Raw genomic sequence first — 53278 nt, forward strand, 5'->3', positions numbered from 1 at the left:
CTAAATATAAATGACAATAAATAAAATGAGTTTTCCTAAATCTAGTGGCAGATCTCGACAAAAAAATATTGGAGAAGTCAAAATAATATAATTTTGAGATCATTAGATTCAATCATTAGTATAATGCTTTAAGAGATGACTTCTTTAACTAAATTGATAATTAGTATAATGCTTCAAAATATGTGAAGAAGTAAAGTCTATCTTCTTTTCATCAATAATTTCTTTTTTATCACTTTTAAAAAATGAATTTATTCTTTTATTCTTTATCAATATTTTTTTTTGTAAATAACATTAAAAAATAATTTATCATAGTATTTTTTTTTTATAATTGAGACACATAATGATTAAAAGAAAAATATATTATAGTCAAGTCACAATTAAAATCGATTATGAAAAAACACATAATAAATTATTTATGTTTCTTCTATATTCATACAAAAAATGAATATAGAAAAAACTCATGAGATAAAAAAATAATGTTTTCATTATTGAGGCAAGAGACAAGAAAGGGATAGGATAAATGATAAATGAGAGCAAAAATAATGAGTTTGTTTCTATTTTTTTTTTCTTTAGAAATATAAAGAAAACATATGAGAGTGAGAAATGATTACAATGAGAGTGATAAATGATTACAATTTGTGAAGAACTAAAAAGATGATGAGAAGGAAAATAAAAATTATCTTAATAAATATTTGGTTTAATTACTCTTTTTTACTTATGTTTTGGTTTAAAAATGTTAAATTGGTCCTCCAGTTTTGTTTTTAGTTTCAATTTGATCCCAATTATTGAAAATTTGATACAATTTGATCTTTTACGATAAATTTCGTTAAATTTATTAAAACATATCAATGACTTTTTTATTAAAATTAAAACTCTTAATATGGATGGTTTGCTTTGTTGGTGTATTTTATGATCAATTTTTAGTCAAAAACAAAGACAAAAAAAATTAAACCTAAATATTTTTATTATATTTAATTTTATGTTTTATAATCTATTAATACTAAATGTTGTATTTTATAAAAAAATAAAAAAATACACAATTTATTTTTTATTGATTCCTAAAATATATTACCTAAAATTTAATAAATTTTAAATATATATATATATATATATATATATATATATATTATAAATTAAAAAAATTCAAAATTTTGGAGGCCATACCCCTTCCTATTCCCATTAAAATCCGCCCCTGCCTAAATCTAAATAACAATAAATAAAATTAATGTATATAAAGTACATAAACCCGGAAGAAATTGAAAGTTACGTAAATGATGAAGAAAGACATAAGAAACATATAATTAATATCGAAATGCTATTATTTAATTATAATCTTTTTCAAAAGTTATTTCCACAACATCTATTTCACTACTTCGACAATTGTCTCTTTACTGAGCAAGGAAAAATGTGTATAATTTTATAGTTTTTTCAAAGCAACTTATATATTGATTTATCTTCTGAAAACTTTTCTTCGATTTACCTTCTTAGAAAGAGACTTTTCCTTTTCTCATTTTAAATTCGTCCTTTTTCAAAAAAGAAAAAAATAATTAACTTGCCTTTTCTTGATTGATTATCTCTTGTTAACTCCATACTTATTTATTAACTCCCAATATTATTTTAAAATAAATAATTATTTTTAAGGATGATAAAGCAGGGACATGACTCATTTATATTTTTATTTAAATGCTACAATAAAAAATATTGTAAGAAATTATTATACAATAATATTATAATTTATTTTTTAAATAATTAAATTTTAATTATTAATTATACTAGAATAATTTTACACATAAATATAATAATTCTCTTAATTTATCAAATTAAATATGTTAATTAATTAAAAATTTGGAAAATATTTATATTTCACGGTTTAACCACACATTTATTGTCCATCCAAGTCATGAAATCTTGTTCAAAGAGATTAAATTTCCTAGTTTGTTAATTTATTAATATAACTGTTATTATTAAGGTTAAGAAACTAAATTGACAAATGGCAACACACTCGTATTTTGCTATTTTAACTGTCAAAAGCCGATATTAGGCCATATTCAATCCCAATCAAACCAAACAGGCCTAAACCCAATAACAAAAAAAGTAATATAATAATTATAATAATATAATATAAATAATATAATAAAAAACAAAAAGAAAGAAAAGAACAGCATCAAAACTTCAGTGCCGACGCCAAGGAGTGTGTTGTTGTTGGATGTTCATATTCCAACATGATACCGCGTTCGCTCACTCTCAACTTCAATTGATCAATCACCAAAATCAAATTCCCACACTTTCTCTCTCCTTTGCAAAATCTGAATCAACACACACAGCAAACATCTCACTCAACCACACCAACAACACTTCAGATCTAAGTTTCCAATCCCACAACGCAAAAACAAACAAAAACCGATTTCTCAGAGCGCCCTCAAAATGGCGCCCACACCCTTCACTTCATTACCCTTCGTCTTCGTTACCCTTCTGTCAATTCTCCACCTTTCGCACTGCAAGACCCTAAAGCGTGACGGTAACGTTAGCTACTTAACTCAGCCCCTTCACCCATGTCGTTTTCTCTCAACTTTTCTCCAATTCGGTTAATTGGGTTGTTGAGTTTTGCTTTTTCCTGTAATGGGTCGGAGTTGTTTATGTTTTCCTCGATATATTTTCTCTTTTGCAGTTAAGGCTTTGAACGAGATCAAGGCTTCTCTTGGGTGGAGAGTGGTGTATGCGTGGGTCGGTGATGACCCTTGTGGTGATGGGGATCTTCCTCCTTGGTCTGGTGTCACGTGTTCCACTGTCGGTGATTATCGTGTCGTTACCGAGCTGTGAGCATCATTTCTCAATTTTCACTTGATTTAGAAAGATGCAAAAAATGTCCTTTTTTTTTTGGAATTGATAAGATAAAGGTTTTTGATTTTTAAGTTCAGTTGTTGCTGACGAGATTTGAGTTTGTAAATTTGGGGTAACTGGGATTTGGTGTTTTTCAGTGAGGTATATGCGGTGTCGATTGTGGGACCTTTTCCTACTGCTGTTACCAGCTTGCTGGATCTTACACGACTGTAAGTTTTTTTTTTTTTTTTCCATTAATATATGTTTCCTTTAATTGTGATCCTTGTAACGGGTTGAGAAACATGTGGTGTTGATTAATGCCTATGGTTGTGTTGGAATTGGATCTTTGAAAGCCTGATATTGTGTTCTGTTTGTATGTTTTTCATATTTGTTTGCAGGATAGGGAGGAGTTTATTTGCTTGGTGTTTTTTGATTTGTTCCAAAATATTAAAGAAATTAATTATAAATGGTTGATTTAGATATACTGGTTGAGATAATGCATTGTTTGGCTGCAGTTCATCTGCGTTTTGTTTTGTTGCTTTTAATTACAATTACTATATGTGTATCATTGAAATGCTTCCATTTTGGTTCTCCCTTTGAAGTTCTTATGAGTTGATTCACTGTGTACTTATGGCAGTGATCTTCATAATAACAAGTTGACAGGGCCTATTCCTCCTCAAATTGGACGGTTGAAGCGTCTTAAAATACTGTATGAATTTCCTGATCCCTGTTCACTTTTGCTTTCTCTCTGCATTTTTTGTTCTGATACTTATGCTTGACGCAGTACAATGATTTATACTACATTTTTCTGTTAACAACTGTTGTTTATTTAGGAAGATTTTGCTTTTTACTGGGTTTTTAGTTAAACAGTGGTTGATCATCTAATAATCATTATTCTAAGGTGTAATATTGGTTCATTATTGACCTTTCTTTACTTCCAGAAATTTGAGATGGAACAAACTACAGGATGCAATTCCTCCAGAAATTGGTCAGCTAAAAAGTTTAACACATCTGTGAGTAACTCTTACCTTGCTATGTCTTTGGGCTTGCTTGTCCTTTTTTTACCATTTAATATATTTAGAATTGTAAGTGTAATGTCATATCATTTTGCAGGTACCTAAGCTTCAACAGTTTCAAGGGAGAAATTCCCAAGGAGCTAGCAAATCTGCCAGACCTTCGCTATCTTCATCTCCATGAAAACCGTTTAACTGGAAGAATACCACCAGAATTGGGCACTCTACAAAACCTTCGGCACTTGTAATAATCAAAGCATTTTAGTTTAATAATCTTATAGTGCAGAGTACACTATCATCGTACTTAACGTTTCCTAATACTGTTATACTTTATAGGGATGCTGGTAACAATCATTTGGTGGGTACCTTAAGGGAACTCATTCGTATTGAAGGTTGCTTTCCATCACTACGCAATCTGTAAGTTAATGCTGCTGAATTATTTTCCTCAATATGTTACCATTTGGTTTTAAATAATGTTGTCTAAATTTTAATGTTTTTTTTTCTTTTGTGGAACCAGATATCTAAACAATAATTATTTTACTGGAGGAGTACCTGCACAACTTGCTAACTTAACCAGTCTTGAAATATTGTGAGTGCTGTTTTTCATTTTATCCTTTTGTACCACTTTTCATTCGTCCTCCCTCCTTTGAGCTTGTGTGCGTGTGTGTGTGTGTGTGTGTGAGAGAGAGAGAGAGACAGGGAGGAAGAGAATAGTACTGCTTTACAATAATTTTACTCTTTTCAAGATCTATCTCTTATTCTTGGAATTTCCATAACATTTATTGTATGTTGGAGGCAGGTACCTGTCCTACAACAAAATGGCAGGAGTTATACCATCTAGCATTGCTCATATTCCTAAATTGACATACTTGTAAGTTTGTCTATCTTGTGTTGATTGGAATCTTCATTAGAAGTGTTGTACAATGAGTAAGGACTAAATTGTTTTTAATTTTTCGTGAAACTCTTGATTTCGCATTTTGTTTCTACTTATATATCTTTTATTTTATTTTATAATATACTTATTCTTTGAATGAGGAAGGGTCCTCACCTTTTTCAGACAAATGTTAATGGAGAAGCTAGTCTTGTGTTGGAGGACCTTATTAGATTTAGTAGTTGAAATATTGTTATTTTGATTGGTGACTTTTTGGAGGTAGTGGATGATATGATTCAGAGAAAGATTAACATTATGCGTCTTCAAGAAACTAAAGGTGTTGGAGAAAAAGGTACAGAGCCAGATACTGCACGAGTTAACCTTTGGTGTACTCTAAGAAATTTGGAGGTAATGACAAAATTGGTATTAATGGGGGAAAGTGGTGGAAGTAAGAATTTGGGACTAAATTTTACCGTAAAAATTACATTGGAGACTAATAATATTATTAATTAGTGCTTATGCACCACAAGTAGGATCATAAGCACTTTTGAAAGAGAAATTTTGAAAATATTTTGGATCAAAGTTTTCCTCGAGAGGAAAAGATACTCATAGGCAGGGATTTAAATAGATATGTTGCTATTGGGGCAAGATACTTAACAAGAAGAGTTCATGGTGGTTTTGGTTTTGGAGATCTGATGAGGAGAGACAGTTTATTTTTTATCTCAGTGATGTGATTTCAAGATTAGGCAGGCTTCTTTTAGGAAATGAGAGAAACATGTAATCACTTATAGAAGTAATGGATCAAGTGATAAATCAAATGGATGAATTAAAAAGTTTTGGACCAAGTGATAAGAAATCTTGGTGGTGGAATGTAAGTGTTCGAGGAAAGAAATAAAAGAGTGTTTTAATGATTTACACGAGTCCAATAATACTAAAAATTGGGCAAGATATTGGGAACATAGAAATGAGGTAGTGAAAGTTGTGAATGAGACATTATTCAAAGCGGTTGCAGAGTTTTAGCTAATGAAGAGCACATATATAATAAGCTTGCCAGAAGTAGGGAAAAGAAATCAAGAATTTTGGACCAAGATGTATTAAAGATTAAAAGAATTTCCAAGTTACTGTTACAGATGAAGATATCAAAGAAAGATGGGATAGCTATGTTCAAAGAAAAATGGGATAGATAAGTATTTATATGTAGCATGGAAGAATTAGAAAATTAAGTGGTCGAACAAATTTGGCTTATTGTGTAGAATGAGTTTTGAGGTAAAAGAAGCCTGTAAGATGGATAATGGTAAAGTTTATTAGTTTATACAATTTGGTTGTTCACTGAGTTCAACAGCATTATCTGATCTACATAGTTAACCTCACCTACTGGGATAAAGTTATTGTTGCTGTTCTATTTGTTTACCGACAAAAGAAAAAGATTTTTGTATTGTAACCGGATACATCACAGAAAATCCAATGGTGTGGGCTATATTGAAACATCAGATCAGAGTATATAAGTCATATAGAAATTGATGTGAGCGTCTACCCTTTTTTATTTTGAGACTTATAAACCCTGTCTTTTAGGCAGAGTTCTCTAATGCAATTTAAGAACTAGAAACACATGCTTTACTTGCTTTCATTTATTAATTCTCGCTGGAAAACTATGGTCTTTAATATGCTGCTGTGAGCTTCAATACTATACACACTTGGCTCAGAATTCTAATCTTCTGTAAAAAATGAAAAATTTGAACTTTCCTTTCCTTTCCATTTTACTAGTAAGATTGATAAATATGTTTTCAAATACTTCGATGAAACTCGGTTGTCATTTTTGTGAAGTTTTTAACAATTTCAAGATGTTTTTTGCTCTCTTTTTCAGGTATTTGGATCACAATCAGTTTTCAGGGAGAATTCCCGATCCCTTTTACAAGCATCTATTTTTGAAAGAAATGTGAGTTTCCCACAAAGTTGTGCAGATCACCAATTATCTTGTTCTAAGAACTGAGAATTTTTCTATGCTCATGGCAGGTATCTGGAAGGAAATGCATTCCGGCCTGGTGTCAACCCCATTGGTTTTCATAAAGTGCTTGAAGTTTCTGATTCAGACTTCCTTGCTTAATAAAAGCTCTAAATATTTATAATTTTTCAGGAACTGTACTTGTATAATTATTGAAAAAAACTTGTTCCTCTAATTACCTCAATGAAATACCCACATAGGTAATTCAATTTTGTCTAATCTGTCTTGTGGTAATAAACAGTCGTTTTTAGTTTACTATTTAAGAGCTTTCCACGTTTCCAACAAGTTGTAATATATAGTCATGAACTCTTGTTATCAGCTTCAAAATTGAAGAATGATATTACATATTTTTCAGTAAAAGAGTGTTACTATGCACGAAATGAAAATGAATCCCTGTTGGACTCTAATGAGAGCATTTGCTTCATTTTGGCATATACTCAGAAAAGGAAAGTATAGTCTGGATTAAGCTGCCTAAGCTTACAAGTATCATTATGTATTAACCTAATTGTACTGTATTTTTCTGATTGCATCATTTTAGTAAGTTATCCAAACATATTCAAAACCTTGTATTTTTTTTTAAAGAAAAACTAACCTGAAACAAACATTAAAAGAACATTTTAAAGTTTGTTTTGACAAATTTCTTATGTGAACTGTTTTTAGTAGAAATTAAAACTAAAGTCATAAGTCTAAAAATGGTTATTATATTGAATTTCAACTACTGAAGTGTAATGGATCTATAAATTTCACAAATGAATTTAGTTCTTTTTCTTTAGTCTGATGAACATTTCAGTTTCAGAATTCAACTCCAACATCCATTTTCCCTGAGTTAAACGACAAGGCCTAGAAGTTGTTGATGGAACACTAGATTTGATGTTCCATATAAGTCATACAGCTAAAGGAAATGGTCGAAATAACTTACTTTATAATCTAATGATTCTAATCTAGCTGCAGATGCATTTTCTCCAAAACTGAGTGTATTTCTTTCATCATTGGATGCGTTTCTTCGCCAGCAATGAACTCACTCACTACTCCACCAATCTCCACAGAGCTACTACCTGGTACCTTGTCCACCCCCTTGTTTCTCATCATATCCCTCACCCTTCTCGCGTCACTGTGCTTCCCAGATGCTGAATATATATTAGAAAGTAAAACATAGACCCCACTATGATTCTGCAACCGTAAGAGTCTTTCAGCTGCTCGTTCGGCTAGTTGGGCTTGTCCATGGTTGCAGCATGCACTCAGAAAGGCTCTCCAAGCCAATGTCTCTTCTGAGGCATTCCCTGAGTTGCTTATTCTTCTCATCATAACCATAGCTTCTTCAAAACGCCCGGCTCTGCTTAACAAGTCAACTAGACAACTATAATGTTCACTCTTGGGCTCCATTTTGTGCACACTACACATCTTATATAGCAACTGCAAACCTTCATGTGACATTCCTGAATAACTGCAAGCAGTGAAAACAGCAATGAATGTTATGTCATCCGGCTTCATCCCAGCCTTTTCCATATCCGAAAATAGCTTGAGTGCATTTGCACCATCTCCATGCAGAGCCATGGCAGAAATCATGGCATTCCAACACACAATGTCTCTCTCCGGCATTAAATCGAACAATCTTTTAGCCAAGTCTAAATTCCCACATTTGGCATACATGTCTAACAAACTAGTACTTAAACGAATGCTCAATGGCACCGCTGCTCGATTTAAGTATCTATGAATCCAAATGCCAATATCCAAAGCCCCCAAATGAGCACAAGCAGAAAGAATGCTCACACATATAGATTCATCAGGCACCACTTCAGTCAACTGCAACAAACGAAATAAATAAAGTCCTTCCTTGAAGCAACTATTTTGCACATACCCAGAAATCATGGCACCCCAAATTCCCCTATCCTTCTCAGGTGCTTCATCAAAGAACAACCTAGCTGAATCCACATCACCCACCTTTGCATACCCCGATATCATCACACTCCAAGACACTGCACTCAGCCTAGGAATTTCATCAAACACGTACCGTGCAGCTACAACATCCCCACACACAGAATACATTGCCATCAAACTGTTACCCACAAAGATATCAAACAAAAGACCCGATTTTGAACTGTACCCATGAACCATTTGCCCCAAAGAACAACTATGAAGAGCAGCACAGGCCTTCAATACATAAGGGATGGTGTAGTTGTCTGGGTAAAGACCACTTTGCAGCATCTTGGTGAAGACATGAAGGGTGTCATAGAACTTGGCTTTGAGGAGAAAAGCTTTGATGAGAGTGTTACATATGCAAAGAGTGGGGTGGTGAATGTGTTGAAAGAGTCTGCATGCATAGATGAGGCTTCCATGATGAGGATGGGAGCAGAAAGCCAAAAGCCTGCTTAGGGCAAAGGTGTTGGTGTGAAGACCAGTGATGAATACCTGTGCATGAGCCTGCTTGAGATGCTTCATGTTCTTGCATTTCTCCAATAGTACTAAGCATCTCTTGCTGCAACTTGACATGAGATGGTGCAATTACTTCATTCACTGCATCCCAATTTCAGGGAAAACAAAAATTGGATAAAGCAATGGAACCAGAAGGATCAGGTTCCATTCTTATTTTGCAAATCATACAATGGATCAATTTCCTCTAGCCTTTATCTCTTTTCACTCTATTATCTACCATCAATCTACATATAATGATAAATGATAGTTTGTTAATCTATTTGAAAACAATATACTACTATTTAAGCAATAGTTGTTGTAAGAGAGGACATGTTCAAGAGAAATATGTTAACTTTTAGAGAGAAATTCTATTTTTAGCACATTTCACAACTAATTAAATGATACTCATGTACTTTTTTTTTTAAATTTTAATATAAAATTTACAGTTTTATATTTTAACCAAATAACACTTAAATTTTTATTTTAGTCAAAAGTAATATGTGAACTATATCTTACATTAAATAAATAATGAAAACTAAGTTAAAATTTTAAAGCATCAATTTAAAGGATATTTTATGAATATAAAATTGAAAGAGTTAATTATTAACAATGTGAATAAAAAAACATTATTATTTAGTTTTAAATTTCCTCACAAAGATATAAAACATCAAACATGGGTATTCTCTTTTCTTGCATTAGACATTTGACCTTCAATTTATCTTCTTTCTTTACAACAAATGTGTCATATCTTGAAGTCTCAATGAAGGTGTCAACATGTCCGAAATATGAGAGATCACGCTTTGTTGACTTTTATGTGAACCTTTCATTTTAATTTTTACTCGCTGGCAGTAACTACGATGTCATCAAAGGGCAAACTATGTCAAGTAATTTCTGTTTGATGGTCACTTTTCCTGCAATGTCAACGTCTTTGAAATGATTGAGCACCATATCAAGTTTCCTTTGAATAGATAATTGTCCTTGCGATTGTGAAGAGGAAACATTTGAGAAGGTCAACCTAGTCCACATTATATGAATTTCTTGCAGAGGAATCATCCCAGGGTCATATTGTGCTAATTCACAAGCACATGGAAGACCATATGTTTGTCTTAGAACACAACCACAACGACTAGTATCAAATCCCATTTTCTTAACTCTTTCTAACTTCGGAGCAAGGAGTCCTAAGGCATATCTAGATACATATCCCACCAATCTTTTATAACTCAATACCTTGTAAGAATCACTAGTCAAATTAAGACTTCTTTCGAAAGACGTCTTTATTTCGTTTTGTTGCAGGATAATGACGTTGTGAATTCCATCCCAACACGAGCATATGTCTCCCATACTACTTCGAAGAACTTTCTTTAGGCTTTAGTGAGCAGACTCAACCCTGATACAAATTTTACAATACATCACATAAACCATATATGAATAAAAACTATTGAATATGAGATACAAACATACCTGTTTGATGTTGTATTTTCTAAATGCAAAATTCTGTTTGTCTAGGCCTTCACAAAATATTTCTTACAAGAAATGATCCACGAGTCATTAAGATATTCAAAAAATAGAGGCCATGATTGACAAACAAGTTGAAGGCAATTAACACAATCGGTAAACTTACACTCATCTTCACAGTCCATTACAATTTCCCATGCTTGCAGCACAACATCTCATGCGTCAATAAAATTCACTAACATTTTGCATTTTGCCTGAACATTTTTTGAATATGGAAACGACAAAGAAAATGATAACATTTAGGGAAGACAATGTCAATAACATTCATTAAAGTCGGATCCTTGTCAATAACAATAACCTGGCGACCATCCTTAGATGTCATAAAGAGACATCTTAGCCTTTCAAGAGCCCAAGTGAAATTATTTTGTCTTTCACTTGATAAAAATGCAAATGTGGCTGAGAAAGTTAATCCTGTTGACATTACACCAACAATCTCAAGCAAAGGCAATTAATATTTTTTGGTTTTGTAAGTACAATCCATTAAGAACACAATATTAAATGCATTTAAAAACTTCACCACATCAGGATGTGTCCAGAAAAGGTTGTTAACCACCTCAGATTCATCGACACATCTACTAAAATGGATATACTTATCACGTTCTAACATCACCATCAACTATTGTAACTCGGTCCTCGAACCTCTCAATGATCGTTTATACATGTATCTTGCACTGTATACTTGCTTCATAGTGGTCACATTACACTCATTTTTTTCTTTGAGAGTGAGAAATATATTTGCAGGTTTGACTTGACTTTTAGTCATATCAACAAACAACGAATGTTCACTTGACTTCAACCTACCTACAAATGGGTGACCAACTAGAGTATGTGACAAATCATGATTATGGTAACCATGTATTAACTTGAACACCCACCCCTCCCTTTTAGAGATGTGTTTGCCTCTCAATTTAAATGGACACTCATATTTTTTTGTGCCAGATAAACTGGGTTCCGTATCAGATTTGTATTTTCTATATTTTCCACCCCTTTAACAGCCTAATAATACATAGGTCTTCTTCAGGATTGTCCATTATATTTATCGGATCTTAGAATAATAACAACGAAACCAAGATCAAAAGTCACCCCCTAACCCACTTAATTAAATCTTCATGTGTGGGAAAAATCTAATAGGTTGTAAAGTTAGAGGTATAATCTTCCTCGCATATATCATGAACGAAATAAGAAAAGTCTGACACCAAACTAAAATTTACTTAAGAATCCATAAAACTCAAATAACTCAATTGATAATTTTCCATAATTATAATCACCTACAATTTATTAACAAAAAGTCGAAAGGAAAATATTAAATATAATAAACAAAATAAAAAATTAGTTCAAATGATAAATTAAAAAAAGATTAATGACTTGCGGATGTAGACATCCGGCTTACAAATATGAGATTTGTTTCCAACCTATACTGGATGTCAACATCCAATGTTTTCTTAATGAAAAATTTAATTACAATAACGTCAAAATATAAATTATTTACATATAGTTACATATGTATACAAAATAAACAAATAAATTCCTAAATAAACATTTATGTATATAAAATAATATAGACTGATAAACAGGATCAAAGGCCAACAATTTATTTAAAATGAAAAATTAGAAAAAAAATATTATGGTTTGCGGATGTGAACATCTGACTTACAAATTGAGATATGTTTTCATATTACACTAGATGTCCACATCCGGTGTTTTCTTATTATCAATTTTAAATGTAAAAAAAATTATTTACTTATAATTACATATGTATAGAAAATAAACAACTAACTTTCTAAATAAATATTTATATATCTAAAATAATATATATCAAAGGCCAAAAATTATTTAAATTTTTTTTAAAAAAATGTCATGGCTGGATGTGGACATTCAGCTTTCAAATTGATATTCGTTTCCAACACTACACCGGATGTCCACATCCGATGTTTTCTTATTATTAATAATGTAAAAAATAAAATGATTTACTTATAATTACATATGTATAGAAAATAAACAACTAAACCTATTAAATAAATATTTATATATCTAAAATGAGATCCCTTTCCAACACTACACCAAATGTCCACATTCGATTAGTATTTAAATACTTTTCTTAATTTTTTTTAAAAACATAATAATTAATTAAATTTAAAAATATAATAATTATTAAAATTTTATCTTAAGTAAAAAAAATTACCATTCTTGGTTTATCAAATCATTGTATCACAAAATAAAATAAAAACAAATTGATGTTTAAAAATTAATTGTACTACGGATGTCCACATCCGTTTTTGGTTCACACCGGATGTCCACATTCAGTTCAAGCAAAACACAGATGTCGACATCCAGTTGGTTTTTAAAATTTGTTTTTTTATTTTTTTAACACATTTATTAAATAATTAAAATAAATTAAGATAATAATTATTAAATCGTTTTCTTAAAAACATACAAAAAATAGAAAAAACATAAATCAAACACTAGTTTGTAGAATGCACAAGATGTCCACATGCGGATTCAGTAGATACTAGATGTCCACCTCCGATTCACAACAACTAATCTTTTTATAAAATACATATCGGATGTCTACAACTGGTACGTAAAACTAACGAATGTCAACATCTGATTTATACTAAACTATGATATTTTTAACGGAAGTCGACATCCAGTTATATAATATAAATATTAGATGTCTGACAACCGGTACTTTGATGATTATTTTAGAAACAAATAAACAGTCAACCAACAACAATGACATTTATCGGTCATTCAAAATAAGGTACAATGAAATGTAAATAATGAAATGCAAATGCAACACTAATTTGTTGGAGTTAAACAAAAAGATAGTAGAAAACCACGATATTTAAAGAGGGAACAAATCCTGAGATGTTGGAGGAGGGACCAGAAAATAAGAGGTTGGAAGAGGGACCTCAGGATACCAGGACCACGTCCAATCGCAAAATGTGTTAGAGAATAAGCGTCGTTGTGGAGAGCACAGACCACAATGGAACGAAAAAAAAAAATTGGAGATGCAGGGTATATCAACTATTCAGAACAGAAAAAAGAAGTTTGGAGGTGCATTGTTTTCGTTAAAAACACATGTCACCATAACTTTTATTAATTAATTAGCACAACAACCTTAGATGAAGTTATAATAATAGTAAAGTATGACACTTGGAGGTACATGAGAAACCTAACCTTTGGAGGTGCAGGAGAAGTCGCTTGAAACATTACCCCGAAATCAAGTAAACTTTAGTTTGATCATCATCAATAGTACTAGGGTGCTAATTGGATTAATTGTTACAATAATTGTTATACTTATCCATTTTTATTAATAAAAAATAGAAAAGCATTTGTACTTTAGGCATATATACATTCAAATTTTAAAAGATGCATTTGCCTAAAATAGTTCTTTATTAAAATTTATTGAAACCAACTTATTATATTTAGTATTATTAATGAATCATATAATTATTGTATTATCAATCAACCAATTGTAATATTAATTAATTTAGAATATTTTAAATCACGAATGACAACAATAACTAAATAATAATAATATCGAGTACAACAATTATTTGTTTGTTTAAACTAAGATTCTTTTCTAAGAAAATGAGATAATCTTGTCACATGATGATAAAAACCTCCCTTCTCTACTAATATATTGTGTAATAGAGCTTTACATATAATGTTATTAACCAAATTATAAAAATATTAATATATAAAACCGCATAATAATTAGATGTCGAACTAAGTAACTACGTGATCAACACAAATGATATATGATATGTTCATTTAATTAATTTTCTCTTCACATTATTTCCTTTCTTCCATTTTCTCTAGTGCAATGGAAACGAAAGAAACATAAAGAAATGGATTCTAAAACTAGGAAAGAGAAACCCTAATAGACAATGAAATTTAAAGGGACTAAGGTCATAGGAAAAACCTAAAGAAATTGACATGATTTTGGATTCTAAAACTATGAACAAGTATGTGCATGCTACTTAATTAACTACATGCTGGTGCACGGAAACTCTTGCTATGCACAAACACAATAGAATTAGGCTTCACTTTAACAGTGGAAGATGGATCAACCAGCATTGGATTCATCTCTGGGATGTCTAGAGACTGTGTGAGCTTTAATGGAGTTCCATTCAACAACACCACTTCACTCTGAATGTTGCCATCTTTTGGAGTCAAATGGTACTCTTCTCTCATTGTGTCTGTCTCAGATGATCCTCTTTCTTTATCTGGGTGCATCTCATTCACCAGAGATACTCTGAAAGTTGTGGAATTGGACATGTTTATGAGCAGCACAGTGATGCCATGCTGAAAAGAATCAACCACAAGAACCAAGGTCAACCAACAACAAAATGCCATTAGTTACAGAACATAGAAACTTCTTTTTCTTTCAATTTGTTACTGTTTTCTGTCAATGATTACCCCTTTCTTTGAACAATGAGCATATGCACGCAACAATGAAGATCCTTCATGAGAAACAGAAAGCACATTTCTTCCCATAAGCCGATGCCACAAAAGTGCTCTGAACAAAACAAAGGCATGCCAGTTAGAAAGATAATATAATACACAGATACGGTGTATCTGATACGTCACATAATACACAGACATGATATGATATATGTAAATCATGTAAACCTAAACTTTGTCATTATATTATTGTGCATGATTAATATAAAATCTTGATGATTATGTACACACTATATATGATGAATTACCCATAATAATCTGGGTTAGGAATGAAGGTTGTGGTGTTTAGCATAGCGTAGTTTCCTCCAGCTAGTGCTTGTCTGCAATAAACCTTGTGGTCGAAGGTTGTTGTCATGCCAAGCTGGTCCAAGTACCTAGGTATACTCATCCAAAACACATTCATATCATCATGTCAATGAAAAAAACAAAGAATAAAAGAAGAAAAGAACTGAATTGGTTGAAATTAGACAGACCAAAAGCCATTAACGAAAGTATTTGACACATTTTTGCCACCACTGTTAAATGCTCCACCAGATTCCCCAACCCATGCTCCTGCCCGTGGAGTGAACACCTTCACCGATTCTGAAACATCTTTGAATGTTTGAGCAATTTTGCTTAAATAAAATGGGTCTTGAACCTTGTTAATAAGATCCTTATCATTACCTTCATTAGATTAATGGCTAGTTAGAAAACAATGAGAAAGACATGCATGTATATAGGAGAATGTATATATATAAATACCAGGACCAAGGTTGTAAATGTGGTGGGTGACTCCATCAACCACACCATGTCCAACATTATCTAAGAAGCTATCAAACCATTCTTTATCATAGAAACCTGCAGGGCCTAGCACCTTTGGCTTTGTATTGGCATTTCGGTAAAGCAAATTAACTAAACTTCTGAGTTGAGTTATGTCTTTAGCATATTGAACACTGTTTATTTTGGCAGCTACCCCACCAGAGCATAACTCATTTCCTGAATAATAAGCACCATGATATAATGAATGAATCAAAGAAAACATTAAAAGCTTCCATTGCAAAGGGTTTTATTTTAGCTACCTAATTCATATGAATCAATTTTGTATCCTTTTGAAATTGAGTACTCCATGAGACTTAAGGCATTTGTTGGGTCCCAGTCTCCTACCCAGTTTTCCTTGTCCTCTATAGAATTTTCCTTTCCATTTAGGGCATTCAACCCAAAAGTGAATTTCACTCTGCAAAACAGAAAAACAACATGTGAGATGATTACTTATAGAAACATGCATAATGACATTGAGCAAAAGGGTGTTAAATTAATACCCAGTTTTGTTAAGAAAATCATTAACTTCATCCCATCTCTTTCTGGTAAGGCATCCTTTGCTGAATCCAAAGAGACCATCACTTTGCTTTTCCATAAGGGAGCATTCCTGTTGTTCTCCAAATTGGTAAATAATCTGATCTTCAAGTGAACCTCCTAATCTGATCCGTAGTGGGTTAAAAGCTGCCAAAGTTTACAAAGAATTACAAACTACTAAGCCCGGATATGGACACGACACAGAGATACTGCTAAGTTAAAAGAAATACATGGAGATACGACTAAATTTGAAAAAGATATAAAAAAATATAAGACGCAGGACACGGTATATATATATATATATATATATATATATATATATATATATATATACACGATTAGACGTTTTCGAGCTTCATAGATGATAAGTAATATTTGAGTTAAGAAAAAGGAACATACGTACCCTTAACGGCATTAATCAGAATGTTGTTAAACAAGTCCTGCAGAAGTTGAAAAACACAAAACATAGATTCAATGCTAAGATGATGAAAACATGCATGAATGATTCTTGATGGTAAATACTAAATATGAAAGGAAATGAATAAACACCAGATTCATAATTCCTGCTTCTCCCCAGGGACATTGATCGTAATCACACTTGTTTGATGGCCACCAATCTAAAGTTGCACAGATAAAATTTTCGTCTGTGGTAGCAATGTGTGTCGCCCCTTTCACTCTAAGATTCACATCTTCAGCTGAAGACACCGAAAATAACAAGAGCAGAACACAAAATATGCTTGTTTTCATTTTCATTGTCGACTTAGAATTGAGTTATGGAACAGAGGCACTTATTATTGAGTATGAAAGTGAAATGTTACAGAAATTTATACTGTTTGTAAGAACGTACTCTATAACTTTTTCTGTTAAGAATTTTAGATTTTTCTGTTAAGATTTATACGGTTGGTTCTGTTTCTTACTGTTTGATTGTTCGTTCTGAACAGCTTTTAAGATAAACTCAATGTCACTATTCTACTTTGATTTTCATTGCAGATTAAATCCTTCTATTTTTAAATCAAACAATAATTGTTGTTTTTTTTATGCATCAAGAATGATTCAAATTTTAGTAGTAAAAATTTAATGAAAGATGGATCAAATTTAATGGATGTAACAGAGAATGAGACTTAAGTTTAATCAAGAAAAAGAAAATAACAATAACAGAACACAACGTTCATTTTCATTGTGAACGAAGAATTGAGTTATGGAACAGAGGCACTTCCAGTGAAATGTGAGTTAGGAACAAAGTACTTAGTGTGTGATGTATAGTCAATGTACTGGTCACAATTTTACTCTGATTTTTAACATAGGTGTTGGTTCGTTATTTATTTATTTATTTTATTCGGAACAACTTTTAAAATAAAGTCAATGTACTCGTCACAATTTTACTCTGATTTTTATTACTCTTGCTATTTTCAAATTAAATCCTTCCATTTATTAAATTAAATAAATATAATCATTTCATTGTTTCTTTTCACCTAAAACCCTTGTAGAAAATAATTAAGAGATAATGAATCTGAAATAATATTACATAATTTTAAAGTTTTGTAAAAATTTAATGAAAGATGATCAAATTTAAAGAATGTAAGTGAATGAGACTTAAGTTTAATCAAGAAATATATTAGAGTTTTCTTTATTTTGATAAAATTTGATATTTTAATTTTCATCACCTTCATCATCTTCATATAAATTAAAACTACTAATAGATAACACTACAAAAAAAAATCAAATAATGATTAACTTTTGTTGAAAAATGGGGTTTAAGCCTAACTCAACCTTACAAAATCAGCTTGTAAGATGAGGTTTGCACCCCACTTATATAGTATGAAATTGTCAAATTTATAGTCGATGTGGGATTTCCAATAATTTTAATGATAAAAAATAATTAGTTAGTATAATAACCAATTTAGATATCAATTTATAAACTAAAAATTATTGGTAAATAAAATAATTTCTATTTCGAATAATTGGTCTTTAAATTGGTAACTAAAATTATTTCTATTATGCATTTGTCAATAACATTAGCTACCAAAGTTTTTGCTAAACAAAAGAATTGGTTTCCAAATGGCTAATTAGAGACCAATTTTTAGACACCAATTTCTTTGGTAGCTAAAATCGTAGTAGTAAATGTTAGTGACCAATTTAGAAATCAATTCATAATAGAAACTATTTTAGTTACTAATTTATAAATCAATTATAATTTTTTAAAACTATTTTAATTAACGATAATTTAGTTTATAAATCGACATACGCATTGGTCATTATAATGAGTACTTATTTTTGTCACTAAAATAATTATTTAAGGATTTCTCTCTCATATTCTTATTATGGGTTCACAAATTTTTTTATGGATTAAATATATCTTTGGTCCTTCAACTTTTTGTGAAAATTAGAATTAGTGTCTCTTAGAAACATTGAATCAATATAGTCCCTCATCTTTAGAAATGTTTAGATTTAGTTCTTTAAACTAAATTTTTTTTAAGTTTATTTGACATTTCAACCGATTTTTTCATCTAACATTAAAGCGAAAATATGTCAAACGGTGTAAACAAACTAAAATAGTATAATGAAATAATGAAATGTGTTTGAAACATCAAATAAACTTAATAGAATTTGGTTAAAAGAATTAAATTCACGCATTTACAAAGTTGAGAGACTAAATTGGTTAAAGATTTTCATGAGAAACTAATTCATATTTTCGATAGTTGAGGACAAAAAATATTTAATTTTTTTTATTAATCAGGTTGTTTAATCATTGCAAATATGTGCTTTTAGCTTTTGTATGCTTTAAATATTGCAAATATATAAATGTTAACCTGGATATGATTCATCGTATGATATTAAAAAAAAATTCATTAATTAAAATAATTCATTAATGTGATATTAACTTATATAAGATGCATAAGAATTTATGAAAAAGGGTAATTTTCTCTTTTATCCTACCAATATATTTAGGTTTTTTAAATATTTTAAAAAATCAATATTTAATTATTTTGTTACCTCTTCTACTTTGAAATTTTAATTCACCCTTAAATAAAATCAAGAAATTTTAACTTAATAATTTTTAAATTCTAAATACATGTGGTTAGTAACTCTTTTCTATCACATGTGCATAATAATAGAATAATCTCATTTAGTGTACATAAATTATTATATTTTATTTTACCTTTAATAATATTTTAAATTAATAATACTTAATTTACCATGAATGACAAAATAAAAAACTAAAAACTTGTAGGTGCAAGGCCTATTATTTTCTGCCCTCATATTTTAGGGTTGCCCCCAAAGTCTAATGGGCCTAAGGGTTGGTTCATAGGGTGTTCAAGATCCCTAAAGCAGCCAAACCTCTCTCACTTTTGTCTTTCTTGCAAAAGCAGTGCCTCACTTCTCTCTTTTATTCCCTCACAGAACCTCTACTAGGGTTTGTCCCTTCGTCTCGTTCAAGTTAGTCCAACTCCGTTCTCCCTTCACGTAAGTTAGTTCTTGAACCATAACCTCTTTCTAAGTTATTTTCGTGGTTTATGTTGGGGCTCACTATAGTAAATCCAATCTTCCTTCTGTGCCACTGTTTCCAACTCTTAAATATGCTCTTGGAGCTGCTGTGGTTGCGAGCTTAGGTGTCGAAGTAGCTTGCTAGCTTTTTCCAGGTAAGGGAAGTTAGAGTTCGCTTATTTACTTCGATTTTTGACTTACCTTGCCTTTGTTTCATGATTTATGGCTTGTGTGCTGTTATTGAACTGTGAAATGCCTTGTATTGTTGTTGGGATATGAAAATGTGGTTGTTGTAGGGAGAACAGTGGAGAGATATGATACTCTCCCCTAAGCGAGCCTGTCTCGCTTAGGCGAGACTTGCAGAAACAGGCTAGGTTCGTACTCGAGCTCTCGCTCAGGCGGAGAGCTCTCGTTTGAGCGAGGTGACATCTCGCTCAAGCGAGAGAGGCTCGCCTAAGTGAGAACGTGTAGGAGCCTTAGCATGTCACTGCACTTTTGGCCCAGGCGAGGGGTGGTCTCGCCTAAGTGAGCATTTGAATAACCTCCCAGGCCCTCTGTCGCGGTCTCACCTGAGCGAGAGTCTGCAACTTGAGTGAGGGTACTCCTCTCGCCTGAGCGAGGACTCCTGGCTTGAGCGAGATCCGCTGCAAGCCACACTGTTTTCCTCTTATGGTTGTTTTGATGTTTTGATTGGTTGGTTTGCTTTATTTAAAGTATGAGGCATGTGATTATGTATGAAATCTTTGAGGTTATGAGTTTGATGGATGTGTTGGCATGATCATGGCATGTAATGAGCATGAAATGGTTGGTTATAAAAGTGACATGGAATTGGTATGAGCATTAATGTGATACTAATTTATGGATTAAGTTATTGATATGGTTAGGACGTAATTCCACAACGGTGTCGTGGTGGTGCCTCATTGGTTAGGGCGTAAATCCATGAGCCTCTAGGTGAGACCTCATGGTGGTGCCTTAGTTGGTCGGGACGTAATTCCATGACCCATGTTAGTGGGAGTTCATGGTGGTGCCCCATCTATATAATTTAGTAAGGATTCAAGGTAAGGTTGCATCCTAACACTCTAAGGAGTCAATTAGTCTCACATAGAGCAAACTGACTTTTGTGGTAAGAGTAGCAGGAGGCCTAAAACCCATTAAGAGCTAACCTTGTGTGTGCGGGTTGAGACATTGTAACACTTAGCTCGGGAGAGCAGCTCGGTAAAGCAGGAGAGTCCACCACAAGTGCAAGCATCCGTTGAATCTGACTAATTATATATATCCGGATGAGTCGTGTCTCGAGTCTTAGTGTATTGTTTGGAAGGTCATAACATGATTGGATGATATATGCATATTTGACTGTGAAAGTGTATATGATAGTATGATAAATCTTTTTTCACTCTAGCTTACCCTTTTGTTTGGTGTATGTTCTGTGGTGTGATTTTTCTCCCTTTGCGTCAATTTATTGATGTGAGCAGATGCGAGAAATACTCATGGTCAACAGGGAGGTGGTGGTTCCGCGGCATAGCTTGTCTGGGTTGGATTATGCTGTTTTGGGCTTTCTTATAGGGTTATGGCCCATGTATCGTCTTATCTTGGGATTCATTTGATTTAGTGTCAATCTTTTACTTTATTTTGTATCTGATATCGTGGTGTGCCTTAAATCTTTTTTCCTGATTTTCCTTGGATATTAGTAAGGAGTAACGTTAGACTTCATGACTTTGTTTCTCATTCTATTTGTGTGACATTTCATTTAAATTAAAGTTATTATTTAAATGAGGTGTTACAATAGAAATAGAAATAAAAAGAGAAAGAGAAAAGTATTTAACAGATTATTAGAAAATTCGTAGATTAAAAAGACAATAATTTCTTACCTTATATTTATAATATGTTTGATTCTACACAATCAAATTTGTTTATTGCAGAATATCTTCAATACAATATGCAATAAATAATACATTTCATCATCTTATTTTTATATAATAGTCAAATTATATAAGATAATATATATAATGAAAAATATGCAAACATATATCTTTCCACTAATTTACATGCAATAAATCTACTTACTTATTCAACAATATTATTCCATAGTAAGTCATTTAATTTATTTTTTTTCACCCACTTATATACCGTAATTGTTCTTATCACTAGTTGGAGTGATGAATGACATTTGACATGCTTAAGAAGTACTGTGGATTGATGTGTATGAATTAGTAATGAAAAGATGGTCTAAAAAGGAGTTGCTTTATCTTCACATAGAGTGAAGTCAAAAAGTGATTGAATATTGATGCATCGATACCTATGCTTCTTTCAGGATTGGTAAAATGATGTTATCATATGAATATACATGTTAGTTACTAGATTCATTTACTCCTTTTTGTTGGAAATATATCATCTCCTTGATTAATCATTTCTTTGTGTTTTTCAAGTTAGGGACATTTTAACTTGTGTGATGAATTTGTTTGTTATTATAAATTTATAATAATGAATAAACTATGACTTTTGTTTTTCTTTTTTATTACTGTCTTCTGTCATTGAATCCCTCGGCCAGGCTGTTTTGAGGAGGGTTGATAATATTTAAATTGCATGGGTTAAAACACCAATACAAATACTTTTTATTCTTACAAATGTTTGTAATTTATTGTTTTCGCTATATACCCACATAATTTACAAAATGAGTAGGATTGTAATTATTATTTTTAATTATATTAATATTTCCAATAATTTCCACATAATTAAAAAAATAAATAAAATTTTGTACAATATATTACTTTTAAAAAAGATATTATTGTTCAACATAAGCAACCTTCCAATTTTAAGTAATGCATATAAATTCCATCCGAAAAAATGTGGATACTTATGAGTTATATGTTAGTATTTATTTTATATTTTAATAAATGGTGCAGGTTACCGCTTTATGTATGTATTGTTTTATGAGTGTTAAGACTTACCTATGCCTCATTATAGTGATTTCATTATCATACTCACAGGATAAACTCATCAAAAGGTGATTTGTGACCAGCATTCCTAAAATAATTGTCTTTGAATATATTAAGCCCAATAATTCAATTTTATTATTGTTGCAAGTTACGTACACATCACCATAAAAATGAACATAACATATTAAAATTAGTATATTTACTTTAATCAATAACAACTTTATTATTATCCATTCAACTCCATTACATGCCATCATCATCCAAGACGAATTCGAGTAATATATATATATATATATATATATATATATATATATATATATATATATATATATATATATATATATATATATATATATATATTTTATTATTATGACTCATTAATACTTTAGTATGATAATCTTTTCACCTCATAAAGTCAAAGAAATAATATATTTTTTCATTAAACATTATTATGTACACATTAATTATGACAATGCATTGAATAAAACGTATAGGCTTATTTAACCAAGGTAAATCATGTATAATTTTTTTAAGAAAAGTTTGTCTAAACAATAGTAGTAATAATCCATGCTTCCATGGTAATAATAGCTTGTTTAATAGGATTCATTATATTACACCTCTACCTAAAGTAAAAACATAACTAGTAGTTAATTTTGTGTCATTGAATCATAAATTTAATTTCTGTCACTATATCCTTCACTGACACAGGAAAATCTCATATAATGAATATCATGATTAATGGTTCATTTCAAATATTTAAACATCCTTTTTAATGAGAAGTGTATATTTTTCTAATTTAAGTGCATGTGCATTATTAGTACTAGATAAATTTGTCAAATGTAATGAGGAACTAATAATTTGAGAATATTTACAAAAAGAAATACTTTCACCTAATTTTTTCTTTAATTTAGTACATGAGACATAAAGTGTTAAAATTTATTTCACATGAAAAATAATTGAATTTCATCAAAAGTTTCTCTACACAATAATATTGAGTTAGAATAATGCCATCATCTTTCTTTGTAATATTGGTCCAAGGTCCTTCATGCCAAAATTATTGGACAAAAAATGTATACCAAATATTAATATGTCATCTCCATATAAGCATAGAATAGCATAAACATCATTATCATTTTGTTTTACGTACACACATTTATCACCTTTATTAATATGAAAACCATATAAAAGAATAACTTGATAAAAATTTTCATGTTATTGCTTTGAGATTTGTTTTAAACCATATAAAGACTTATATACTTTATTTTATTTTCTTATCTCCATAAAGCCCTTATATTGATTCATATATTAAAAAAACATTTTCAACGTCCTTTTGATGAATTTCTAAATTAAAAAATACAAGCAAGAGCGATTAAAAACATAATGGTAGTAACTTCTAAAATAGGTTAATAGGATAAAATAAATTACACCATTTTAGCAGCCAATAGGTATGGCAAAAGAGATCAACCCGATTCGTTTTGGCACAACCTATCCTAGGCATGCTAAAAATAGGTCGGACCAGACTAACTATCATTAAAATACAAAGGAATTGTAACCTAACTCACACTTTTTTTATTTTTTAGTTTTAAAATTTGTTTATATATACATATAAATAAATATTAACATATTTAATCATATAAATAGTTTTTATGCTTTCAATTGACTAATTAATGTTTTGATTGGATAAATTAAAATAATTATTACATTTACATGTTGAATTACTCTATTATAACTTAAAATTGAAACTTTATTTATAAGTGCTAATGATTTAAATTACAGTACTATGTATATTTGCATTTTAAAAAAATTTAATATAAAAAATTTAATCTTTTAAATTATTTTTATTTTAATTTTTAATTTAAAAAATGTGACAACGAGTTGGTGTGGACAAGCATGTCTTTGACCCTCCAATTTGACGGATTAGGCTTACTGAATCAAAACAAGTTGACAGGTTGAAAATTTCAACCAAACCTATAATTTTGTGGACCAATAGGTTAGTCTGCGAGCCACAACCCATTTTGTCATTTTTAGTGGCCAATTACAACAAGTCCTAACTTAATTTTATTTATTACTTAATTATATTTTTCTTGTAAAAAATGCATTTAATTCCAATTATTTTACAACTAGGAAGAAGACTAGTTAAAAATCAAGAATTATTTTTCTTTAAGAGAGATTATTTTATTATTAATAACATCTTTTCGAAAAAAGAGCATCGCTTGACCTCGTTTTTTCATTGTTAATTTTAAAACCATTCTGAAGAAAAAGGAATAAAAGACCAAAATCTTTAACTTTTCTTTTTTATTTTTTTTTATTCTGACTTCATTTTGAACGTTTTATTACCATTGTTACCAAAAATAAAAATAAAATTAGAGACATCACAAATAGCATTATGATAATAAAACAAAACTAGAGGTAATTACAAAAAGTTTTAGTCAATTTATCTTTTAAACGAGAAAAATTCAAAGAAAAATATCATCTTTGGATTCCATAATAGTATGATTAGAAATTTCAATTACTTTATAATTAATAATCAATAATATATAACTAATGGTATGCACCAACTACAAGAAATTTCAATTATTTCATGTTAAACAAGTTTTAGTCAGGTTAAGGGTGAATTGATATATGATACACAAACTATAATCTTTTGTTATTATTTTACATTTTTTTTGTAAGTTTTTATTATTATAAATTATTTACAATTTTCAATTATGTAGGTTGACACTATAATCTTCAACTAATATTTTTATAACAATATATGTAGGTTTACAATTTGATAATTTTAAAGATTTGTTGTTTAATAATATTTAAATAGTTAGGATGGTTAATTTATTTGTTCTTCAAATTGTGTAAATTGACACTATAATAATCAACTAATATTTTTATAATAATATATGTAGAAATAAGTATATAAAATAAATTTTTAACTTGACTCATCAATTCGTAGTCACTCAGGTTGGGTTACAAAATTTTTGATTCACTAGAAAGTGAATCGGGTTGAACTAGGAAGGAATGTCAAAAATTTTCATACTCACGCGCGTATCTGCAGATAAAACCTACAACAGGTAGAAAATGGATACCCCGCAGATAAAATCTACAACGGATAGGAAATGAATACCTGTAGGTAACGGGTACAGATAATTTGTATATCTGCATGTTAACAGAGCAAGTACGGATATCATAGTATCTGTACCCGTGGATACCCATACCGACTATACTCTAATTTAAATTTAAAAAAAATTTAAAAAACGTGATTAAAATATTAATACATTGATTTTGAATGAGTCGTTTTTTATCATATGGTTTTAAAAAATCTCTATTTCTTTATAAATTGTCATTCAACATAATTTAAATGGGTTATTTGGACTTTGTTTGAAATTTGTAAATGTTATGTAATTTTATTTGAATTTATAATTAAAATATGTTGCTAAATATTTTAAATTTTTTTAAGTATTTATGGATTTTAACAAAATATGTGGGTACTGCATAACAAATATTACACATATATGAGAAAAAATATGGAACGAATATTTATTTAACGGGTCAGATACGCAGAAATTACTACACATAACCTACTGTTCTTTAGCATTAGTTGAACCAATTAATTTTTAACTCAATATATAATGAGGTAACCCATATAAACAAGATTGACCACTTTCACATCCTATTCAAAACTTTATTTAATTCTCATGATTTGATCATGTTTATTCAAAATTTAAGTTATTCATATTATGTTTTAATTGTTTCAAATTCTTTTATTAGAGTGTCTATTTCAAATTGATTTTACGGGCTCCAATTGGTGTTCCAAGACTAAAATAATTGTTTATTAATTTTTAATTTAGCATTGATTTGAACAGTTAAAAATTTATTATGACTTACATTATTAAAAATTTGTAAAGATTATCTCATTTCTTAAAATGTTTTATTTTTAAATCTTATTTCCATCTTTATGTGAATTTTATTTAAGGTAATGATATATGTGAAAATTTTTCTTTTTTTTTTCTTTTTTACTTTTATCTTTATTTTTTTAATAATAATAATAATAATAATAATGGAGAAAGATGTAATATTATTTAATATAATTTTTAAAATTTAAACATTAAAATTTATAAAAGGTTAAATATATTTTTAGTAAATCTTTTCTATCATATATATATATATATATATATATATATATATATATATATATATATATATATATATATATATATATATATATATATATATATACTACACACCGATATATGATATTATTATATATGGAATTATCGCATTTAATGTACATAAATTATTATATTTTAATTTAACAGTATTTTAAATTAATATTTCAAAATTTACCATGAATAACAAAAATAAAAATAAAAACGAAAAAAATTGTAGGAATAAAAAGAAAACAAATAGTAACTAACAGATTATGAGAAGATTCGTATATTATAAAAGAGTAACTGTTTACCTTATATTTTGAATGTTTGATTCTATATAGTAATTTTTTGTTATCTTCAATACGTAAACGACAACGTAATTAAAAAAAGAAGAAGCAAATATACACCTTTCCACTAATTTACACGGTATAATATTATCCCACGATTAATTTATTTGTTATTATTGGCTTTTCAGTTGTATGAAAAGATTAACCGAGTTTCTCTTGGGTCTTGGGTTGTGTTTACAAACAAATTCACTCTCTTTGCGCATATCATTGAAACTAGAATTACAGAAAAAAAAAAAAAAAGTTTGAATTTGAAGATGACTCTGAATGACAGAAACATCCTGGAGCCATCAACTTGCAGGCATGAAATACGGTGCGATGGAACAACAATTGAAACCGTAGTTACTAACGAAGAAAACATCGTTGAACAGTGGGTTTCATCAGTATATGTTGGAAAACAACGAGTTGTTGGTCTCGACACAGAATGGATGAATGTTCAGAAGGCTTCCACGAAGAAGGCTACGATGAAAGTCGCAATTTTGCAACTTTGCGTTGAAGATAAGTGTTTGATCGTTCAACTGTTCTGCATGAACAATATGCCTTCTTCTCTGCAGAGTTTTTTGATGGACTCTTCGTTTGAATTTGTTGGGGTTGGAGTGATGAATGACATTGATATGCTTAAGAAGAACTATGGGTTGGATTGCAATACAGGCACAGATTTGGTTAAATTTGCTAAGAAAAAATGGCCTGAAAAGATCACTTCTGGGTCATTGAAATATCTGGCGAAGGAGTTGGTGGGTCTTGAAATGGAGAAGTCAAAAGCTGTTGTTACAAGTGATTGGAAAGCAAAAGAGTTGAATGAAGCACAGGTTCAATATGCATGCATTGATGCTTATGCTTCTTTCAAGATTGGTAAAATGGTGTTATCAGATGAACATTCATGAGGTTAATACATTTATTTACTCTTTTTTTGTTGGAGATATATGATCTCCTTTGATGTATCATTCCTATATATGTGTCTTTCAAGTTAGACATAGTTTAACTCTTCTTGTGAATTTGTTAGTTATTATAAAGTTATAGATTAATATGTAATGATCTATTGTTTTTTGTTTGTTTTTTTATTATAGTCTTCTGTCTTTGAATCCCTCGGCCAGGTTGTTTCGAGGAGGTGGTTTATTCTATTTAATTTGCATGGGTTATGACACAAATAGAAATACATTTTATTCTGACAAAATCATTTTAATTTATTGTTTTCAGTGTATATTCCAACCAAATAATGGTAAAAAAAGATTCTGATGTGATTAGAATGTGTTAACACCTGAAAAAATATATTTTAAAATGAAAGAAAATAACTCTGTTCATCTCATTTCTTCTCAAATTCTTATATTTTCTGACGAAAGGAGCAAAGTCAAATCTACGTATGTGTCTTCTTTCTACAAAGAACAGACCAAGAACGTTGAAATTACAATGTGACTTCCTCTTAATGTAATGTCACTATGGGAGAATATAATGGAAAATCCAAGCGTAATTTGATGTGTTATGATGAATAGAGATGAGAAAGTTGAATATCCTATAATAAAGATTCATATATTTATTACCTTAAGATTTTAGGTCGGAGTTAATGTCGGTTCCTTAAACGTTGATTTATGTTGTCTCCCGGAATGATCCTCCTTTAAAAAACTTATTAATAGTGGTGACACAAAAACCTATAGTTAATCTAGGTGTCCAGTTTAGACGAGTCTCTCTATTAAAATTTTTCCTTATGAAAAGTAAGGAATATTTATAGATCTATAAATTCATTGTCTTAAATTTTTAGTTGGATGTGTTGTTAACTTTTATATATGGATTGAACTTATGTCTCGTTTGTGTTATCTTCCCGAGTGATCTTTCAAAATACCATCAGCATATTTATTCTCATCTCTTTGTAGTTTGTTTTTAATCGTCAACTGGCACATTCTGCAATTGCTGATCAAGACATGAAGTAGGAAGTAATATTATGTCATAATTTGAGTTCATGATTAATCAATCGAATAAAATTGGAATATAAAATTAGACAGTAATCACGTTGTATGATTTGAATTTAAACATACACAACTGTAAAAACTGATTCACAAAATGAAAATTGTTTTCTTCTTATACACTGTATTTTGGTTGAGAACTCCAATAATATTTGTAGAAAGTTAAACTGACAAATCCAATATATATATATGAAGAAAACGAGTCAGAAAAGAATCAGTTTCATGTACCAATTTCAGTTTTTCAAAGAATTATTCTTTTAACCCCTGTCCCAAAGATTCCCCAACAAAACAAATAAAAATCTTGAGCAAAGAAATATGGATATGGTGGATGGAGAATGTCAAAAAGGAAAGAATACCTATCTTCCCCCACAAGGCACTTGAGTTCCAAACCAGGTTTCACATGCAAAGCATATTTGACCTTGCTTGTGCTCCTCCAAATAGCACTCCAAGACAAACCTAAAAGTTTTCTTTCCAAGCTTATATATTTCTGAAATCACCTACCTGTGGCAAATGGATGGCACGGCACCTTACTCATAGAAGGGAAGCCTGACAACAGAATTTGTACTGCAATGGACAATTTTTTGAATCAAATGAGGTTAGTACTTCTAAATTTTTACTGTCAAACATGTTTCAGTGTTTCATACCAGTAAATAAATAGACTTCTGTTTAAGTATTTACCATGTGACTATGAAAGCACGATTGCATTAGCTATGTTGTTAAGTCTGGTTTACAATAAATTGAATATGAGCCATTTGAGGTCAGGCATCTGATTAGTAAGAAATTACTAGTTGTCCAAGTCTATCACAATTCCAAATAAATTTCACGTGACACAGTCAAATTTTATTAACACTTTTTTCCCATGAGTTAAAAAGTTAATTTCATGGTATTATTAGGACTTTAAACCTAACTCAATCTTATAAAACCGACTTATAAAATAAAATTTACACTCACTTGTATATTGTGAATTAAATGTTATGTAAATATCAGTCGAGACTATGAACACGGAGTTATCCGGGCCACATAATACTCTCTACTGATCATCATTATGCATCATTATGCACATAGTAGTAGTTGCATAACGTAGATTTTCATTCAACCATTATGCCTTCACATATTGTATAAAACAACGATAAAGTGTTCATAATTGTTATCTGCTTGCACGAACATTTTTGTTAGGGTGCCATTTAGTGGTACAGAGGAGAGCAAATCTGGTCATGGTGGCACCAAAGATTCGAAAATATCAATACAAAAAACTCAATCTTTCAAAGGTAATGTTTCCAAAATATATCTTCTCCTTTAGGTCTTTATCATCTGTATATTGAGAGCATGTTTGGCAAGAAAGAGAGCAATGGTGAAGAGGTAAAAAGGAAGGAGCTGAAAGATTGTGCTATGCTGTAAACCTGAAACCATAAATAGGAACTAAAAGAATAAGGGTAAAAGAGTTGGATATCCATTTGACCAAAGATTGAAAATATGAATGAAGAAAATGTATCTTTCTGTCAGATTTTGGCTTAAAATCAACGAGTTACAAATTCAGGTGATAATTTCAGGAGAAAATAAGGGTGCTCAGAATTGGTTCCAGAAACAGTTTGCAAGGAAAAGGAGTGGTGATCATGAGTCCAGAGACATGGACCATGCTGCTGCAGTAGCTGCTGCTGCATTTGCAATTAATTTGCTAGATGTCTCTGAAGGGAAGAAAGAAACCCCGAAGGCCCTGTTGGAAAAGACAAAAAACAGGGTGGATGGCACAAAACCTCAAATTCCCCTACTTAGTAGTGCATCCAAAAGATTGTCAGGTAAAGAAATCCACTTATGAATAATATCTACCCTTTTGAAGGGTTCTCATGTCCCATAATATTTCTGAAGATTTATTCTTTAACTGGATCAAATGAATTTGTACAACTCATGTAGCAGAAGATAAAACTTTTGTTGATGTACACCTTTGTTGAGATTCAAAAATTACAGTACCTTTATGTGTATCATGTTCAGGTTCATTTAGATTAAAAGATGAGCAAGGTAAGAAGCCAGAAGAGGCAATTCTCCCTGCACCATCAATGAAAAAGACTTCAACATTCAGTGATGAAAAGCCTGAGACTTTAACAAAGCCTGAGACTTCAACAAAGCCTGATCTTGGAAGACAGCCAACTCTTGGCGAATCTTTCGAAAGGCACGCAAAAGCAGATGAATGGGAGAGAACCGAGCTTCAAGATATCAGACAAAGGTAATTTTTTGGATGTGAGGGTACATATTATAAATGCTACCATGCTTGATCCTTGCATTACGTGCATTTTTGTAATAATATTAAAGAAATTGTCAGGTATGACAAGTTGACAGAGAGGATAGATTCATGGGCAAACAAGAAGAGGATCAAAGCCAGACGCAAGCTAAACCAAGAAGAGGTTTCACTCAGACATTCTTTATACATTATACCTAACTTAAATTAGACTCAATTAAGTTTTGGAAGATTCAATTCTGCTATACACATTTTAAGAGTTTTATATATCGTGTTTGAGATTTTTCGGTGAAAATACTGTGGACATATAAACTTTTAAAGGAAACAACTTATTTGACCATTTATGCTGGCCTCTGATCAAATTCCATTAAGCCGTTAAATGAGTCCTCAGCAAATCAGATTTAAGTATTTGTTGTAACTTCGTAGATTTGAGTCTCATTCGTTAATTTTACAGAGTTCGAACATAGAAATAGATGATGATGCTATGTACAAATTTGACTGCATTAGTTCTAAAACAAAGCATATACATCTGACGTTATAAAATCTGTGTGATTCCTGATGACGATGTTGTGAAACTGCAGAGAGTAATTGCAAAACGAAGGATGAGAGCTTTAGAGGATTTTCAAAATAGGATTACATCAATAGACCACATTGCAGACCGGGCGAGAACCAGCGCAGAAGAAAGCCGGAAGAATGAAGTAAACAAAGCGAAAGCAAAGGCAAATGTAATTCGATCAACAGGCAAAATGCCAGCCATTTGCTTCTGCTTCTGATATCTATCACCAATTATGTATTATCACAAGGTTTGGGGAACTGACGGAGATCTAAATATTTGTTTCACAGTTGTATCTATAGCTTTTAGTCATCATCTGAACTTTGAAACAATGCATGTTCCTATAAAATTTGGAAAATGAAAATCTGAACAGTGAACAGATACACAAGCTTCTTCCTGTATAAACTACTTTTACAGTTTTTCTTGCTTAGATTTTGGTTTTGCTAAAGAAAAATCATTACCCTGGTTTGAGTGTCAACTTATTTTCACGAAATGGCAAATTAACCTATAAAATGATTGATCTTATTTTGAAACTACAGTATATAATTGTTTAATCAAAGTAACTCAGTTATCTTACAGCACTATTGTAATTGTAATATTAAACCCTTACAGTTTCCAGTATCTATATATGCAAATATATTAAAACTCAAAATAATTACGCACTTTGGAAAAAGATAAAAGGGAATTAAGAATAAAAATACAACTGGCAAAAAGTAAAATTCCTCTCCAGATTTTCAACATATAGTTGACATGAAGATTGCACAAAAAATTACAAAAGATGTGGAACCATTATGAAAACCTAAAACTAACAGAGAAAGAAATTACCAGAGAACAACAATCAATCCAAAAATACATAGTGAATTTGCTGAAGTCGGATTGACAAGATGTAACAGTCTGGCGAAGGATACATCTTAAGATGTAATTTCTCTTATCAGCCTCTGGATCGTAGGGTATGCAAAGTACAATACGAGGAATGATGGTATGGCAAAAAGAATAGTGAGTAGTAAGTAAAGGATTAAAATAACAACACTGCCAGGAACCGCAAAAAGGGCAATCAGCAGAAAAATAACGATCAATGGGAACTTGGATGTAAAGCGAAGGAAGAAATCCAGAGATTTGTGAAGAGAAAAGTAGGGTGTCTCTCCACTGGCACCAACATCACGGTCAGATCCCACCTGTCTAGAATATGGACTCATTGAGGCCCTTCTTTGGTTACAAGTACTAACTTGACTTCCCAGAAGGTTGCACTTGGGAGACCAAATTGGTTGAGTGTCCCCACATGAGGAACCAAGCTTATGCCGATCACCATTCAGACTCTCAACCATCCAAAGCAGGAAGAAGTTCTTGCAAGGATATTTAAGATTTCCCTTGTAAATGATCCGGAATGATAACAAATGGCACCATGGACAAGAAATGAAGAATGGGATCCTGATTTGCTGAGTAGGAAAATTCACCACAGCCCATTGCAGTCCTAGGACACAATTTTTACAGAGGGTGTGACCACACCATAAGACATAGGGCACATTCTCAACTATGTTGAATGATTCCCAGCATATTGGACATTCCAGCCCTTCGTCTCTGCTGGAATTAGAGCAGACCTCATCATCCGAGCATTCTGCATTAGTTTCACTTAACTGTTTCGAGCATCTTTTCATTCTAATGCTTGTCAGGGCATTAGATGCAAAACTCCACATCATGAAAGATGAACAAATTACGATGCAACAGCAGTAATCATTGACGCCACTGTCAGAAACAGAAGCACTTTCTCATGAACATGAGCCTCAGCATTTTCTCTTCCCCTGTTGCTAGGGAGCCCCGTCAAGGTTCATCTCAATCAAAAACTGAAAAACAAAACCTCTAAATCATTGCATGGCTTCTTTAATTCAATCAGTTCTATCTCAACTCAAGAATTAAGTGCAGAGAGAAAAACTAACATAATTACCAATTACTATCCGCTATCAGTGTAATACCAAAATTTTTAACAGCACTTCTAACTCAACAAATCTATCTAGCATGGCCTGACATCCAAAACAAATAGAGTCATTAGTAGACCACAAGATTCTTTGTGAAAATTGAAAACCCTAACATTTCTACTTAGTTCTAATGTGCACGCATCATTAGCAACAAATTATAACTGCTAAGGAAAACAAATGGAAAAAAGGTCCACAACCACAGTCTGGGAGGCAATGTCAAGGCCGTCGGGCTCTCCACGGCCACATCGGTCATGTTGGTCGACAATTTTCCACAATGTAAAAGTACCAAAATTTTGACGATAAGTCACTAACTGCATTGGAAAAAACAACCTTTTACTCGACGATGCAGCACAGTGAATCCTAAGTTTAAAAAACGGTTCATGCTGTGATCCTGTTCAAAACATGAGGGTTCTTCAAGTGTCTGACGACCTCAACGCGATTACAAAAGTGACCCGATTGGCCGCAAATATTTACGATTTCCCCCAGTATAGTCAAACCACTACTGCAATTCAAAACCCTCAGCATTACTCTAACGAAAATGCCAAAAACTGAAAAGCCACACATTAAGTTCTCACATCACACAGCTCAAGTGCCGTTTCCAAATCAAAGGAACAGACCAACACAATCACCATGAATCCATGATAAATCAGCCGTTTTGAACTGAACAAAGACCAATCTCAATTTAAAGTTCTCAACGACAAAGTTGTTAACACAGCATCATAACAAAACTCAATCTCAACCATAAAATCTATCGAAATTTTTCAAAAAATCCGAGATTGGGAAAAAAAAAATAAAAAACCTAACAAAACAACTCACACCACCTTGGTATTTTTTAAGAATTAGCATGGGAGCTGAAATCCACATGATGAAAGGGAAAGTATAAAAAGTCTCACCGTTAACGCGATTTCGGTAAGGGATTTCGAAAGGAGTGATAAAATGCTACGAATCTAGGAAGGACTGAAGAAAGAGAAGAGATGGAAAGAGGAAGATCGGGGTTTCTCTTTCTCCCTCTCTTGTGTTGTTTCAAATTGCATGAGACTAAGGGAGAAACTCGAAGAAGGTGAGATTAATATAGAGGAAGAGAAGGAGAGAGGAAAACGACGTCGTCCAATGAGGTTTTGGAGTTTTGGAAGTTTTCGTTGGAAAATTAGGTTTGCGTTGCCATTTTTGTTGTAACTGAATCGGACAAGAAACAGAATTGCAGACCGGGACACCGGTCAATTCTGCGATATCATCGGATTTATATGAACTTATATTGTAAGATTATTATTGTTAAATATTAATATTTATAATTTTAAAAGGAAAAAAAAATGGTGTATTTTTACGAAGAGAATTCTTATTCAACGAAAATTTCTATGATAGCATGGTTAAAATACCACTTTTCAATATTTTATCATAGTTTGGCTATTGGTTGATATTGTTTTTCACGTACTCTTTTTAAATTTGTGCATAATGTGCAATATGAAACATTATTAGTTTACAAAACTTAATTTCTTTTAATAAATGAACAGGTAAATATACAATAATATCACAAAGGGAGGATGGAAGGAAAAACGTCTTTAAATGACACAAGATAATAATAATTTTACCTTTAAATTCATTTAATTTGACAGAATCAATGAATTTACTACAAATTAAACATAATAATAAATAGAAACGAGTTATAGTCATCGATAATAATGGTTGCATTAAGATGTAACAATTGTGAGACTTTAGGAAAACAAATCTTACATCGATATTAAATTCTTAATATTTGGAGAGTATCATTGTTTGGACACAATGTAATATGTGGAAAGAAAAAAAAAGTAAGTTTACCAACCTCCTTGGTGTTAAGTCTTCTCATATCTTCATTTCAAGCAAATCCAAACGAGCATTTATCTCATCTTTTATCTTTCCTTGAATGCTAAGAAGTGTACCAATCAAGCTATCATACGCATTCTTCTCTATGTTCATTACACCTATATAATGTCTAACCTCTAACTTCAACCAATATGGAAGATCAAAGATTTATTTGCTTCTTCCAAGGGCTCGTTACAGATGACTTTTTTTACGTTTTCCCAAAGTCATGATGTACTTTATTAAATTTTTCATAAATTTGAAGGCCAGTTTATGGAATTGGAGTATCGTCATTCTCTTGATGTCCATTAAATGTTTTTTTAGCCTTCGATTAGGATTATTAGGTTGTAAACATTTCTGATGGCATATATATATATATATTGCCTTCCTTCTGTGTTTCAATTGATGAGTTGTAGTGTTTTCTTCACATATAGGACATGCTTTATTACCCTTGACATTGTAACTTGACAAATTGTTGTAAGTTGGAAAGTCATTGATGGTACAATTTAACATTGCATGCATCATGAAAGTTTTAGAATCAAAAGCATCAAAGACTTCAACCCCATCAACCTACAACAACTTCAAATCTTCAACTAGTAGACCTAGGTAAATATTTATGTCATTTCCAAGTTTTCTTAGACCAGATATTATCATAGACAACATAATGTATTATCTCTTCATGCACAATTCAAGAGGTAAGTTGTAAATGAATAATACAACAAGCTAACAATTGTGGTTAGTACTTAAATTACCAAATGGTTTCATTCCATCCGTAGCTAAACCAAGCCAAAGATTCTTACATTCTTGACCGAGCTAAAGGAATTCCTCATCAATATTTTTTCATTATATTGAATCAGTTGGATGATGAAGCACTTCGTCACATTTTCACTCATCTACATGCCATCTAAAAGGTTCTTAACTTCTTTTGGGTTCACAAACAAATGCTTAAGTCTAGGCATGATTCGAAGGTACCAAACTACTTTCAAAGTGAGGTCATCCTTTTCTATTTCTTGACTATCTACATTGTTGTTTTTTTGTTTGAATCGTGATAACCCACACTTTGAACAATTTTTGAACCCTTCAAATTATTTCTTGTATAATATGAAATCATTAGGATGTGCATATATCTTTTTATATTCCAAACCCATTGAACAAATAATTTTCTTGGTCTCACAATTACGAGTAGGAAGTGTATTTACATCTTGAAGCATTTCATTCAATAAAACAAGAAATTATATGGAGCTCATATTGGTCCACCCATTAGTCGCCTTCAAATTCATCAACCTTAACACCGTTGATAACCATGTGAACTTACTTGAACCAACATACAACAAAGTCTTTGCGTCAATGGACATCATTTCATAAACATGGCTTGGATAAAAGCTTATACATCAATATCGTGAATCATACCCTTTTATCAGTCTTTCTCCAATTGATCTCCCATGGTGGAATCAACAACATGTTCATTTTGGGAAACAGTTGAGAAGTCTAATAATTCGTCATGTCATATATCCAAGTTGTATAACTTTGAAGGAAATCATAAAAAAGAACATGTTCCCTAATTTCAGTTGCATATACAACCTCTCATTCAAACAATTGACACATGGAAATCTAAACTTGACTTTATCGCCACTTCTACCCTCATTAGTTGGACAAATTGTATAATTTTTTTTACTCCCCTCTCATACTTAGCACTAATGCGTGATGAGTTAATCCAATATTGATCAACACGTATATATTCTGAAATTGTATGAACTTTTTCACCAATCTTTAAATGAATGATCACCTAGTTTTTGTATTCAAGGCATGACTCTGTCTTATTCAAGAAAATTCCTTTTTTTTAATTTATTGCTACATATCAATTTTAAACAACATTTCTTAAATTTGACAAAATTTTGTTGGCATTTCGCATTGGTCATTTGGTTACATGAAGATAATAAAAAATATAGTTAACAAATATTCATGAATTTTAAGATAGGTTGTGTGTGTGTGTGTGTATATATATATATATATATATGTGTGTGTGTGTGTGTGTGTATACACACACACACACTAATAAAATATTAAAAGGTGATTAATCTTCTTATATTGTCCAATGGAACAATTCAAGATTCAATACATATAAATTATTAGTATTGCCTCATCTTATATGAATTTAAAAATATATACAATTTTTTTCAAAAGAATAGGAGGTAGTAGATAATTTTCGTATTGAATCTCAAATGGGAAACTAATGCTCATTTAATTTAGCAACATTTTCAAGCAAACCAAATTTAAGCATATAATTAACCAATTTAAAATAAATAAATCAATCAATCATTATAAACATACAAAAACTATATTAAAAAAATTCAAATAATAAAAAAAAACATAGAAAAAATTCAAATTCAAAGTTGGCGCGAGAAAGGAACTTAAGAGCTAGAGAGAGCGAGAGTTAGACAAACCAAGACCAAGAGCTTCAAATTCAAAGCTACCACGAGAGAGGAAGTTAGGAGCAGGAGATAACAATACCGAGAATTACAAAGACTAAGACCAAAAGCGTCAAAGCTAAAATTGTTGCGAGAGAATGGAAGTTGGGAGCGAGAGCAGAGCCAGAACAAGAGACCGAAAGCGAGAGCGAGACCGCAATAATCGTTCACCACGATGACATAGAGTGTCTCAAAAGCGTTATGGTGACAATGAGAAACTTGGAATGCAACGCACCAAAACAAAGAAATACAATGTTAAAGTTTTGCAATGATAAACAAACCTCAACTAAAGAGAAGAAAAACAACAGGGAAGAGATAAACGAACCTCAACGAAGGACATTATGGAGGAAAACACGAGTTTTACAACGGTGGAGGAGAAGAACAACTAGTTTTAAATAGTGCTATTCAACAGGAACTTTCGCAGGTTGTAAAAATTCACAAACTAACCCTATGCAGAGGGGTATAAGCTTTGGTTCTAGGTAAAATCGAAGCATATAGCCTAATTGCATAAGTATAGGCTTCGGTTCTTCGAGAGATCAAGTTGAATATCGAAGAATACATTTGTGATATATCTTTCTAAATCTTGTTTGTATACTTTGTGTGCTTTGTGGTTGATGAATTATTTTAGTCGTCTCAAGTTCAATCAAAAACCAAGTCCTCCCTAGTGAAGAATAAGGAAGACCTAGGTGTCAAATCCTAGGAAATGGTGAACTTAAAGTTGTGGTTTTCTATTAATCTAACCAATAAATTGCATGAAAGACTAGGGGAATGTTCAAACTACAAAATTTGAATGTATGAAACTAAGCTAATGCAAATAATGGAACTAATGTTGGTGGTTAAACCTAACGACCAAATGAATAAGTTGTGCAGTAGTAGAATGCATGCCTTAAACTATATGAATTGTGCAAATGCAATGTGGCTTCACTTTTTTATGATTGGGAAGTGTTAATGATGCTTTAATAGGTATAGAATGATGCAATGAAAGGTGTTGGCATATTTTGAACTACTACAACTAGTGTCTATTTAGGAAATCCAAAATTGTTCTATTAAATGCTTAAAAGAACATGCAAAATGCTAAATATGTTCGATGAAAGTTGCTAACGAACTTAATATGCAAATTATGCATATATGATGCATGAAACATGTCTAATATATCATAACAATGTACGATATACATTTGGGTCACAAATAGGGATGTCAAAAAAATTTGTACTTGCGGGTATCCGCAGATAAAATCAGTAACGGGTAGAAAATTGATATTGTAAATGGATACCCACGAGTAACATGTATGAGTATTTGTTATGCTTGCATGTTAACAGGCGAGTATGTGTATCGTACTATACCTACGTAAACATAAACATCATCGATTCATATACCAATTTTGTTACTCTCCCTCTTATAGTATTGATGATAGAGTAGTTTATGTGTATATACATAAGGGCTTTTTTTCATGTTTGGTGTTTTATTTTTAAAAATATTATATTGCATTTGTGAAGTTAATTTTTAAAATATTATATTTTAAATTGACAAATTCATAATTGTGTTAATATGATAATGATATCAATTCTTCTTTAGAAAGTTTATGACAGTGAAATTTTGTTAAATCATTGGCATTAAAGTTTGCATTGATTGTGTTAGTTTTACATTCACTTTGTGAAGGCCATGATATATTATCATAGCTTTCTTACATATTTGTTTTTTATAATAATTATTATGGATAATTAAAAAAATCAGGATTGATCTAAGATAATGATAAGATGAGATTTTATTTAAAATTAAAATTAAAATTAATAGGAAACATAGTTGTTAGAGTATATGCAATTTGTTAGCTATTATTTCGATCTAATTAAAAATTGATATATTGTTATTAACTATTATTTTAATCTAATTTGACAAAATGTCCTCTGGTTTGAAAACATTGCCTACTTAAGATTTGATATAATTATTTAATTTAGTAATTAAATATTTGTTGTTTTGTTGTTTTAGGACGTATATGAAACAAATTTCTATTCCTAAGGAAAGGGAACAAAAAGTGTAAGATACCTCTAATGTTGATGAATCAAATGTATGGGAGTCAAATAATGTTCCTACGAATGTAGGTGACGATTCAACTCAAGTAGAAATCTAAAGTTCATTTCAAATAAAGGATAATAATGTTGCAAACAAACGCACTTCAATTGTGTGGAATCACTTTGAGAGACAAAAAATAGATATAAAGTTGAAAGTCATTTGTAATTATTGTTGCTCAAAACTTTTTAGGGGAGGCAAGGCAAGAGACATCACACTTGATGACCCACTTTAGGTCTTGCAAACTTCAAACAAGCATATCTCAAAATAGAAAAAAGTAGGAAGTGAAAAAATAGTTTTTGGCAACTATGCATTTAATCAAGAAGCAGCATGGTGTGCACTTGTTAAGATGATAGTTCTACACTGTGTGACACTCTTATTTTTTGGTACTTTGTATCCAATTGTTAATGTCGTTTTCCCAAAAATATGTGAAATTAAGTTGGCTTTGATTGAGCGACTTTCCTTTCCTAATTCCATTATTCATCAATTGAATGCAAACTTGATTACTAAATTTGATAAGTATTGGGGTGTGATCAATAGGGTGATGGTTGTAGGAATTGTATTACATCTGAGGTACTAAATAGACTTGTTAGATTTTTTTCCCTCAAATTTATGGAGAGAATTCTAATTATGAAATTGGTTGCTTCATCTCAAAGTTCAAACACAAATGTAGTGGATCTAGGTTTTCTTGGAAGAAAAGCAAGTTGGAGGTCATATGTTGCTAAACATAAGATTGCAAAGAGAAGTGACACTTCAAATTTCAAGTCAGAAGTAGATCGTTATTTAGAAGAGGCAAAACTTCCTAATTTAGATGCACAATTTGATATCTTAGCTTGGTGGAAGGTTGGTGGCTTAAAATACCCAACCTTGCAAATGCTAGCGAGAGAGACATTCTAGCAATTTCCAACTCAACTGTTGTTTCTGAGTCTTCATTTACTCCACATCATAGTAGATTATTTCTAGATATTGTGGAGGCATTGATGTGTGTCCAAGATTGGTTATGGACTTACATGGAAGGTAATGAAATGAACATCTTCAATTAAATATTTTAATTAAGTGATTGTTAGAAATTTTTTATGAACGTGTTATGTTTTTTAGGCTCGTCAAGATTAAAAATGGACAACATGAAACTTTGTACAATTTTGCAAGATGTGGACATTGATGCAATTGGTAATTTCTTTAACACTTTATTAAAAAATAAAAAACAATATCAATTGTTAGTGATCTTGATTTATTTATTTTTCAGGAATCAGACAAAGTGGGGTTGTTGATCTAAGCATTAATTTAACAACTTTGTGTTGGACGTGATTTAATATTTATTTTTTTAATTTTATTTGAACTTGTATGAATTTGAATTTATTTGGACTTTGTTTAAAACTTATGATAGTGATGTATTGTATTTTATTTAAATTTATTTGGAATTTTTTATCTTTGATTAAATGTTTAAAATTCAGTTTTATACATAGATCTTTTATACATTTTTATATAGATCTTTTTTGGATTTTAATAACCACAATTTTTTATAACTTTCTACCATTTTTAAATATTTTTATACATTTTTTATATATTTATATCATTAAAATATTTTGTTAAATATTTTTAGTTTTTTTTTGTAAATATTCGTGAATATTCAAAAATATGTAGGTATCCATATAATGGATACTTTCACAAATATAGGTACGAGTACATGGCATATATTTTTCTAGTGTGAAGGTTAGTAGGGAGCTACTTCCCGTACATGTCCTGCCTCGTCACAAAGAATGACACAAAAACTAAAAATCACACATTGAAACCAAGCATAGGTTGACAATGCCTAACCAAATATACTAGAACAGGTCTGCACTAGAAATCTTATTAATGATACATGAAGGATGAAAGAATAGGAATATAGTACAAAATGAATGTTCATTTATGCAAGTAGAAATGCAATGCAATAAGAACTGGAATACTGAATCAAAAACATCAAATACAATACAAGAAAAATTTAGAATTGGGAACACAAAGGTAAAACTGGTGCAAAAATGAACTTAAGAAAGGAAACTAGAAAAGGATTGTAATCATACAAACTAATACAAATTAAAGCAAGAAAAGCACATTAACAACCTAACATACAAAATTGACTAAATGAGTATTAATAAATTGCAAGAAAAGGTTGTGGATCAGAATTAAAACTCTCACTTCAATTTTGGTGTGCTAAACTTAATTTTGGTTTTCAAAAAGACATCTTGATAAGTAAAGCTCACTTTGGAATCTTTACATAGGTTCTTACTCAGAAACTTGAAACGCAAATGTGTAGAATTAGAAGTTCAATGCATAAAAATAGAAATGAAGAATTTCAATCCTAAAACAAAAGCAGTAATGGAAGAAAGTAACAAAGGACGATAAGAAAATTAAAGAACTAATGCAAGGATAAAATAAAGATGCAAGAATTGAGTAAAACCATGCAAGAACAATAAAAGCCATTGGAAAATAATGTAAATCAATGCAATAACAATAAAGAAAGTAGTAAAGGAAAAGTGAAGAATGCAAGAACAGTAAATTGTTGAAAGAAGTAAATTGGAAACAAACTTGTATTAACTATGAATGGTACAGTAGACTCCACTCCCTAACCTTGAGATGACTTTGCATTCACAATGGTTCAGAACTGAATTCTTTCAAAAATTGGAAAGATAAATCTACACTAAGTTGCTTAAACAAAATGTAAAAGTGTTGTAACGTGTGTGTTTCTCTTCTTAAACTTAGTTGTTTTTATTAGATTTTACAATAGGACTAAAAGCTAGATTTTTACAAATTAATTAGGCTAACTAATGTTAATTTATGAGACTCCTCTAGGTCCAAAACTCTAAGTGGAAGACAGCTAATTCATGTGGCCCAAAACTAACTTAGCTTGACTACTTCCATTATGGCTTGGTCAAGCAGAATTTTAATTCAACAAAGATAAACTAAGTTCTTCACTTCTAAGTAGCAACCTTGATCTTTAACTTATTCCTAACTTGTCGGATGCTTTCTTCACACTTTGTAAGCATTAAACCTCATAACTGTCATTAGAGATGTCAAAATGAGTTTCAACCCGTGAGCCAACTTGACTCACCACGGGTTCAAGTTGGGTTGGGTTGAGAAAAATTCAATTTTTTCAAAAGTAGATTGAACTCAACCCGGCCCACTTAACCCACGGGTTAAACGAGTTTCAGCCGGGTTGAAGGTGGGTTGGCCCACTTAACCCACCAACATTTTTGTTAATTTTTTTTTAAAAATTTTAAATTTTCTTTCATTTTTTTAATTTTTTGATAATTATTTACTAATCCTATTATATATGTTCACAATTTCATATTTTTAAATGCTAGAATGTTGCTTAATAATATTTCAATAGTTTGAATGTTTAATTAATTTGATTGTCAAGTTATATATGTTGATACTTTAATCTTTAACTATAATCTTTATAGTAAATTACTCAAGTAACCGTCTTATAAACATTTTTTTTTCTAAATTAGAATGACAAAAATGTATAGTTTTTTATTTATATTTTTTGAATAGCATGACAGAAAATTTGTAATATTAGCCATGTTTTCTTAGACTATATGGATACTTTCTTGGAAACAATTCTTCATATATTGGTGGTGACCATGATTAAGACATTGATTCTTGATTTTACTACGATTGTCATCTCATGGGTTACTTAAAAATTTATTTAAATATTTGAATACTAAAAAATTGGTGAGCCAACCCACTTAACCCACCAACCCGTGGTGGGTTGAGCCGGGTTACAAAATTTCTGGCTCACCATAAAGTGAGTCGGGTTGGGTTCACTCATTTTCAACCTGACTCGTGGTGAGCCAACTCGTGTGAGCCGGGTTGGCTCACTTTGACATGTCTAACTGTCATGCACTGAAATTCTCACAAGGTTGTCTCTAAAAACTAAAATTTGCAATTATAAAGACCAAGACAAGACTAGCACATAACTAAGACTGAAAGTGTATCTAAAAGCACTTTATTAGCACATATTCACCAAAACGTCTATTTTTGCTCTAGAAAACAAATCTTATCTATCCTAGACAATTAAGAACAAAAATGGGCCAAAAGGAGTGTCTTTAACTCACAAAGAAGATGCTAAAATAGGAATTATCAATTTATGAGAAATCTTGTAAAATCTTCACACTGTGAAGTTTTCCCAAGTGAGCTTAAATTGGCTCTCTATGAGAGTATTTTCATTGCACTAGAGGGTTCTTAATCTCAAGGAAAGATTAAGGTGTAACCTATAAAGGTTTGCGTACTCATTTAACCTGAAGATGTTCGTGTACTTGTTATAGTCATTTGTTTAATTAGGTAAACCTCTTAAGAGATGTGCTTAAAGAAGAACTAAACATAGTCCATGATTTGGGTGACTAGTATAAACTCTTATATTTGTCTGATCTTTGTGAACTAGACAATTCAGTTCAAAATTGCAGAAAAAAGAATCTAAGACTTTATTCAACTCCATTCTAGAGTCAATTAGTCTATCAAGTAATGGTCTAGGAGGTAACTAACAAGGATTCCAAGAATGAAGATGAAATGTGGAAGTCTACATAGGAGAATGAGGTAACAAATATAATTATAAACAAAGTTGTAGTAATGTTTTAGATTTAGTACTAAAGAAAAAACTAATGTAGCATGGTGATAAGTGGGCTTCTAAAAATGATCATTTGTTTAGGTGGTGGAAATTGTTTAAATGTTCTATGAAGAAAAATGTGATAATACATATTTAAATTATGAGGTAGTTGTTGAAAGGAATGGTAAATAGGTCCAAGTATGTTATTCTCAATTAAGAGAACAAGAAAACTTGTTTTGAGGCGTAACATTTTGTATGCTAAAGGTTCCTAAAAGACTGTAGAATCACAAGTTGCATCCTAATTTTACAAAGAATCTTCTTCAAATGGTTGGTGTGTTAGATGTGAAAGATCTACTCTTAACAATCTAATCCTAACAATTTAGTCCTAACGGTCTATTCTAGTTTTAATAAAGACTTAAACATCCTTAGGGTGTTAACTATAATAAATTATTTTAAGTTTTGATGGAATACTATTTTCATCAAGTTTATTATTAGGATAGTAAACTACATAATTAAGGAAATTTTCATGAAACCCTATAAAAGATTTTCTATTAGATGTCACAATGAAAAAACAAAACTACTAGACAACAAGCGTATAAGAAGTAAAATGGTAAGCTAAATAAGTTATCCAAACACAACCTTGAGATTGTCTTTGGCAAAAAAAGTTGATCACATTGCTACTATAGGTGGGAGAGTAGTTTCCCAACTATCCAATTATTCACCATTTATAAATGTATAGCATGTTATAGGTTGTTTAACATCCGAGTCCACAATAAAAGTTGGAATTAAACAATCTTGTTAGAGTTTCTTTTAAATTATTATTGAAGATAATTTTGTACATAAATGCTAAGATCATGTTGAGATCATCATGGAGTGATAAGATAAGATCAGTTTGACCTAGCTTAAGGACAAGATCATCTCAACTAAACTTGATTTCGACCCAACTTAAGGACGTGTTCATCTCGATCAAGATTGGCGTTATATTGTACATGATAAAACCTAAATTTACGATTTACACAGTTACAAAAGTTATAGTAAAGTATTTATTAGCATTTATGGTAAGATCCAAACTTTCCTAAAATAAATCCAACATAGTCAATAAAGAATCAGATATATATAGGTTTATCCGTGTAAGGGGTATCTTGAACAATTTATTATCACCTAAATTATCACATTTTTTATTATCATTGATTTGAGTGTCGGGGTGCTTGCAGGTATTGGCCCTCCATGCGGTTCAACTAAAGGACAAAGATCATTCCAAGCATAGGAGTAAAGAACAACCTAGGCAAGGAAGCAAGGACGCTCCATATTTCACAAGACAGATCGGTTCTATACACGAACATTTGGTGCCCATCATCCTACATGCGATTCAACTACAGGACAAAGATCATTCCAAGCATAGGAGTAAAGGACAACCTAGACAAGGAAGCAATGACACACCATATTTTGTAGGACTGCTTGATTCCGTACTCGAACAATTTCAATGTCATCGTTTCCCTTTAGGTATCTTAGAATCTTTTTCTCATACTTCAATGTCACTTCCCATATTACCCTAAAGAAAGAGTGAAAAAAAAGAAGATAAAAATAGATAGATTATGAGATCCATCTCCACATATAATACGCTTTAATAAGATTAAAAGAGAGAAAGAAAATACATGATGATATTATGTAATTATTTCACTATCTTTTGAAAACAGATAATTAAAATACATTAATAAAACATATTAAAATGATTAAAAAGTAAATTTTGGTATTTTGTGAAATAGTTTTAATTTCTTTTTTGTAAACTATAACTTTTTTTATCAAGATTTTATGATAAATTTTCTTCATTTTAATTTAAGGCATATTTTAGTTTTAATTTTCATTTCTAAAATGTATATTTTTATATTAAATTATTTACAAAAAATATAAAATTAATTACCTAATTTTATAATGCATTTTTTTTTAATAAGTGATAGATATTTAAATATTTTTTAATATGTAATTATGATTTATTTTTGGTTTAAACTATTTTTTGGTCCTCGTTCTTATTTGAAAATCTTGATTAGGTAATCATGTTTTTTTTTTCAATTTCAATCTAGTCTTCATTTTTTGAAAATGTGTTACAATTTGGTCCATTTTATTAGTATAGTACTAATGACATTAAGTGATATGTCATGTGTTAGCTAGTGATTTTTTTTAACTTTTTTCATTTCTTTATTTTTTAAAATTTTTAATTTTTCTTTTAATTTTGCAAAAACAATTGTCATTTGATCAAATGAGAGGTCCTTCCATGTGACAGAGATAGTGTGACGTGGCACTGACAGTACGAAGTGTCAGGTGAAAAATCTAAATTTAGTTCCTATATTTGTTATTTTCTATCAATTTAGTCTTAATTTTTTTTAATAGGAGCAATTTCATCTCTTTTCAAATTAAGACCAAATTTAACTTTTATATAAATATTATAATGATATTTTTATTAAAATTGATATTTTTAACAAGATTAAGTTTATTTAGATTTGTATTTTACATTAAACTTTTTTTATTTTAAATAAATATATTTATTTTAAATTGTTATAAAACTGTTTTAAAATTTTCCATTTGAATCTATAAAATTATTATTTTTAAACCCACTCTAACATTTGTATAGAAATTAGGTTAAATTAATCTTTTCGTCATTGTATTTATCAAGTAATGTCAATTTGGTTCTGAAATATTTTTTTGTCTCAATTTGGTCATTCTTTTTTTAAAAATGATTCAATTTGGTCATTATTGTTAGTTTGACTAAACGGTATTAAAGTCAATGTCACATGTCAATTTCTGGTTTTTTTTTTTAATTTTGTAAATTTCTTTTTTATTTTTTACACGTGGCACAAACTACGTGTCAAAATGATTCAATTTGGTCTCTATATTTATTTTTAGTTTCAATTTAGTCTCAATTTTTGTAAAATTGGAGCAATATTGTCCCTCCTTAAATTGAGACTCAATTTAGTTTTTGTATAAATCTTATGTTGATATTCTTACTAAAATTAATGTTTTTATTAAATATTTCTAGAAATATTTTAAAATTAAATTTAAATTCTAAACAAAACTTTAAACTTTGGTTTTGTTTTGAACTTGAAATTTAGTTCCTAAACTTATGTGACAAGTTATTTGATTTTTAATCTTCACTAAATTTGTATAATATGATACACTTGATGTCTTTATATATGATGACAAAATGGTTAATTATTGAAATTAAGTTTGGGGTTTAATTTTGTTTAATAATAAAACTAAAAAAAAAGTTTGTTTAAAAATATTTCTACAAATATTTAATAAAAAAGTCAATTTTAGTAAGAATATCATCATAACATTTATAAAAAAAGTAAATTAAGTCCCAATTTAAGGAGTGACAATATTGCTTCATTTTTACAAAAATTGGGATTGAATTGAAACTAAAAACTAATATAGGGACCAAATTGAATCATTTTGACACGTGACACAACTGTGGAGCGACATGTGAACAAAATCACAAACATTTACAAAAATTCCAAAAAATTTTTAAAAATCACAAATTGACACATGATGTTGATTTTAACACCGTTTGGTCAAAATTGACGATAAGAACCAAATTGAATCATTTTAAAAAAAATGACTAAATTGAGACAGAAAAAACTCGATGACCAATTTGACACTACTTGACAAATATAAGGACCAAAAGAGTAATTTAACCTAGAAATTATTGATATATAAATATTTGAAACACTTTAAACAAAGTTCAATATAAAATATAAATTTAAGTAAACTCAATCTTGTTAAAAATATCAATTTTAATAAAATTATTATAATAACATTTATATAAAAGTTAAATTCGGTCTGGATTTGGAAAGGGGTGAAATTGTTCCAGTTAAACAAAAAATTGGGACTAAATTGAGATAAAATAATAAATACAGGGACTAAATTGAGATTTTTCACATGACATTTGTCCCAACAATGATATTAGGCAATGTCACTACCACGTCACACAACCTTTGTTACGTTGCAACACCCTTCATTTGACACGTGACATTTTATAAATTTAAAAAATATATATAATTAAAAAAATTAAAAAGAAAAATTAAAAAAATCACAAGTTGACATGTGACAAATGAGTAAATTATAACACATTTTCAGAAAATAATGACTAAATTAATACTAAAAATACTATGATTATCTAGTTGAGATTTTTTAACAAAAACGAGGACCAACTTAGATTTTAAACCTTCATTTTTATCGTAAGTTATTTTTTAAGTATATCAATTTTAATATTTTCATTTTATCATATCAACATGTAATTCTTAAACTTGTAATTATTTTTATTTATTTCTTACTTTCTTTCAACATCCACAATCTTCATTGGAGAATTTTTTTTTTTTTCAAACCTAATTTACATCAAGAGAGAAAGACATTGATATGACGTGAAAATTAATGAAAAAAAATATCAAATATATATTTCTTTTTTAAAAAGATATGTATATTATTATTCAATCACGACAAGAGCATGTATAATAATCTTTTAAGCTTTTATTTCAGTGTAAGAAAAATGGTTGAAACATCACCGCCTTAGAAATCACTAATCACTAGCTAGGATAACATAATTGAATATATAGAATTATATTACACAAAATCTAATTCATGACGATAAAAAGCAAAACTAATATAAATAAGAACTTATTTGTAGTTAGAGAGGGCACAAACAAGTCCATTAGTGTCCTAAAATTTGGTGAACGATTTAAGTCCTGGCAACCTTATTTTACCTAAGCTGCAAAACTAATGGGCCAAAAGAAAAGTGAGGCCGGCTTATTCACTTATTTTTTAACTAAATTTTAAAATAAAAATAAATAAAATCATAGTAAATTAATTTAAGGACATGTAATAATATTATAACTTAAATCATTAAAACTTACATGTTCCAATTGTAAACTATAATACATTAATATAACATATAAATATAATAATCATTTTAATTTATCTTTATATTTAATTAATTAATAAAAATATAAAAAATATTTATATTATTCAATATATTTTTAATATTTATACAATATATATATATATATATATATATATATATATATATTACAAAATTAAAAAAAAATTAATAAGTCAGTTCGTCAACCTGCTGACCCATCTTATAATATAATAGGTCAAAATTTTCGATCCATTTTAATATGATGGATCAACCTGACCCATCCATTTTTTATAGATCTACGGATTGAGCTAGTTCGTTTTGCCAACCACTTTTGCAATGAAAACTATAAGTTTAGATGTATACTTTGTTATCCCAACTTTTTGGCATTATTAGAGTCATCTTAATGATCTAATTTGTATAAGTATATCCACTTCTTGAACGACTATCATTTTCATATCCACCACTTCCATAACTCTCATTCCTAGATCTTCCACCAGAACGATTATCATCATCACCTCCATATCCTCCACCAGAACCACCATAACCACTAGCAGAACGACCTTTGTCACCATATCCACTACCAGAATGACCTCCGTCACTAGAAATTCCATCACCTCCATATCCACCACTGGCATGACCTTTTCCACTAGATATTCCATCACCATTATAGCCACCACTAGAGCGACTATCACCACCATAACCACTACTAGAACGACCTCCACCACTGCTTGAAATACCATCACCACTGCTCAAATGACCTCCACCACTAGAAATTCCATCGCCACCATAACCACTGCTTGAACGGCCTCCACCACTTGAAATACCATCATCACTGCTCAAACGACCTCCAGCACTAGAAATTCCATCCCCACCATAACCACCACTAGTAATATTTCCCCCACTAGAAAGTCCATCGCCACCATAACCACTGCTTGAACGACCTCCACCACTAGAAAGTCCATCGCCACCATAACCACTACTTGAACGACCTCCACCACTAGAAATTCCATCGCCACCATAACCACTACTCGAATGACCTCCACCACTAGAAAGTCCATTGCCACCATAACCACTACTTGAACGGCCTCCACCACTAGAAATTCCATCGCCACCATAACCGCCACTAATATGATTTCTCCCCGTAGAAATTCCATCACCACTATACCCACTACCAAAATGACTTCCACCACTTGAAATACCATCACCACCATAACTAGTGCTCGAATGACCTCCACCGCTAGAAATTCCATCACCACCATAACCACTGGTCGAACGACCTCCACCACTTGAAATACCATCATCACTATTCAAATGACCTCCAGCACTAGAAATTCCATCGCCACCATAACCACCACTAGTACGATTTCCACCACTAGTACGATTTCCCCCACTAAAAATTCCATCACCATCGTACCTATTATCGGAACGACCTCCACCACTTGAAATACCATCACCACCATAACCACCACTAGTATGACCTCCCTTGTGAGAAATTCCATCACCACCGTACCCACTACCGGAATGACCTCCACCACTAGAAATTCCATCCCCACCATATCCACCACCGGAACGACCATCACCACCGTAACCTACACCAGAACGATCTCCACTTGAACGATCTGCATCATCATACGCACTACCAGACTTATAGTCATGGCTACTCGAACGTCCACTTCCTCCATATTCACTTTCTGATTTACCACTTTTCCCATAACCACTGCTAGTGCGGTTATCACTATCAAGCTTGCTACTAGAATGGGTGGTGGTGGTGTTGTTCTTTGTAGTAGTTGAGTCATTATGGTGGAGAAAATCATCAACCTTGTCACCGACTGCATTTGCAATGTTACTAGCAGCATTTGAAAAAGCAGATTGTGTTGCGTTCTTTGCAGAAGATAACAAGTCCATGGGAGAATGTTGTTGGCGTTGTTGTTGATCTTGACCCTTAGAAGAGGAGTTGTAACTGGAATCCATTGTTGCAAGAATGAATGGTTTATTCACTTTGTGATTTGTATTGGTTAGATTGTATGAAGTGAAAGAAGGGTATTTGTAAGAGAAAGGGAAAAGTGTGTCCAAGGAAAGATCTTACAGAAGCTATGGTTGAGGTGATGGAGTTGGATCATGTGGGTTTGCCCTTGTCCACGGCAACTTTGACCTTGTCCACACCAACACTTTTCTATGTTCTCAACGTATTCTTCGATCTTTCTTTTTTTTTGCATTTTTCTATTCAAAATTTCTTTAATAATAAGCGTGAAAGAAAATGAAAAAAAATGTATTATAAAAACATTTTTTAATATAGTAAATTAATAAATAAAAATAGATAAATATACTTGTGTTTAAATTTATTTTCTTAATTTTGATTCTCGTAAAATAGAAAATACTGGACGTTTTCTGCCAACTTTTTAGTGGTATCACGTGCATATAGGGAAAAGCATCAAAGTGGAGCAATTTAGTTTTTAAATTTATAAAAATAATGCAAATTTTAAAAAGTTTATGGACAAGGTGTTAATTTAGTACGATTTTATTGTAAATTCATACTATTCACTTTATTGTAATTTTTGTTTAAATTTTAATTGATATTATGCCAGTTTTATGGCTTTAGAATAAAGTGATATAGATTAAAATTGTGTCAACTTGATTCTACTTCTTTACTATATATATTTTTTTTATTTTAATTGAAGTCATTAGTTTCATACGACTCCAATTTAAAAAAGTTAAAATTACGTCAAATTAATACGATCTTTTTACAATAAAATCATATTAATCACACGTGACTTTCCTATTTTTTAAATTATGCCTTTTCTATAATTTTGAAAGCAAAATTTTATCATTTTAATGATTATTTCTCCCGTGCATATAGGTGCCTTTACATATTATTTTATAAGTGATGGGTATATATTAGATTCATCACTACTTTATAAGTACTTTCTTTCAAAAACTATAAAACATAAAAGATTAAAACTAAAAGTAACTGTCTTATAAAATTCTCTTAAAAAAATATTGAAGTATTTAATTAAATAAGTATTGAAATTATGATTTGTCACTTGATTTTCAATTAAAATCAATAAATATATAATTTTTTAATTAAAATAATTATTTTGTTAACTGTGATGTGATTTGGTTAAATTTTTATTTTGAAAATATATCTAATTCGTATATGAAAATTTTATCGGATTGAGGTTTGAGAATAGAAAAAATCTAATTCAAATAAATTTATTTTTTTAATTAGGTATAAATTGGTTTTTCAATTTTTATATAATATTTCATTAGTATATATATATATATATATATAAAATCTTTTTCAGACATAATCCCACCTTGTTGAAGGGATGAATAGTAGTATTATTCAATATGGTCTA

At 30.6% G+C, this 53278-nt stretch overlaps 7 protein-coding genes across 15 annotated transcripts; 3 read left to right on the top strand and 4 right to left on the bottom strand.

Moving 5' to 3' along the window:
* Positions 1-2157: 2157 nt before the first annotated feature.
* On the top strand, positions 2158-7113 carry LOC114174034 (probable leucine-rich repeat receptor-like protein kinase At1g35710). The gene is made up of 11 exons (XM_028058772.1): positions 2158-2518; positions 2669-2816; positions 2979-3050; positions 3458-3529; positions 3762-3833; positions 3934-4077; positions 4170-4250; positions 4351-4422; positions 4633-4704; positions 6569-6640; positions 6718-7113. Exons 1-11 carry the CDS (start codon positions 2425-2427, stop codon positions 6806-6808), a joined length of 990 nt encoding a protein of 329 aa, XP_027914573.1. The 5' UTR covers positions 2158-2424; the 3' UTR covers positions 6809-7113.
* A 334-nt stretch (positions 7114-7447) lies between these two features.
* Positions 7448-9392, bottom strand: LOC114173191 (pentatricopeptide repeat-containing protein At2g20540-like). Its single transcript, XM_028057446.1, has one exon. It carries the CDS (start codon positions 9194-9196, stop codon positions 7643-7645), a length of 1554 nt encoding a protein of 517 aa, XP_027913247.1. The 5' UTR covers positions 9197-9392; the 3' UTR covers positions 7448-7642.
* A 5231-nt stretch (positions 9393-14623) lies between these two features.
* Positions 14624-17188, bottom strand: LOC114174552 (heparanase-like protein 2). The gene is made up of 9 exons (XM_028059389.1): positions 16985-17188; positions 16839-16875; positions 16402-16582; positions 16159-16316; positions 15845-16078; positions 15577-15766; positions 15352-15477; positions 15059-15158; positions 14624-14944 (listed from the first exon to the last, which is right to left on the bottom strand). The coding sequence occupies exons 1-9, from the start codon at positions 17186-17188 to the stop codon at positions 14624-14626; spliced, it is 1551 nt and encodes a 516-aa protein (XP_027915190.1).
* Positions 17189-27597: 10409 nt separating this feature from the next.
* LOC114174553 lies at positions 27598-28224 on the top strand. The gene has a single exon (XM_028059390.1). The coding sequence runs from the start codon at positions 27598-27600 to the stop codon at positions 28222-28224; it is 627 nt and encodes a 208-aa protein (XP_027915191.1).
* Positions 28225-29736: 1512 nt separating this feature from the next.
* Positions 29737-32489, top strand: LOC114173552 (remorin-like). Its single transcript, XM_028058022.1, has 6 exons — positions 29737-29893; positions 30475-30566; positions 30849-31094; positions 31288-31519; positions 31616-31697; positions 32113-32489. Exons 1-6 carry the CDS (start codon positions 29868-29870, stop codon positions 32302-32304), a joined length of 870 nt encoding a protein of 289 aa, XP_027913823.1. The 5' UTR covers positions 29737-29867; the 3' UTR covers positions 32305-32489.
* Positions 32490-32782: 293 nt separating this feature from the next.
* LOC114173554 lies at positions 32783-35280 on the bottom strand. 9 transcript variants are annotated; one of them, XM_028058029.1, is made up of 4 exons: positions 34951-35280; positions 34388-34556; positions 34027-34102; positions 32783-33925 (listed from the first exon to the last, which is right to left on the bottom strand). In XM_028058029.1, exon 4 carries the CDS (start codon positions 33779-33781, stop codon positions 32996-32998), a length of 786 nt encoding a protein of 261 aa, XP_027913830.1. In that variant the 5' UTR covers positions 33782-33925; positions 34027-34102; positions 34388-34556; positions 34951-35280; the 3' UTR covers positions 32783-32995. The 9 variants fall into 9 exon arrangements, with proteins under 9 accessions (XP_027913830.1, XP_027913829.1, XP_027913832.1 ...); XM_028058028.1 differs by lacking the exon at positions 34388-34556; XM_028058031.1 differs by lacking the exon at positions 34388-34556 and having other exon boundaries at positions 34019-34102.
* Positions 35281-50330: 15050 nt separating this feature from the next.
* On the bottom strand, positions 50331-51893 carry LOC114174554 (loricrin-like). The gene has a single exon (XM_028059391.1). The coding sequence runs from the start codon at positions 51891-51893 to the stop codon at positions 50331-50333; it is 1563 nt and encodes a 520-aa protein (XP_027915192.1).
* Positions 51894-53278: the final 1385 nt, after the last annotated feature.

This window comes from Vigna unguiculata, chromosome 2 (assembly GCF_004118075.2).
Source record: "Vigna unguiculata cultivar IT97K-499-35 chromosome 2, ASM411807v1, whole genome shotgun sequence".
NCBI classification, from domain to species: Eukaryota; Viridiplantae; Streptophyta; class Magnoliopsida; order Fabales; family Fabaceae; genus Vigna; species Vigna unguiculata.

Excerpts from the sequence above, each read along its gene's own strand:
- LOC114174034 (XM_028058772.1), top strand. The coding sequence starts at position 2,425 with ATGGCGCCCACACCCTTCACTTCATTACCCTTCGTCTTCGTTACCCTT. Across the intron at positions 3,051-3,457 it reads TTGCTGGATCTTACACGACT|TGATCTTCATAATAACAAGT; the intron begins GTAAGTTTTTTT and ends TACTTATGGCAG. Across the intron at positions 4,078-4,169 it reads CTACAAAACCTTCGGCACTT|GGATGCTGGTAACAATCATT; the intron begins GTAATAATCAAA and ends TATACTTTATAG.
- LOC114173191 (XM_028057446.1), bottom strand. The coding sequence starts at position 9,196 with ATGTCAAGTTGCAGCAAGAGATGCTTAGTACTATTGGAGAAATGCAAG.
- LOC114174552 (XM_028059389.1), bottom strand. The coding sequence starts at position 17,188 with ATGAAAATGAAAACAAGCATATTTTGTGTTCTGCTCTTGTTATTTTCG. Across the intron at positions 16,317-16,401 it reads GATTTTCTTAACAAAACTGG|AGTGAAATTCACTTTTGGGT; the intron begins GTATTAATTTAA and ends TCTGTTTTGCAG. Across the intron at positions 15,159-15,351 it reads CCTAACCCAGATTATTATGG|AGCACTTTTGTGGCATCGGC; the intron begins GTAATTCATCAT and ends TGTTTTGTTCAG.
- LOC114174553 (XM_028059390.1), top strand. The coding sequence starts at position 27,598 with ATGACTCTGAATGACAGAAACATCCTGGAGCCATCAACTTGCAGGCAT.
- LOC114173552 (XM_028058022.1), top strand. The coding sequence starts at position 29,868 with ATGGACAATTTTTTGAATCAAATGAG. Across the intron at positions 29,894-30,474 it reads AATTTTTTGAATCAAATGAG|GGTGCCATTTAGTGGTACAG; the intron begins GTTAGTACTTCT and ends CATTTTTGTTAG. Across the intron at positions 31,520-31,615 it reads CTTCAAGATATCAGACAAAG|GTATGACAAGTTGACAGAGA; the intron begins GTAATTTTTTGG and ends AGAAATTGTCAG.
- LOC114173554 (XM_028058030.1), bottom strand. The coding sequence starts at position 33,781 with ATGATGTGGAGTTTTGCATCTAATGCCCTGACAAGCATTAGAATGAAA.
- LOC114174554 (XM_028059391.1), bottom strand. The coding sequence starts at position 51,893 with ATGGATTCCAGTTACAACTCCTCTTCTAAGGGTCAAGATCAACAACAA.